The sequence below is a fragment of the Cygnus atratus genome, chromosome 1 (assembly GCF_013377495.2).
Source record: "Cygnus atratus isolate AKBS03 ecotype Queensland, Australia chromosome 1, CAtr_DNAZoo_HiC_assembly, whole genome shotgun sequence".
NCBI classification, from domain to species: Eukaryota; Metazoa; Chordata; class Aves; order Anseriformes; family Anatidae; genus Cygnus; species Cygnus atratus.
The window spans coordinates 49,420,037-49,492,125 of NC_066362.1; the positions used below are offsets into that span (position 1 = coordinate 49,420,037).

General features: G+C 37.0%; 1 long non-coding RNA gene across 1 annotated transcript; it reads left to right on the forward strand.

The window, feature by feature from the left end:
* The first annotated feature begins 36,959 nt into the window (after positions 1–36,959).
* On the forward strand, positions 36,960–53,103 carry LOC118250484 (uncharacterized). Its single transcript, XR_004779459.2, has 5 exons — positions 36,960–37,429; positions 38,102–38,132; positions 38,799–38,852; positions 41,272–41,414; positions 52,611–53,103. It is a non-coding gene; the product is annotated as an uncharacterized LOC118250484 (long non-coding RNA).
* Positions 53,104–72,089: the final 18,986 nt, after the last annotated feature.

Genomic DNA, 72,089 nt, shown 5'->3' on the forward strand with positions numbered 1-72,089 from the left:
CACCAAGAAACAAAAATAGGGAATCTAACATAGGAAATGGAGTTTGCAGAGAACTACTTTTGCTGTCCTACATGGCTCATATCTACTCAGATGTTCATCAGTATTGTCCCTTTAACTAATAGAAGTTTAACAGTTTGACTAAAAGAGGAAACTTATCTGGAAAATACATAAAATTGTAAAGGTAGTGGATATGCTCATCTGTCTTGCAGAAGAGCTACAAGTACTTTCCCACGTTGCAGATTTATTCAGGGTCTAAACAGGCATTTGAAAGGGTAATAAATTCAATAGAAATTTAATCCATGATATTTTTTCAGGCAGACCAAGTCTTAAGCCTATGTTTATATTCTCTTGATTCCCTCTTCAGTTAGAGTTAAGGTAAGATCTCACTCATGATGACTTTATATCTTTATTTCTTTAATGAAAACTTTCTATATAATGAAAGTAGTTTTTTTTTTTTTTTATCTTTCATATAAGTCATCACATAGGTTTCTCAACAATATCTGAAGGCTTTCATTCCTTTTAGATGAAGCATTATAAATTTCAATTCCATTTTCCTCACTGCTGTGTTGGAAAGTGGTCTTTCTAATGGTAATAACCTTGATAAAGTAGAAGAAGGAGCTGACATTCTCATCTGTTTTATATTTCCCTCCATTTTTGTTTGGTTTTGTTTGTCCAGATAATAGCTTTCTGCCAATCCACACTTCCCAGCCAAATATATTTTTCTGCCCAGTCCCCCATTAGGGTGATTTTCAGGTAAAATGCCAAGAAAAACAGATAAAACAGAAACACTAGGAAAACTAAATGTACTTGCATCAATTATTAAAGCCCTATAAAACAGATGATCTGATTTTTTTTTTTTTTACTCTTTTAAAGGCAAAAGAAATGATGGGGAAGGGGGGGATTACTGTTTTTCCATCATCTAACTGAATTTAGACTTCTTTTTAAGATGCCAATGTTGTATTAAATGTAGTGAGATGTCAAAGAGAAGAGCTTTATAACACAACCATGCTATTCTATTAACTTAATTTTAGGCAGCTAAAAATTAGACACATAATTAAACCTAGTGATCTGGGCTCCCTCAAAAGGCAATAGAAAAAAAAATGTCATTTGTAGAAGGCAATTTATCCCACTTGTTTTAGATACTTATTTTAGGATGAACTGAATCACCTTTGGAGACACAGTTAAGTTTCATATTTCAAGTTTTAAGAAACAGCTCAAACAGATCAAGGCCAGAATAATTACTCTGAGATCTATTCAGCTCACCCAAACCTTTGCAAACAATCCGGTATGCTTAAGGTGAACCAGTATCTGCCAGGTAGTCAGTGATGCACAACAGGGTGACAAGGCAGTCACCTTTCCAGCTGCCCTGAGTTACCTAATCCAGATTATCCCTTTTCCACATTGGATCACTTGAGGACAGCTCTCTGTACTGCCCTCACTACAAGACAAGTGTCTCAGACCTGAGCTTTTGGATTCACAGCAAGAAGATATATCCACTTTGCCAGCTGCTTTCCATTGAGAGCTGCCTAGATTTCTCCTGTAACATCATTTCCTTATCAAACTATCACAGCCCAGTTAATGAGAACAACATTGAGAGCAACAGACACCATGCAAAAACTGAGGGCAAAAGATGAATACTACAGTAATTAGAATAGACGATGCAGATGTTAAAGTTGGTTGTCTCATTTCTTCACAGAATACAATGGCAAACTGCAGAAACTCACCAAAGTTTCCTCAGTACAGTTAGACAATTTATCTCTTTGGAGACCACACTAGAGAAATGTCTACCTGGTAATTTGACTACATATTCCATATACTATTTGATAAATACATGTATAGGTATTCCTACTGAATAATTCCATAATGATCTTTGAAAACATTACTTCTCGGTTAATAGTAACTAGCTTAGGAAAACTATTCATATAGTGTTTTTGTTTGGCTAATTTGATTTGTTTTTTGTGTTTTGTTTTTGGCTTGGGTTTGTTTGTTTGTTTTTTCATTTGTTTATTTTTGTGGGTTTTAGTTGGTTGGCTGGTTGATTAGTTTGATTTGGTTTTCCTTTAAGGAAGATGCTTGGCAACCACAAATTTCTGAATATTATAAAATAAGACACACAGTGTTCAATACAGTACATCAACAATAATAAGGTACATACTATAATTGAAGAAATGAGCCATTAGCAGAGTGAGAATTAGCCTGTGTGAATAGCAAGAGGCAATGAAATGAGGAATAGTTCTTACTGGTTTTATTAAATTGAATAGTCAAACCTTGGCATTTTGAATTCTTGTATAATTCTTTTTAAAGATAAGCTAGCAATATTTGATTTTCATTCTTTAAATTTGCATAGTTTTCCTAGTGCCACAGTTTTATTTTGTGGTATAAAAATATGTTACAAATTCCATGGCTTTCTTATATGTGTGTTCCCAGCTCCTGTAATTTATTTGGGACCTTTCTTTCTTTAATGCTTTTTCTTAAACCTCAACTCTTGGAAATAAAACATAATTGCAGTTTATAGTTTACATTTTTTCAAAAGTACTCTTGGCTGAAAAGAATGATTTGAAAGTGTTATATGAGCCTACACAGAGCCTAAAATACCAAGAGGAAAATAAAAATTATTATGTCGATATTTTTTAATCTGGGGGGGAGGAAGGGTGATAGATGTAGCCCATGATTTCTGTGTGTCTCTGATTGTGAAAGACTGGCATTATCTGACTTATATCAGAGGAGAGGTCCCAACAACTGTGGTTGATCCATTCAACCATACTGCCAATCTTTGAGATGAATCTTTTTTTGTCTCTGTCATTCAATTTCTATAGTTTTTAAAAAGCAATGTAAGATACAAAAGAGAGAATTAGTATGTCCTTGAATGTAAAGTTGTTATTTGTATGTCATGTATCAGTGCCCACCAGTTTATGCAGGGAAGAGCAATGAGAATAACCAAGGCAGCTATTTTGAGTATCGGTATTAAAGCAAACATAGATGAACTTATACAATAATAGACAGGAAAAGGTAGGATAACTACTCTCAAATATATGTAAATATATCAGAAAAGTCACAACATTTTAGTGACCTGACTTGGAATATGCTCTTTGGTTTCTTTTAATAATTATCTCACATCATCTTCGGATGACGGAAAGACACATCAAGGACAGTGTAGCATATTTTTTAAGTGCTTGGTTTTAATGTTTTTTTTCTTTTTTCTTTTTTTTATAGTGCTTTTGAAAAGAACGTTCCCTTCTACAGTAGATAGGATTGCTCTATTGTCACCTTGCCAGCTGATGTAAAAACATTTCTAAAAAATACGCAAAATTAGAAACTGGAGAGGAGTTGCTTGTAGATAGGTGTAGAAGAACAGAAGAAAAGGCCTTCAAGACCACAAGAAAAAAAATATTTAAAGAATTAAAAGCAAAATGCACAAAATATATTATGAATGGGCATTCTGCTATCTTATCCAATGGCTGCAAAAGTCAATGTAATGATAAAAAGAAGCGGTGAGAAGCTTGTTAATGGGAAAGTAAATGAAAAGTCCTTATGCGCTCTGCTGCCATGATTTGCTATGGACAAGGTCATAAACTAAGCAGTTTTTCATCTGTGCTGTTTTCATCTTTAGTAACAATAACTTTTAATTTAAAAGCCAGTAACTGCTTTAAACCTGTGGGAAATGAGAACAGCTGTCTTCAGGTCATTGAACCAGGTGCCTTGGTTCACTTCAACTCACTTCATTTTGCTGAAGAAGCTGGTGATTCTCTGTGTTGAGAGTTAGCACTTCATGGCTGCCTCTACATGAGTCACTGTTAAACCCCATCAGACCACTTATGTCCACCATTATGCCTCATTACACCATTTCTGTCCACCAATGGGTATTGTTTTACCTCTTTGCAACAGGGCACTCTGTTATGCTGCTCTTCTGGCTACTCAGTCATATGAGCCATATACTGTTAGGCAAAAAGGAAAGTTTAAGTGAATGGCAACAGATATTCTCACATATATTTTCCTTTCTCATTTTGTTTTTGGAGTACTTCCTATAAGCTATTTGCAATCTTTCTCCCATCATTTGCTGTTCATTCTCCTTGGCCCTCTACCTTTGACTTGAATATATCTAAGACTAAATAACATTTCCAAAACATCATTGTATGATCAGTCCTTTTGTTACAGAGATCCTCTTTGGCTCTGTCTTTCTGAAGTCTAACTCCAATAATGTGATTTTTTTTTTCCTCGCCTTTCTTTCTTTCAAAAGTACAAGCTGTCATGTTCAAATGCCTTATTGCATGATCAACTCCTATATGTTCTCTCCAGCAAGACTGTTGTAACTAAAGATTACCAAAGAATTCAGGTGGACTTAGCATTTTCAAGGGAAGAAGAAATATAAAGGATGCTATCTACCCCAACTTCTTTCTCCTCTGGGTTTAACGCACACAGGAGGTGAAAAGCCAGGAAACGAGGTGAAAAGCCAGGAAATCTTTTACTGTTTTCTGATAGAAACAGACTTTTTGTAAATGTCATGTATTATTTCCCCAAGTTTCCAAGCTGAGACTTTTTTAGTCATGTGCAAAAATTCAGTCACTGTAAGGTTCATATGATAATCTCTCTCTCTTTTGTAGAAGAATAAAATGAAAAAAAAAAAAAAAAAAAGGTATATCAACACAAGTTTGTAATTTTAAAAAGTCTCTGGATCAAATGCTTAATAGACTATACCAAGATTTTAAATATCTTTGCTATCCCAGAAAGCATGAACATATGAATGGAATGGATATACCTAACTTATTTATACCCCAATATCCAAGAAGCACTGGTGGAGGCAATACCAAATTAACAATGATATATTTGTTTTTCTACTTGCCTTTCCTGATGAGTCTTTTCTGCACAGGTGGCAATTTTGCTACAGACTGTACATTAATGTAATCACAACCAAAAAAAAGACTGACATTTTAAATAAAGAAAATCATGCTGTTGTTTTCTTTTTCATAAATATAATATTCTTGACGGAAAAAAAATATTAATTACCAATTTAAAATCGGTTTCGACTCTGAGCCAAGATAATTATATCTAGTCCCACTTTTTTGCTGTCAGTTGTATACATTTGTTACAATAATCTTTTTTGTTTCACAAGATATTGAAGACCTAGTGTCTACTATTTTTTTTGGAGAAGAGATGAACCGTTGAGGTTTTTAAAAATGTATTTGTAATGCTTATTAAAAATACCTACACTATTCTGAAGATATTATTCAAACATCAAACAAATATTTCAATTTTGTCCCCCGTTTAGGCAGAAAACTCAGAAAGAGCATTTCAGATGGCTATGTTTTGAAGTTCTGAGATCTTATGAGGGTGACATTTGTTCTAGCATTCATTTTCCACATAATACAAAATGTCTACATAAAAATAGCTAACTTAGATGGGTAGGATTCACCACATTAATTTAAATGATCTAAAATGTCCATCCAGTCTATGTTAGTCATGTACTGTCCTCTGTGTTACATACAGAATTTGGGGCACCTGCAGAGAGAGACTGCTCTGGTCCTGGAAGGATGTGTAAGATAGGAGGCAATGGCTGTCCAGAAAAGATCAATGGCCATGGAGGGAAATTATGATTCTCAATCTAGGAAAAAAAAATATACATATATATATATATATATATATATATATGTTCAGATATTAATAAAAGGCAATATCAATCTTAAAGCAATACTACTTTCATCTTCACAGCCTGCAGCTAATTTCATTCATACTGTGGGAGCTGCACAGACATACGACTGGATTTGTTTCCTTTTAAAATGGTATATTTCATACACATGCAAATAAATGTGTGAGGGTGCAAGTCTGCATCTAAATATCCAGTTTGAAGTAACATTTTAAAGTAGTATTTAACCACCCATTCAATTTTTTTTTGTTATAAGTAAAATAAAATGAAGTTTGATTGGATTGCAAAAATAGTCTGTAATTTCCCCATTTTCTACTCAATTGCTTTGATAATTGCTTACTTTGGGAATTTGCTAGAATAAAGGAGCTATAACTGAAGGACCTCTTCAGTGTAACAAGTGTAAGAATGACATGATGAGATTTCAAGCAAGTTGGTATAACTTACCTCTTCCTTATGCCTTAATCTGAACTATACTCTTCGTAAAGATCCTGTTCACTTGGATCTATCTACCTTTGCCCTCCCAACACACCCTCAATGTGTGAGATTTTTTAAGGTCAAATCAGCTAGAGCCAAGATGTTGTAACTCTGTCTATTATTGCATTTGATGCTCTAGCTTGTCTATAAGTATCTTAAATAATTGCTGAAGGATGGTTGAGGTTATGAGTTTGCCAGAGAAGTACCGTTAAGGGAGAGTAACTCTTCCATTTAAAAAAAAAAAAGGTGAATCATGTGAACAAAAGGAAAACAGTAGTAATCATCATCAGATATTTTCATATCAAAGTTATTGGGGAGTGTACAGACAAAATACCTGCGTGGCTTTGAAGATCAGAATTTCTGCTGAATTCGATAGAATTGCTTCTATTTACATTACTTTTAATTTTAGTGAGTGTTGCTATTGCTTTACATATTTACAGGCTTTTGAAATGTCTGCTTTTCAGTCAGTAGTGCTTATATTGCTTATATTATATTTTTAATACAGTTTTTTATGGTCTCATTTTTAGAGGTGCTGAGCCATTAAACGGTTCCTTCTGAGTGACAGCTCTGAGTACTTGGCACTATTAAAGATTAGATTGTATGAGTAACTAAATATGTTTTTATACATTTAAGTTCTGTTGTCCATACCTGAAAATCATGACCTAGTGTTCCCACATCAGAATGGGATTTCTAATAAAAGATTCTTTCAGTCATTAGTGAATACAGGCAACTCATTACAATAATAGTTAAGAATTTGTTTTGCTTAGTGCCTTGCATCAACAGAATCTGATACACACAGAGATGTTAGCCGACAGGTTTTCAAGAGACTTTTTTTTTAGTTTTCTGGAGGGAAAAAAAAAAAAAAAAAAAAGAGCACAAAGTCCAAAGTGCAATAATTTTCTCTTATATTTGCATCTGATACAAACCAAAACGCCTGTCATATATACAAATAAAAGACCGTGGTCCATCATTGAAATGCCACTCTTTCAAGTCATTACAGCTGCTTAATGATACATAGCATTTCTATAGAAATAAACACTAAGCAGAAGATTCACATGGTTGAAATTACAGTGAAAGTAAGTGGATGGGAAGTAATGATTCAAATGTGGATTTGTTAAAAACGGTAGAAAGAATTCTTAGAGTTTTTATTTAAATATTTTCCTCTTCATAATGTGACTGCATTTTATATCCAGTGGTGTTCTCAAACAAGAACAATTTTGTAGAAGTGTTTATCAAATTAACAATTAACATTAAAAATTAATGTTAAAATCATTTTCATCAGAATGTACTATTTTGATAAAATTAGGTGCATAAGGATGAGTCAGTTCAGATATATTCAGAAAAGAAAATAGTACAAGGGTGGGCTTATTCTTTTCCTTAATTCAAGTCAAACAAGGACTGATTTCCCATAATTTCTCACTTTTATCCTTCCCTTTCCCCCAGTTTGCTCTGTTGTCCTGGAATATCCCATTTTCCAAAAGGACAACTTCCCTCCTTTACTGTTTCTATTGTCCAAATCCTCAGAGGGGAGAGTGGGAGTGAAATGTAGATTTTTTTTCTACTTAGGAAACAGTGCAAAGAATTAGAACTATTTTGTTCTCTTCAGGAGATTGATATTTTACCTGGTTATTCAGTCCTCTTTCACTCATTGTTGCTTTATTTCACATGATGTTATACTGTAGTGAAATGTAATAGAAATAGATTCTGTTATCTAATTTATTCTGTTTTATTCTTCATTGTAATTAATATCAGAGTTCATTGCAGGTTAAGAAATTTTGAGTTTATATTGTGTTGATATAAGCTTTGTGTGAATTCATGTGAAATTCATCTCAATAAATTTTATTCATCTAAAAGTTAGACAGAGCAACAAATCTAGGTTGGTCTTGTAGGCTCTACCTGCATTTAATTGGGTATCTCCAGAGAACTATTCATCCCACCAGCTCAAAACAATTATATCGAGATGGTACAGAATGTTTCAGCTACAAAAGGATCCTGCTTTTTTAGCTTAGATTATGTTTGCATGTTTTATAAGTAAAATCTGGTGAAATGAGTCCCACACCATATCAAAGTCTTGAGTTTTTCCTACATAAGAAATGATGCAGTGTGTCACACATTAAGAATTGTAAAAATGTTCAATCTAATGTGCAACAAGAAATAAAAACAAGAAAGAAAAAGAATTTTAAAATAATATTTTTAGTGTGTCACTCCTTTGTTCTGGTTCAAATAAAAGTTTAGTATATGATTTTTTTTTGGTCTTCCCTGTGGGAAATGTTTGTTTTAATTAATAGTTTTCAGAATGACAAACATATACCACAACAGGGATATTTCTCCTAGTCTACCTGAAAAGCTACCTTTCAATTTACTATTCAGTGACAATATCAAAGCCATTTTCACTGGTGTTATTTAAAATAAATTTCAGGGACCAATATGCCATTAAACTAATTAACCAATAACATGAAAAAAAAAAAAAAACTTCATGGGAATATATACTAGTTACTTGTGTCTTAAGGATGCATGTTTAACATTTCTAAGTGAGGCTTCAATGTTAATAGTTTTTTACCAAGTAGGGTTCATAAACAGAATCCTGTTAGCAGTGGGAAATTGTATACTGTATGGTACACTAGCCAAGAAGCAAAAGGAACAATTTATAAGGCATCATGACATTATATGGAAAAAAAAAAAAAAAAAAAAAAAAAAAAAGAGTATATCCAGAGTTATATTTCATACAGGTAATGGCAGTGTTCAAAGTGTGGGTGTCAGCCCTCTTGTCTCAGTTCTTATAGTGGTTTCTGCAGTTTTTCAACCTATTATTCCTATCTTCTCTCACCACTACAGCCTGACTCAGTAAACCAGTACAACAAAAAAGAGTGAAGGAAGTAAGGTAATTTGTGCTACGTCTTCATTTGGAGTCATGAAAAATATTTGTTACCTCACACTAGAGCCTAATGCATTGTTGGTCATAATCTAACTTGTTGGTCATAATCTAACTTCTACCCTCTGGCCTTGGAACAGTAAAGCTGTCTTGCCTGTCATCCTGACATTAAATATTTGACATACCTCTAAAGATACAGCCCACAGGTTTCAATACATACTAACCACAGACTCTAGAAATGGATGTTTAAATGTGAAAATAAATATAGAAGTGTTATAAAAAGTCTAAAGTGTCCTGTCATACAACCTATAAAGTGTAGAGAGAAAAAAAAAATAAAAATAAGTAAGTAATCCACTTAATGAATTTCTCTATGAAGTGATTTCAATGAGGTAAGAGAGTAGACATGACTCTACACTTCTGCATGTGAAGTGGTTTATACAAAGTGGTCACGGTAGTAACTGAAGCAAAATGAACAAATTTTACCTTTGCTGTGCAATGACTAGATAAGCCATCAAAATATACAGCACACGCTTTGCTTTTTTTCCTATGTGGAACATAGTGGAACTTACCACTGCATACATACATACAAACATTTCACATTTGTTGGGAAATTACCACTGCATACATCAACAAGAACAACAAAATAAAATGTGCTAATAAGCTCTGGGGGGAAAGAGCCATGCAAAATAATTTCCAATCAGAAGCAAGCAAAGACCATTTTTTCCAGAACTGGAAATATCATTTATTGCCTGATTTATTCAGAATTCAGAGAGCCATGGTACTGATTTTTTTTTTTTTCTACAAATAGTGCTTATTTAGAGTAAAGGAAGCAAACGTTAGCTATGAGCTATCACAGGAATGTCTTCAAAGGAAAAAAAAAAATCTGAAGTCAAGTCTTGTCTAGGTAACAGCTGAGAATTGTACTGTTTGTTTCATATTTTTCTCTTCAAGGAAACAGTTCAAGGCCCTGGAGCATGTCCAGAGAAGGACTACGAAACTGGTGAAAGGTCTGGAACATAAGTCCTATGAGGAGTGGCTGAGGGAACTGGGGTTGTTTAGTCTGGAGAAGAGGAGGCTCAGGGAAGACCTTATTGCTCTCTACAACTGCCTGAGAGGAAGGTGTGGGGAGCTGGGCATCGGCCTCTTCTCGTAGATAACTAGCGATAAGACTAGAGGGAATGGGCTCAAGTTCCACCAGAGGCGGTTTAGGTTGGAAATTAGGAGAAATTTCCTCTCAGAAAGAGCAGTCAGGCATTGGAATGGGTTACCCAGGGAGATGTGGAGTCACCATCCCTGGGGGTGTTCAAGGAAAGGTTGGATGTGGTGCTTAGGGACATGGTTTAGTGGGTGACATTAGTGGTAGGGGGATGGTTGGACCAGATGATCTTGGAGGTCTTTTGCAACCTTGATGATTCAGTGATTCTAAGTTATTTCACCCTGCTCAGCAGAGGGGTTAAGTACAGAGTCCTTCAGTATGTATCTTCATATATATCAGTATATATCTTCAGGGGATACTACAGAAGGTGTGTGTAGAGAAGCATGCACTGCAATTGTCTACATTTCACCAGGTTCAGTCTTCTGATGTAAATAAAAAAATATCTATTTTATGGTTAGTGTATTCTGGGTATATTTTAAATACATATTTCATCTGAATAATAGATGTCGGGGAAATAAAAGAGAAAAAAAAAAGTTGAAACGTGACTCATGATGATGAGGTAGGTTTTAGAGAATGCCAATTTAATGCACCTAGAACTGGTGGTGGGTGAGATAGTGGGCAGAGGCAAAGAGAGAGAGAGATTTCTTTCTCTCTGCCGCCGGACATTTCAAACTAATGACCTATAGTTAGTTTTATGGTTTTATGTATTTACCCACCTGAAGCGTCTGTGACTTCTGCAAGTTACTATATAGGTGCAGCAGTCCTTTTACGTGTACCAGATTGCAACTAAACCACTCAGAAACAGCAGCAGAAAATGTGCAAATGAATATGTAACACCCACTTAAAGCTTATGTTAACTCAACTGCTGCTTTGATGAATTAGCAATGGGTAGTATGTGCTCTGTCTTGTTAAACAGCAAGTTCTACAATACAGTTGTTTGAAAGCCCTACAAAATGAAGAAATACCTAACATGCATATTGTGCAGTAGACTATAATGTTAATAATAGAAGGAACATATTATGAAACATAAGTATCAATGAATTAAATTCTAGAGAAAAATTATACTTTCAGTAGAAGGAAGGGAGCTGTTGGGATTTTCTACAGAAAAAAAAAAAGCATCATTTCACAAACTTCTTTGGCACTGTAATCTGAACAGATGTGCATTTCAGCTCTGTTTCCTTGGCCTTCTCTGAAGTTCATTTATTCCAGACAGGTAATCAACTGCTGCTAAAATAATTTTGCCCTTGAATGAGCCAAATGGATGTTTACGGATAGCAAAGAGTCTATCCCATTCCCAGCTCACAGTTTAGGTCAAGGATTATAAGCACAGCAGTGTACAGCCCATACTGAACATGTGTCCAGATGATGTTGATATTCAAAGGCTGTTATCTTCCCACAAAAAAAAAAAAAAAAAAAAATCTGAAATTCACAGGAGCAAATGAGAAATGCCATGGTAACTGGGTTATTGACATTAGACACTGGATAGTTGCCTATTTCTGCACTGTTCTATAGTGCAGACAACTCACAGGTACAATCCATGCATTTTCCTGAATGAATTAGAGAAAACATGCACAACAAGAAAGTAATTCAAGATAGAAGGTAAGCCAGGCCTTTTGCTTTCTAGGCAAAGATGCTACATCAAGCTAAAGCAGCTGTGTTACCTTGGGTGACCTTCTGGTAATGCTCATTATCAGCTCTCCTGTTTCAAGCAGCAGGAAAATCTTGGTTTACTTTACTGAGGGTTGTAGTACTTCTCAGTAGAATGAGATAACCCTTTTCTTTCAGATACAAACATTAGGAATAAAAACAAAATGGATTTAAGATAAGATCCAGCTTGCAGCTCAAGTTTCCTATGGAAATTTCTGTCCCAGCAATGTGCTTGTATATGACTGCCTATATTTATGTGCTACAATATTAATCCCAATTTACAGCTTTAGGAATCTGGTAACAAGATCAACTGAAAGGGAGAGCCATAGTCTATCATCTATATATGAGAACACAGTGTTCTTCTGAGCTCCATTTTTTTAAGTCCTGATTCTTGAACTAAGAATGGATGGGAATTAATCAAAATAATGAATGGGCTTTGTAAACTGAAAAATAAATAAATAAATAAATAAATAAATAAAACACTTTATAAAAACAGTTCCAGATGTTGCAAATTTCACAGTATTTTCAAAGCTAATTAACATTTATAGTTTGAAGGCAAAAGTGACAATATTATTAGGAGAGTCATGATATGTTTCCCAGGCACTCTATCTGCACACTTTTATGAAATTGGCAAAACATACTGCTTTGGATATTTGGGCAAGAAAAAAAAAAAAAAAAAAAGATAAAAGTATATTTAGGCATTTTATCAAAGGTTTTTAAGACAGTATGAGGTTTTGGACTGCAAGGTCTGAGATTGGAGTCTGAAACTAACATACTTTGATGTACTCATTTAAATATTGAGGTAAACACTGAGCATATATCTCTCTTTTAGCATAATCAGTTGCCTGCATATAAGGAGATGTGTCTTAACATTTTCATCTAATTTATATTATTTTATTCAAAGTGAAATCGTTTAATCAAAAGCGACCAAGACTCTCCTCCCTCCCACTCCCAGAGTGCTGAAGCGCAGTGATTAGGGTAGTCCTTAGGGACATAAACAATTGCTGCTCAAGTCCCCTCAGGCAGAAGATAATTCTGCATTTTGTGGAAAAGTGTTTACTTAATAAGTAACTCAAGGAAAGTTCCATCAAATACCTTAACTACTTTATTTCTCTTTTACAGAAAACCTGACAATTAACGTATGCAAAATCAGCGGTCCTTTTCAAAATTATTGGCTTGAGTCACATCCTCAGATAGCAGTTAGAAATGAAGCCCCTCCTCATTTGCAGTTAGGATTTATATATATATAATATATATATACACATACATATATACAGTACTTAGAAATTAGGCCCCCACATAGGTTTCAGGGAAGAAAGACAAAAGGAACCTTAGCACGTATTTGGACCTGAACTTACACTGAACCCTTCATGAGCAAAAGTACTTTGGCACTTCTAATTTCCACCAGGGACTTGAGCTGGAAATGACTGTGCTCTAACAGAAAGGCTTTTCTTCTGGTATTTCCAGCTGAGATGCCAAGTGGAAATGCTGGAATCTGATAAGACAGCTTACTTTCATAGATGTTTATCCAATTTTGACCTGAACTGTAAAATTTTAGAGATCTGGCTATCTCTGTAAACTGACATGCAAGTCAGTTAGCAGAACAATCTTCATTAATTATATTCAAGCATACATTTGTTGTTTTTATAGAAAACTTCTGTCTTTTCATAGAAACCAAAACAGCTGAAATATCACTAGTATAGGTTAATACAATGGTGAAAGAAGGTACCTGATTAGATGGTGTTAGAAAATAGTCACTGATTGGCCTTCCAATCAAAAGAAATACATTTGAAATGTTCTTAAATTGAAGTGAGAAAAAATTTTACATTCAAGCCCTGGTGTAAAATGCAGTGAAATCACTAAAAAATCTACTGTTAGATTTGGTAGTCTTTGGAACAGTCCTGTAAAGTTTGACTTCATTTATATTGCCCTTAACTCTGTTAAGTTCTTAAGAAGTATTTTAACTTAAATTGTTACAGGAAGTGAGATCTTGTCCAGTTTCTTAATGGAAAAACGCTTTTCCATTCCTCATCCTGCTCTAGCAACACCAGACTATGATAGTCTGTATAAACTGACAAACTGTGATGTCTATTCTCTGAATGCATTTCTAAAACATTTATTATGAATATGTGTTCAGTTCAAGAAAACTAATACAAACATTATAGAATCATAGATTATCCTGAGTTGGAAAGGACCAACAAGGATCATCAGCTCCAATTCCTGAATCCACACAAGAACACTCCAAAAAATCAGCTAATAATGTACCCTTAACGGCAAACTAAAAAGAAAAGCACTCTCTGACCTGGTAAAACAGCTGTGTATCATTGAAGGACTGAACCCACTAAATTATTATTGCTAACTGCTTGTGTTTGCATCAGTTTGTGAAACAGTTTCATTCCCCTGTGCTGGGGAATGAAGTACTATTTTCTTCTCTAATGGCTCCAATGGTTAAAATGAGACCTTCATATGACTATGCCTAATAATCCACAATCATGCCATGCTTTCTGCACCAGCCATTATATGGATATTTTCCAGTAAACTCTTGCTTTTAATATCCACTAAAATTATGCAATTTTTACAATCACTTGATCAGTTTATACAACACACCTGTCACAAATGTTCTGGATGAATGTATACTTTATATAAAAATTCACTCTGCAAATAGAACTATACTGATACAACTATAAATAAATACCTTCCATCAACAAAAATGAAGATTACAACTAGACATTTTTCCTTTTAATAAAATCTTAAGTTATTATAGCTTGTATCAGAAAATCAGCACACTAGACCAAGAATGAAAGAAAATAGCAGGGCAGAAGTTCATCCATTCAGAGCTTTCAAAGTAAGGGCCACAAGCTTATGCTAATCAGGTCTTCTTATCTGTTGCCTTGTAAGAGACTGTCTCTTTCAGATGCAATGAATTAGAAAGCCAGTAATTAATGTGCAAACAGAATGGAATTTGAAGCCAGTATAGCTATTAAGCAGCAATGCAGAAAAAGACATGGAGTAGAAAATAAATCATATGCTATTCTTACTCAAGTTTCAAATGACTTTAAAACCTCCACTCAATAACTGTAACTGGTTACTACTGCTTCCAGGATATCAAGGTTCAGTTAAAGTTCCTACAATATACTCTCAGTTCACTAACTTGGCTGAAAGGAAAGAAATTGCTCCTTTAGTCTCAGCAAGTACCTTCCTCAGACAGTCTGTCATCTTTTTTCAGATGTTCTTCAGGTAATTACCTCTCACCCAAGCAATGATCTCGGCATAGTATGCAGAAAGCTGAGGAACTCTGTCATCTGGGCAATACAAAGCCAAAGATATGTGGAGAAGAATGGCATCACTGTATTTATAGTTGCACAGCCGAAGATGTCATACTGTTTCCTTTAGTGACTACATCCATGATTTTAAATAAGATGGATGACATAAAAGTCTGCCATGACAAAGTATTTGGTTTCTTGGGTAAAAGAATCATTCTGAGGTTAATCTTCACATAGGGTAAAGAATGGCACTCTTGGTCATGTCTATGCCCACTTTTGCCAGGAACCATAAATGTCACATAAATGATGCGCCATGTGAAAAGTCACTTGTGACAGTTCTGAAAGAATCTGCTTGGACGTAAAACGTATTTACCAGTATCTTACCCAGCCAAAAGATATTGATTCAAAGATCAAGAAAGGCAGATGCAGTGTTGCTGACATTTTTTTTAAAGGGTCATATGCAAAATATGTCTCTGAGGGGCTCAGAGAGAGTTTCTAAAACGATTTTCTGATTACTATCTTCCCTACAAGTGGTATATATATTTTCTACTGCCTCATTTACTTACACTGTATACCTGAACTCTCAGAAAGTCTGCTTTAAACCAAACCTGTTTTGGTTGGTTCATATTGAAGAGCTCTTGGGTTTCCCAAAAGTGCCATTCCAAACAGACAAAGACAGAGAGCCTTGAGCATGAGAGGATACTCAGTGACTACTTTTCTTTCTCTTTTGAAGTAGTGTAAGCACATAGTAGCTTTGATGAATGTACATAGGTATAAACTGTGTATAAAAGACATTTCTAGACTTCAATAACTAGGTTTGAAGTTAGAGCACCTACTAATTTGTTCCAGAGGGCAACTGCTTTTGAACCAGAGAATGCATTTATATCATGTCTACTATGAAGTGATAAGCTGTGTAATTCAAAGTACAGTGGAAAGTCTTAACTTTATCCATGCTTAATAGTACACAGCTCTTGCATAAATGCTTTGGGAAATACTGGTGACATTGTAAAAAATCAGAGGAAAAAAAAAAAAAAAGAAAGAAGTTTGAGAAAAATTCTAACTCTGGGACTGTATATGTCTATTGTTATTCTTCATGAATGCTTACTGAATTGCTGTGTGCCATATTCTCTCAGCCTGGTAAGAAGTCCAGTAGCTTTTCATATTTTATTATTCAGTGAACAAAGACATAGCAGGTTTAAAAAAATCACTATATTGGTAACCATCTATTACTAGGAATTAAATTACATTCCAAGTTAGCCTGAAGGTTCTCCAGGAGATGAATTAGCTATCACATTCTCTGTAGCTAAAAAGCCAAGAGTAACAAAACTAAGATAGGTAAGTCTACTGTCCACACTGTCGGAAGTGTAAACTGACATGAACAGTTGTCTATAATTTCTTTTATTCCAGCTTCTTGAAAACAAGAGGCTAAAGCTAGATATGTTATATTCCCTGCCTTCAGGTTTACATGGTGAATGTTATGAAGCACTGCAATGAAATGGACAGAACAGCAACTACTTTGTAATTCTCTTTAAGGAATATAATTAAGGAATAATTAAGGAATATTTAAGGAATAATGAAGTTTAATAGCGGGTGAAGGGGGTTGCAAACAATACTTCTATGTCCAGCTAGTAAATATGGTTAAGGTCTGTGCTTAAAGTCAATATGGATGCAGTTTACACCACCAAAAATATAAACCAACCAACCAAACAAACAAACAAAAAAGAGTAGTACATACCAGCACTTATTTCAGTCAAATACCACATTCTTGCCTGACACAGTTCAAAGGTAGCTACACTCACATTAAGAGGGTTATACTGATTTATACCTGCTCACAGTCTGGATTTAGATATCATGCATGGTGATGCAGTCATGATAGTTGCAACTGAGAGTCTGAGGAATAAAGAAAAGGCAAAATGGTAAACCAACAGGAATGGTTTGGGACCTACCATACACTTATTCAGTATTTCACTGCCAGAATGAAATTTATTTATACAGATGCATATCATATTTTTAAAAGTAAACCCAGCCTGAGTTTAGATTGGAAGATTGGAAGAAAAAGAAATGGCAAGTGCTATTCTGATTCACCGTTTACTGAAATAAAATATAATAATATATCACGATTATAACAATATATCACTATTGTTACATTCATATTTTTAAGTATTCTATAACCAATCAGGTTAGATATTTAACTTTGTATTACCAACGACTTTCATGAGGTTTTCAATTCTTTGCATTGAATTTGCACTCCATATCTTGCATGGAGTATTTTCTATATTTCTCTGATTGTATTCTTTCTTATTTATGATTCTTGCATGCAAACAGCTTTTTGAGTGTTCATCAGCTGGCTATTTTCCACTTGATGTCAATAATTCTTTATTCAGCCATTTATTATAATTATTTTCACTGCATCCAATGGGTGATGTCACTAAGACGAGTTATAATTGCAGGTGGGAGATGTAAAGGAGATCAAAAAGCTTTCAAGTAACAAAAATTCTCTATTTATGCAAGTGTTCTAAGAAACAAAGAAGGCAATAAGAAACAAGCAGACAACAAAATAGGATTCAAATAGGAGCAAAATTATGTCTAAACATACGAATCTTCAAAGTTTAACATGGATTGTCAGCAGTTCTTTCAGAAAATCACATTCCTGAAATTGCAACTGTAGAACCATTCACCAGCTATACATGAATAAATATTTCTCTTTATCAAATCAGATTTATGGGATATTTTGCATTCTGACAGATTATAATATATTTGCATATAATAGTTCTAATTTAGAATGCTTGAGTTATAAATAGATGGGAAATGCGGCATAAATTAACACTGTTATGAAAGACTGATATGTTTTCCTTATAAGCTGTAGATTGCTTCCATGTCTAAGAGAAACCAAGCTACTACACAGTTGAGGTTCTCTGAGGTAAGGATGCATTTGTTTTTTAAGACAGTCACAGTGCTCTTGAATTGTGAGATGTGCTATCCAAATTCCTCTCCATGTTAAATGTTACTGACCTTCAGCTGCAGAAAGCAACAAGTAGGGTGACTTAATTTGGCACCTGTTCTGGGGATTTCTATATAACCGAAGCCAAAAGCAATCCGTATTTAGGTGGCCTGGCCTGTTCTCAGCACATACTGTATTTTATGTTGGATTTCCTTAGGAGATTGTAAGGGCAATGCTCTACTGGAATTCCTAAGTGTTACCTTTCACTTTTTCAAATGCCAAATGTGAGGTTGTTTTTATCTACATCTTTTCTGTCGTAAGAGTGGCATCCATAGAAGAGATTCCTCTAGTGCAGTAATTGCCATGCATTTTACAAAAAACAAAACAAAAAAAATCCTCGTAGGAATACACATTACTTGGGAACTAGAAAGGAAGGAAAACTATTCATCAAGTGAAACTAGTCTTGAAGTGCAGATCTGACACTATCGGGTATGCATGTTCTATGGAATTTTCTTCCCATTTATTGAGGATAATCACAGGAAAAGAGCGTGGGTGGGTTGGCTCACATATAAAAAGGCATCTCTCAGCTAAAGGAAAAACAACATTTTAAAGCATAGGGTTTTGAAACAACCCATAAAACACAGGACAAAGCCAGAGTCTGTTCTCACACTAGTTTGTGTTGAAATTATTCCTCCAGTCTCAGTGACCAAGATAAATACTTTTTCAATTTCAGATTCTGGAGTTCTAGTACCCTACATATTTTATTTTACCTTTTTTTTTTTTTCCTAATAATTAAGAAGTAATGATTATACATACATGTAATGTTTTTTAATTGTCCAGAATTAAAAAATAGCCATGAAGAGCTAAACAAAATTTACTTCACTCATTATAAAATAAAATAAAAAGTGACATTCCAAAGCTTCAGATACAATTCTTATATCAGCAGTGTTTTACCAAGGTGCATCAAATTTTTTCATGAAGATACAATCTACTAGCTTTAGTGACTATAATATATAACAGTAGAGGTGATGAAAACACCTTTATTTCTTTTCAGTTTCACAGCTGTATGCAGCCTGTAACAATCTGCATAAAAGAAAAGGTAGGCATGATCTTCAGAGAAATGAAAGGGCATAGTTTTGAAGCTTATTCCCCTACCTTACTCCCATAGCATTTTTACGTTAGAGTGAAATATTCGTGAGCCAGCTGGTTGTTTTGTTCACATTGGCTTTCATTGCCTAATCTAGTGAATTCATTATAGCTCCCTGCCTGAGGGCTCAATTTTCAGCTGTGCTGAGCATGACCTATATCAGCTGTGGGAAAAACGAGGCAAAGGTCCTGCACTGGCTTCACACTTCCCTGCATCCACAGGAAGCTGTGGGGACTGAGTCTCAGTGCAAGCTGAGGCAGACATGGCTGTGTTACGTTGCCTTGCATAGGTTTCAGGGTTTGCACTGTTAGTGTGAAGTTTGCATGCCCTAACACAAATCTTGTGATGGAGTGTTTGTTGCGCAGTGGAAGTTTCCTGAAAGTGACATTGGCTTTACATCTGGGCAGGACTCTTCCAGACCAGGGAATCCTTAATGTATTCTTGTTGGGAAATGCTGCAGGTCTGCTCTTGCAGCCTAGAGACTTTTCTAGAATCAGAATTTGGAGCTAGATACGTTGTTTCTGAGGTAACCAGTCTCTGATGTCTCTGCAACAAGTATTATAATTTTGTTCCTTGGTTACATGCTAGAGATATGCTATTACAGAGAAGCTCTGTGGCAAATGGATTTTATTTGCTCATGTGCTACAAAAGGACAAACAGTTCTGTGTTTTTAAAGCTTTTTGGATGAGATTAAGTGGTTGTGGAGACTGAGCTGTGTCCATTTTGTCCTCGCTAGCAAGTGGGTGGTTGCCTCCCACACTCACGTCACTGCCACATTTGGCAGCAATAACACTTTGGCAGCAATAATTTATCTAAGAGGTCCTAACACTGCAGTCTCACTTCTCCCTTTAAAAAAAAAAAAAAAAATGTCTGCTGGTAGTTTATCTCTTTGCTTTCAGTTCACTGAGCAATGGTCTATGGTCAGTACTCACACACGTGCACAAACACACACACGTGCCCATCTCCTATGCACTGCAAGAAAACTAACTAAAACTTACAAATCAACCAGATAGAATGGTCCCAGACAAGTAAGAACAAGCAAGATGAAAACATCATAAAGACCCCATGCTGGCACAGCACACTCTGACTCATACTTCCCAGTTATAAATGTCATCCATTAGGTTAAAAAAAATAATAATAAAAATCAGTCTCCATTCTGGGTTGTGTTTTTTTTATTGCTTGCTTTAATAGCTCTGCTCTTCATCAGCTCCAGTGTTCGGCAGCTGATCCCTCTTGCCTTGGCTAAGGACATGTGATAGTTTTGCTGAATAGCTGCAAACATGCACTCTGCTGGGTACTAATAGCTGGCACATTAGGCTGTTTGGCGAACTGTGGCAGCCAAACAGAAATGCTTTCAACAGACTGATTTCAGTAAAGAAGTGGAGTGTTGGCTTTTGTGGTGGTGGTGGTGGTGGTTTTTGTTTTATTATTTTGTTTTATTTTATTTTATTTTTTCTCCGAACACTGCTTGGTGCCAGAGTTCTTAAAATAGTTCCCTCAGAGTTTTCTTGTTACCCATTTTGGAGCCCAGATGTAGGAAGCAAGCCAGCACAGCTGGTAGAGTCTGACTGTCTCACAGATAGGGAAGGTTTACATGGCTTTCACTTTATCCCTATTATTATTGTTATTGATGTTATTATTATTGGATGTCGAGAAATAAAGTCTAGGCTTGCAAATATGAAAGGTCTACCAGATGAAGACCTGTCTTCATCAATAGGCCACTGCACTTTGTTATCTTCAGCACTTTCCTCATTCTTTCCCTTCATCAGGAATGTGGATTTAATCAGTTGTTCCATTCTGAGCTCACACTGATACCTGTGCTGAGTTACTGGAAGTGGTGCACAGTGATGCTGTGATGTGAGCTCATTCCCACAGCAGGCTGGGTATAAAACCAGCAGACTCCTTGTACTTAGGAGTATATGTTAGACTTCTAATATATTTCTGCAAATAAAAGAATATAGGGAGTGGTATCATACTTCCTCTCAGCAAGCTCAATTGTACACAACAAACTGAAAAGACATGATATGTCACCCAGTAGAGTTTCCTTATTGTCATCTGGTAAATGATGGTCTGACCAGCCATGGATACACAGTAACTTTCTTCCCCTAAGGAAGCAAAGCCGACCTCTGAAAGCCTATTCATTTCTGATTTTTTTTTCCCTGTTAGAGATTCACTGTCACCTCAGTACCATAGCATGAGGATGTTTCCTCATGCAACATGTGATAACTCCTACCAGCTTTGAGATACTTATAATTGCACAGTTCCTACAGGGTGGTTTTTGAAAAAAGCCCAGTCTGGGGTATTACTGTTATAGACTGCAGAACTCCATGTTCCTAGTACATCTGTGAAAGCATTTGGGGGAACAGTGATATGGGTGGAAGCAACTCTGATTCATTCTGTCTTCATATGAAAACAGAGGGAACAGTTGGCCTCTCCAAACTGGAATGATACAGATACAGAGATCTGAATATACAAAAATAGCATAGCAATTTCTAGGAGAAAACTAAACATGTCTCAGAAATGTATTGGAAAACAGTGCATTAAGATCCACAGGGAAACTTCTGAAAGGTGTAAAGGGCAACCAGGCAGTCAAATTACAGTAAAAGCCAGTAAGAGTCAGGTATTTAATCCCTGTTTATGCCTCTGGACATCTGTTGTCTTCAACAACTTGCTCTAGCAGGAAGTGTGTCCCTTACCATAAGCAACCTCTGACTACAGTATTTGTGAAGGAATGTCAGCGACTTTTGAAGGAGATGAACAATCAAATTCTGCATTGACTTAGGGCTTTGACAAAGTATCTCTGGCAGATGTTCCCTCATGGGAACATCAGCGTTCAGCATCTTAGCTGATAGCAGTAAAAGTGGTCTTGCATGAAGATGCAGGTCTGTGAGTGGAAGCTGCTGACACATACATGTTCTTTTTTACCAGCACAGTTACAGGAACAGTAGCCTCCAGTAAGCAAACAGCTGAGAAAGTATTTCATTAAACAGTTTCTGCTGTTTGCACAGAGAATATGAATACAAGTCCTTATACTCTGTACTAATTCTTGCCTGTTACCATGTTCAAGCTTATGCCTATCTCTCTTCTCTCTCATTGTGTCAGCAGCTAGCTGCTAATGTTGGTTCTGAAGTTCACAGTAATTATATATAAGCAACACATGACTAGAGAGCTTTAGATTAGCTCAGGCTTTTTTACATGCAGAGTTTTGTTACTGCATATCTCCTTTTCTAGGGAAGGATTAGCACCTGAGACTGGAGTTTTGCAGGTGCCTGCTGAGTCCTGGTGCCAGCTTCACCAGTTGCTTGCAGGAAGTATATGTTTCTATCTCCGCGAAGGGCTCCTTGGAGGCTTTAACCTATTCAGGGTTGGAGATTTTGTTGTATTCCTAAAGTGATATTTATGGTATCCAGCATCAGTCACTTAGAATTGTCTCACCTAAGCTTCTGTTTAGGCTCTCTATAATAAATGGAAAGGGATAAAAACCTTCACATGTCACTTCTTCACATCATAAGGCTGAAGTACAAGATAGCAGATGATATTCCATGCAACATTAATAGAGAGGGCTCTGGTGGCTGTCTAAAATTGAACGTTAGAGCTCACATGCCTAAATCTATATGAGGTAAACCTTATTTCTTCTGTAATTCTTCTGTCATGAGTGAGCCCACCAGAGCTACTACAATGAAGCCTCTATATACCTTCTTCCCTAATGATTTTCTGCAAAGATCAAGATTAGCTCAATTACCCATAAATCTACCCATAAGAAAAAAGATCTCATAATAGATAACAGATGCACTTAAAAGTTGCATCTTGTGATGAATGAACACAAAATCCCAGCTTCATTAGAGCCAGCCCACACAGTCACATTTTTTATTGCTCATATGTAATGATCAACAATTATTTGGAAAAAAAAAAAAAAAAAGTAAATTATTGCCACAATTTTAACATAAGCTTATAAAGCAAAACAAAACAAATAAGATAAAATAAAATAAATAAAGCAAAATAAAATATAAAATAAAATAAAATAAAATAAAATAAAATAAAATAAAAAATCAACATGATTTACAATGTCTGAAACACCTGGGAGAAGTGGTCTGGATTATCCCTATCTACTTGCAGATTTCTATACTTTCGATGTTCTTAATCAGACCTCTTGTGTTTTCATCTTCCACTTTATTGCCTCTGCTATACCTGCTCCAAATGCCACACATCAGCCTTACTAGTCTAGTCTAAGTTTTACTTTCACAATATCTTTAAATAGAATGGGCCTGTTTTTCACTCATGAAATTTAGTTTCCAGTTTACTCCTAAGTTTAGGTAAAAGCTCTGTGATAGCCCTTGGGCTCATATGATATTTCTGTTCTGTCTGTTTAAATGTGCTCATTTTTATGGCACAAGTTTCTCTTCCTGTTGGCAAGTTACCATTAAATATTTGTAATTGTTCTATAAATCCTTATGTGCCCTTTGTATAATGATCCTCTCCTGTCCCCAAATGGCATTTCCTGTACAATCACATTTACTTAAGCAGTGAAACTCCTCCACTACTAGCATTTCACTTGCCCCACTGTTTGCAAGTGAAAAAAATTAGGACACATCTACACATATAGGTGCAGACAATTACGTATCCATTTCACCCAGACACCAAACTGAATACCATGTAGTTCAAGCTGTTTTGTCCTATTAAGACTAAAATGTTTTCTGGACTGGGAGTGGACTAAGTGTGCAACTGTCTGGATCCATTCAACTGATCACAGTATTTGCGTAGCCAAAATCAGAAGTGAACTGTGGTTTATGCAGAAGTATTCACAAATATTTTGTATACAATATTCATCATAATGAATAAACAGAATAATTCTGAAGATTTGTAGGATTTTTTTTTCTGGTCCTCTGACTCATTTTGCAAGTGCTGAAGTTATCTAAAGTGAATTCTTCCTCTATGATGAAGCCCATAGCTTGTGAGACTGAAGCACACGAAGCACTCTGTCAGTCCAATTGTAATATTTCGGTGCAAAGCACCAGGTTGCTTGTTTGCAGAGATAACCTACAATCACTGTAAATTATTCTCAGCCAGGTGATGGGAAAGAAAAATTTATGTAGTTTTACTCAGTCTCACAAAGAACAGTAATAAAATACAATAATAAGTACTTCACAGTACTCATTTGATCAGATAAATTGGCAAAACATCTTCATGGTACGATCTGTTAACTCCCCGTAATGTTAAAAGTTATCTAAGTGTAAAGACATTGCATTATAATAAAGTCCATCTCCCTCTCTCTCTTTTTTTTTTTTTTTCCTTCTTCTATTCTTCCATTTCAGCTATATTTCTTGCAGCTTTTATATCTTGGTATCAAAAGCATTTGCTGAGACTGGTCAAGTCATACTTACAAGATGTCAAATTTTGATGCTAATTATAAGAGACTTAGCTTTCACCCTTCCCAGAGATAGCATTCCACAGCAGAAACAGGTGCTTAAGTTAACCATGTGACTGACAAAGGTCTACTTCATTTTCACTGGTTAAGAGCAGCAATTTAAAAGCCACGTGAAAATTAAGAAGCAATAGTGGCGATTGTGGAGCATCAAGGCAATGCTCTTTGCAGTTCATTGAGAAGGGCCAGTTATATGTTGCACAAGCACATTTCCCAGAATATCTTGGCGGACTGTTCCCATGCAGCACGTTATGTTAGATTAATTTAAAGATAGAAAAAGCATGGCTAACTTTAACAAGATCTGCATCCAACAACGTGACAAGAAATACGATTCCAGAGAATGGTAAAGTGAAAAATGTCCAGAAGATGAGGCACTTGGCTGCAATGGCTACTTACTTAATTAGCAATATCCCTGAACTAATAAAATCACCATACTATGAATCATCTTGCCCCAGTTCATTCAACAGAGGTGTCAATTATTCAATCAGTTGACATTTGTACATTTTTTTCCTCTACTCATGTGGTTTCTTTGTTGTTGTTTTTCTGTTGTTGTTGTTTTGTTTTGTTTGGGGATGTTTGATGTTTTTGTTGTTGTTTTTGTTGCTGGTTTTTGGTTTTTGGCCTGGGCAGCCACAGCTCTCAGTCAAATCTTTGTCTCACATGAAATAAAATACGGGATCTTCTTGGCTCCCAGTCAGCTGCATTGTTTTCATTTAATAAAAAACATCAGTGGAAAAATTCACCACTACACAAAAGCAAATAACTTGAAGCACTTTAATAATTGTGTATTAGTGCTGGCATGCTTCAAAAATAACTGCTGAACATTGCTGAGAGGACTGCAGGACTATATAATTATTTATGACAAGCTTTCAGCTTTTTTTCTAATCCTAAGTAATCAGTGTTAGTTGAAGGCCAAACTAATACTGTGAAAATAAAGGAAGAAAAGCAATAGGATACTTTTATAAGACTACTGTCCTCCATCTTCATTGACCCATGAGTGACAATGCTAAGCATCTACTGTGGGAGAACCACTGTTCAAAGGTGCTTGGACTTCAGATTTCATAATCTGAAATCCATGGCTGTAAATAGAAAGAATGAAGAACCATGAATAGAAATGAGTAGGAAACAGTTTATTCCCATTCCAGGAATACGTTCAAGTTGAGAAACAGTTTTCCATTCCATATTGGGATGAAATTGAGACCTTTCAACTTTTTCAAGAAAAAATAGAGCAAGCGAAAGCTGCAGCTTCCCCCCTCCTCCTGTTGCTCCCCTTCTGATCCTCCAAAAGAGCCAAGAAATTCGGTTGCCAGTCTCCAAGGAAAAGAAAGCAGTTCAGAAGCCTGATTTCACCAGTCTGATCCATTCACATGACTGTTCTCAGTACTTGACAATCCTGTCATGCATTGCAGAAAAGTGTCCCAACCTGCAGGCTAATTCTGAGGTCAGATAAAACTTATTATTTATACTTAAAATGGCCCACCCTAGAGCACAGATGCATTTCCAACAATCTTTTTTTCTGATGTTGACGTATTCCCACTAAATATCTCAGAGCACATTGACTCAATTTCGGTACTCACCCCCAGCCTCTCTCTGCTGCAGGGTTGAGGAGAACTCACTGATTGTTTCAGCAGACACTGCCACTAATAGGACCCTGATACACTTCCACATCTCACAGAAATGTGCATTGTACCTTTACTGTAGGAATTCATCCACAAAACTGAATGAAAAATGTGCAGATAACCTGGAGTAATACTCATACAAAGACAGCTTTCTGGAGTACACCTAGGAAACTTATTCTTACACTAAGAGTGTCCTCATTAACAGTATCCACAAGTAGTAATTCAAAGAGTAGTGTCCTGCTTGTTCCTCTATCAAAATATCGGCATTATATTTTGCTTGTATATTACTATCTTTGCTCAATTTCACTGGACTATGTGCATGTCTAAAATTCAGCTTCTCCATAACTATTTGCAATGCTGTGGCCGTTGTTTGTCATGTCTTATTCATGCTGGAAAATCAGGAAGCATGTAGAAATTGAAGTTTTTAATAATGTGCTAGCCCTTGTATTTTGTGATCAATAATAATAAAAAGATTCTTTGGAAGCATTTGAAAGATAGTCACCCTACATAATCATTGCCATTCTGTCACTTGCTGGGTCTTTTGTGACACAAAAATTAACACCAAAGTTATCAGATACTGTCACCCTGAATGTCAGGGAAAGTGAAGGTTGGAATAAAATTCCACCCCACATTTTTAATTTCCCAGACTGAACGAAGGGATCAATACACCTGTGGCTTTGGTATACAGGTTTATAAGGATCTTCATTTTACAAGAAGACACCAGTAAGAATTTGAGGAAAATAACAAAAGCTGGTAATGGCACACTTTCAGTTGCATTTGTACATGTTTGGGTGTTGCTGGAAGAAGTTAAACTATTGCAATGCTCAGTGAAATATGCTGTGAACACAACTGGGTGAATCATTACTTTATCCCTGTTGTGTTTCTGGTGAAGCTTCTGAAACATTTCAGCCCAGGCAGTAAAAACAGCATGAATCTGAATTAATAAATTATTTCGTTTTGTTGGGAAAGCTGTATATGTGACTGAAGTAAACTGGAGCATCTGCTATATCTACAAAGTTGGACAAAAGAAACCTCTTCCACTTCCTCCACGCCTTGCAGACAGAGAAGAAATGGGACAAATACAAGATGAAGTTCAGTACTTGAAAAAGGTTTCAGGTGCCCATAGATCCTTATCCAACAAGATTGCTAGACGTGCTTTGCTGCTTAATTCCTATTGACTTTTCATTGAGTGTCCTTAAATTCTGCTCCATTAGCATAGAATTTCATATTTTGCAGAAAGGCAGAGCCTGCCCTGAGGAAAGCATTTTTATAGCTCATATTTCCTGATGTTAGATTTGCTATAAGCTATGTTTCAGAGGAGGCTGGGAGTGGGAGGAATGCACTGTAAATATGAGGGTCCTGCAGTCAGCTGCAATGAGTTTTGTCTCTGGGGAAGTAAAGTCAGAAATGTTGAGTAGCCCTTCCTATTTAGAGAATGAATCATAGAATGTTTTGGGTTGGAAGGGACCTTAAGTATCATCTAACTCCAGCCCCTGCCATAAGGGGTGAAGTGCAGTTAGTTGTTTATACTTCACTTGGTAGTTGCCAGGGAGATAGGAAAAGAATCCTGATCAAAAACCTGTTAAGTTCTTGGTGTCTGATGGCATGTGGATGATAGGAGTCAGGCATCTGTGTGGCTGTAACAATGATATAAGACATGATGACCAAGGATAGGTCTGCCACTAAGAAACATGCTTGAAACCCTTTCTCCCCGTTTATATTAAAATGCAGATACAAGTAGTCATAATAGCAATCCGGAATGGAGGAGCTGCCAAAAGCCTTACAAGTCTCTTAAGACTTGCAGCAGATTGCTACAGAGAACAGGAATGGTTCTTATTGAGGTCATCAGTTTTGCTAGGCTGTTTCTATATCTGGTCAGACCAGAAGATGAAACAGGAATGCACAAAGGAACATTATACTGCTGTGTCTTCCAAGAGATCTGAACTGCAGAGGATTGTGCCTAGCAAAGACATCATTGGTGACAGCTTCTAGGAATTGAGAGCTTCCAGCTTCTCTCCTGGGCTTTCTCACACTATGACAACTAGTGGAAGAGCTGTCAGAGGACACACAGACATTTGAGTAGTCTCCTAGGACATGTAATCCCAAGATGCTTCAGGTTCTACATTAAGTGCTAAAACTTTTGGAAATCAAGATTGTTATGCTTATAGTACAATGACACTGTTAAGGCAGTAAATATAGACTGGAACTGAAAACTATCTGTCCACAGCCATATTAAGGACATCTGTGTTATTAATTCTTCAGCTAGTTTTTGTTCCAGAGAAGGTTTAGGGCAACAGCCACTTCTGTATACTGTCACACACCTTGCCAGACTGTTTCCATATTTTCACTTACTTTCTAGAGTAGGGACAAACTGTGATAACTCAGCTCAGGTCAAATCAGACTGACTCTGACTCCTGATGTCTCGTTGTGGTGACTCTGTGTGCATAAGTACCTGTGCTCTCACCTTTTCTGTCCCTGCACAGTAACAGAGCAATGCAAGATGGTGTTGTTGTTTCCAGCTATTCTGCACAGTAGAGGGCAAAAAGGGAGCATGGGCTTCACTTGCTTCTCTCTGCACTAGGAAGCCCAGATGGCCAGCTGGGTATGCAGATAACACCTTATTTCATAAAGAAGCATCTCAGCTACAGTTGTTTGCATGCTGGAGCACTTAGAGATGAATCCTTCCCAGATTCTTTCCTGGGAAAAGAGGTCTCAACACTGTTTCCCATCTGGGCCTCTGACCGACTTCCACAATAGTCCAGTGTGATTAATCAGTATTGCTCTGGCGGCTGGGGGGAACACGCATTATACTCTTTCCAAACAATATCAAATATTGTATTAATTGTGTAAATGGTAGTTTCCATTCTTGAGCGTGTTTGAAGAGCAACAGCTTTTTTGTTGTTGTTTCTTTTTTTTTTTTTTTTTAAATTCAGATTGATTTAAGTAGAATCTGAATTTTGTTTTATTGTTTTGTTTTGTTTTGTTTTTCTCCAAGGTACAGCAGCTGTGTAAGAGAACATTTCACCATAAAGATCAGGATGATTCACTGCATTTCTCCTGAGTACAGATTGTTGACTTCTCCCACACAGTCTTCATAAATTATGAAAGAAATTTGAAAAGCTCTACAATATATGTTTTTGATTGTTCCTGGTTTACAAAAGTTAAGTTAGACCTCAAGTCTTTATTTATAATACAACAGTTTAAAATGCATCAGATAAATAAAAGCTACACTCTTAGGTGTCTCAAAGTAACAGTGGAGCCATGGCATGATTTAAACAGGAGAGGCAATGAGTTCAGCCTCAGAAACTCACCTTCCCTTTGTGAGGCCTGAGACTACTGAGTACCTTTGGGTCTTGGGACCTGTTCCTCAGCTCTTACATAAAGAAAAGAAAAGTGGGATTGTGCTAAATTTCCATGTTCAAGTGAACTAAAAACTAATCTCCTTTAACTCACTACACCAACTATTCTCAAACAAGAGTTTAACTGTGAAAATGAAAACAGTTATCTACAAAAACATCCGGCGTCATGTATGTAATTACTAATCTATGAGAACAACAAAGAGAAGCAGAAGGCTAGGTGTCTATACCAGCAGTAGGACTTGTTTTTCTCTTCCCAACATTTGCTTTTTCTACACAATGTATATTTAGTACAAGAAACCAGCTAGTAAAACTTGCCTGAAACAAGATTTGGTTCCATGTTTCAGACTACAAGTGAAATGTCAGAAGTAATTCATTCAGGAGGTGGCAGGATCCCTGCAGGGTGGTTCAGCCCTCAGTTAGAATAATAAATAAATAATCCCAGAAGCCTTTTTTTTTTTTTAAAAAAAAAAAAAAAAAAAACACTACAGGCAACATGAGAAGGTTACCAGAATGCAGAATGTTGTAGACTTAAAGTGCATCCTTCTGTGGTTACTGTAGTAAACTGCAATATATTACACTGTAATTCTGTCAACAATTATTTTCAATCATTCCTTGAGACTTGTAGGCATTCAAGCCTAATTCTTCCCTATAACAAAATAAAGATAGCTTAAGAAAAACATAAATTCAAAACAAAATCTAACTTAATTAATCATGTATGGTGGGAAGGTGGTCTGCATTTGAGTGATGTACAGGCTCCTAGCATTCAGCTGCAGTGAGTTTTTACTAGGGAACAACTGAAATATCATTATCTTTTCAACTTGCAATGTCACACTTGTTAGAGCAGGGGCTGAAATACCTTGGACCAGCAAATGCTGAGGCAACTTCACAAACATAATCTTTGAAATCAAGGCTTTTGAGATGAAATTCCTGAGCTGTTTAACAAAGAAGAAAGTTCAAGGTCTCATCTCATAAAAATGCAAAGATCCCAATGATCAGGTCTTCAGCAGCAATAGGGTTTCAAAATATTTTGAACAAATGGCAGAATAAGCTGAGACAGGAACTTGTAGCAAGGAAAATATATGTCCTGTTCATCTCTGGTTCTGCCATGGACTGGGGACACATGGACTGTACATTTTCTGTTTAGATAATAAGAGAAACTGAGATTTGGGATTGCAGGGTTCAGTCCCAACTGACAGAGAGGCATGTGGAATAATATTTACAAACTTCCTTTCCTTTCCTTTCCTTTCCTTTCCTTTCCTTTCCTTTCCTTTCCTTTCCTTTCCTTTCCTTTCCTTTCCTTTCCTTTCCTTTCCTTTCCTTCCCGCCCCTTCCCGCCCCTTCTCGCCCCTTCCCTTCCCGCCCCTGACCCTGACCCTGACCCTGACCCTGCCTTGCCTTTCCCTGCCTTGCCTTTCCTTGCCTTGCCTTGCCTGGCCTGGCCTTGCCTTGCCTCGCCTTGCCTTGCCTCACCTTTGCCTCGCCTCGCCTCGCCTTTCTTCCATATTGCCAGTTCTTCCAGTCCTGCTCCCTGCTCTCTTTTCTTTAATTCTTCTCTTCTTACTTGATCCAGAGAACTTTTCTTGCTTTAATCTGGGTAGGAGGATTGGCAGCAAGAGGAGCATTGGAAACACAGTCTCTTGGTTTGCAGTTTCAGTGCCAGGGAAAGAACTTTAAAGAATTGTTTCAAGGAAGAATACGTGCTTATTGCTCTATGAAAGAAGTTCAGTTAGGGTGGGAGCTCATGGAGAACAGTCATTATAGGCAATATCCAGAGGGCACAAATGTCAAATCCTAGTAATTTTTTGCTGAAATTAGCTATTGACCACATGCTCCTCAATGATGCAATACCTTCCTACACAGGCGCATTATAGATGATATTAAGTTTGCTTTTACTCTTTCTCTTTGTTGTACCTCTGCCACAGTAAGCACTCAAAACTTATGGCATCCCAGTAATGATGCAGCTCTTCAACAATTTTCATCTTAATCATCTTTTTGTTTTGCATGGAAAAAACATTAGCAACTCTAAAGACTGGCACTTCCTCTCCTAACTTTAACTTAGAAGTTGAGAATCCAATCTAGTTAGGTGTCTTTTATTTAATTAATAACATAATTTTAATGTTGAGTATAAATGAACAATGAATACTTCAGAAGCATAAAGTGGAAAAATTAACTTTGACCTCAGGAAAAGTATTTTTAAATATATTTGGCACTGCCGATTGGGAAATCTTTTAGAAAATGGGCTGCCTTGTTCAATGGAATCGTAACTTAATAGTACAGATATTTCTCCTATTCTTCACTCTGGCTTTCACCCTGAAGTTGATGTTTTGCCTTAGGTGTAGAATCTACCCCCAGCCTCTCTTATCATACAACAATTGAGGTTGAGAAGGATGTCTGGTAGTCTTCTAGTCCAATCTAGTTCATCTAGACCACTTCTTGAAGTGGTCCATTTAAAACAGGTTGGTCAGAGACACTCTGAGTTTTCAGTATCCCCAAGGATGGAGATTCTCTGAGCAACTTCTTCCAATATTTGACCATGATCACAGGGGAAAAGAATGTTCCTTTTATGGAATTCGTGGTCAAATATATATATATATAGCAGCAAATGAACAGAAAGCCCTGATTTTCACTTATGTTATAGTTTCTTCCTTTATTACACAAGCATCTTGCCTGGCGAAACTAATAAAGGAAAAGATTTTATAGCTCACAAATATCTCCTCCATTGAAGCACCCATTTCAGTATGTCTGTGCTTTTCCCAATATAATATGAGATTCTGCAATTGCCTTTGGAGGTATTTCTGTGCTGTGAAATCAAAGTTACTTCTTGTTATGATGGAAAGAACTTATTATTTTAACATTTAACATGTCCAAACAAATATTAGCATCACAATCTACTCTACTAGTCCAGGATAACCTGTTCATATGTCTATATCATCAGCGGAGTAAGCTGAGTACATACACAGCTTTGCAGAGCAAAAAGAATAAGTTTTCATTCACTTCTTCATTGTCCCTTTCCCTTAAAGTAGTATGGGATCTTTTTTAACCCTTTCTTAAGCCTCCTGTAAACCCTTTGTCAGATTAGATAGCCCTCTCTGGAATGTTAAGTCAAATTTGATTTTTTTTTTTTCTGTCTTGTTCATACATGTAAAGTACTTTCTACCACACTTAGATTTGATATATACTGCTTTGACAAAAGGAGACATAATTATTACTCTTGAAAATTCTGTGCCTGGAATAATTTATGTCTTAACAAACTCTGAGAGAAAAAGGTGTTGGGTTTTTGGTGTTTTGTTGTTATTGTTGTTGTCATTGCTGTTGTTGTGGGATTTATTTATTTATTTTTTGGTTGGTTGGTTGTCTTATTAGTGGGTCAATCTGTAAAACTTCTCAGTAAAGTACTCCATGTGTTATACTACATTTGTTTTTCAGATAAAAAACTTTTCTGAATGAATTTCAGTAGCAAATAAGACAGATATTTAATATAAATTTTAATGCAGTTCCGTACTTCTTTTTTTCACATAATTTACTGTTTGCATTTAGGACTGAAAGAGTCAGCTCGTTACAGATCTAGTTTATTTGTAGCCTCTTCTACAGAATACTTCACTCTATGGGATCTGATCACCTCTCAGGAATCATGAGTATATTTGAGGTGATGAAATGGTTACAGAGTTTATCCCTCATTAAGACTTTTTTTTTTTTTTTGTATCTAAGTTCAGACCTAAAGATGTATTTTTATCACTACTTTCTGTAACATATTTCTGAGAAGAGATGAGAGTGCTTTTCAGAGTCTGACCACAGCAGAATCACTACAAATTATGTCCAAAATGAACTCTGATTTCTGGTAGTGTTGAATGTCTGCAGCTTCCATTAGCTTCAGCTGGTGATGAGGATAATTTGCACCTGAACATTGTGTTTTAAAACTGGAATTCCTCCTTGTATTCCACATGAATATTTGTAAGCTGGATATTTATGATCAGTGAAGGCCCATCTCATACAAAGCATGTTAATCTCACACTGTCATGATTGTGTCTGTGTGACCTCAGGGATAGTCTGGGGTAACCATCTGTTATTGGCACCTCCACTAGAGTGCTTGAAAGTTAGATTAGATTAACTTAATTCTCAATTCTCTGTCCCAATTTAGCACTGAAAAAAAAAAAAAAAAGAAAAAAGAAAAAAAAAAGAAAAGAAAAAAAGAAAACCTACAGCTTTGGTGCCCATTTCAACAGCCCACAGGCTGTTGGAAGTGTATGGAAGGGTCAGAATCCATCTCTCCTGATTTTTTTGTCCAGTCACAGGGAGCAAATTGTCCATTCTTCCACCTCATTTATTACACGAAGCCTCCAGTTTGAATTCATCCCTCATCCATGATTGCTGACTTCTGTTACCCTTTCATAGATATATCATGTCTACCATCACTGAAGGCACTGATCCGTATTGTCCTATGTGGCAAGTAAAAGGTCTTTTCAAGGTCAAACTGACAAGATTCACAGCCGTTAGTTATCAGAGACCAAAAATAAAGATGAGCTGAATATAGCAAATAGGATTTATTTGGGTATCAACTATCACCTCAAAATAGCAGAAGACATGGTTGCTGAGAGAAAGAGATACAAATATAGTTTAGACACCTTATATAGTTTTATAAATAACAAGATAAATTTATATACAGACAGCTATTACATAGGTTTGCCACTATAAGGATCTCTGTCTGGTTCTCTCCATATAGAGAGTCACATACTTGTGAGACAGCAAACTAGTATGGGGTAGTCAGAAAATGTGACTGGCCTACATCTGAAACACTGTTATTGCTCATTAGCGTCCTGGGCATTAGTGATTTAAGTGGCCCAAATATGACAATTAAGTTCTCCAAGTTTTCTCTATCACAGTGTAGTTAAGGAACACCTCCAACATAGTATGTGTAGCCTGCACCAACAATATAAATTGTCTTTACTTAGTAGGTCTGCAAAGTCTGACAGGTATACCCATTTTTCAAAAATGTGGACTTTTGTTATTTCTACAAATAAAATTAATTTTCTCTTTCTAGGTCAATGTTTTTTAAATGTAGAATACAACTACAGAAACTATACTAGGGACAACTAGTAGGATATAGTGATAGACTTGGAACTGTATAGTTGGCATCAATGATAATTTATATTAGTGAGTAATGCAGACCAAAGGAACAAATGGAAGGTAAAAAATTAAAAGATTATATAGCAAACTATTTAAACAAAGCATCTCCATGGGAATTATATGGTATCTGACTTTTTCAGACTTTTAAAAAAGGTTACACTTTGCCATGATTTTTGTTTCCTCACTGTGTTTGAGTAATGGCCATTATTTGCATTGAAATAAGTATGCTCCCACACCACAGTATTTGTAAGTTAATAAAAATATCTTGGCCAACCAAGCTGAATTCTGAAAACTGTTTAAACTCTCTAAAGCCAATTAAAAAGTACACACTTTAAAATTCCTTATTTGGCACACTAGAGAAAGGAACAGAAACAATAGACTATGAGCCTGAAGACCAATTATAAAATGCAAATATAGAGAACGAAAAGTGATACATTTTATATTGAAGAAGAAGAAGAAGAAGAAGAAGAAGAAGAAGAAGAAGAAAGAAGAAAGAAGAAAGAAAAAAAATCACCGGAGAGCAATAAACAAATAGAATCATAGAATCATAGAATATCCTGAGTTGGAAGGGACCCATAAGGATCATCAAGTCCAACTCCTGGCACCGCACAGGTCTACCCAAAAGTTTAGACCATGTGGCTAAGTGCACAGTCCAATCTCTTCTTAAATTCAGACAGGCTTGGTGCAGTGACTACTTCACTGGGGAGCCTGTTCCAGTGTGCGACCACCCTCTCGGTGAAGAACCTCTCCCTGATGTCCAGCCTAAACTTCCCCTGCCTCAGCTTCACACCGTGCCCACGGGTCCTGTCACTGGTGATAACAGAGAATAGGTCACCTGCTTCTCCACTCCCCCTCACAAGGAAGTTGTAGACTGTGGTGAGGTCCCCCCTCAGCCTCCTCTTCTCCAGGCTGAACAGGCCAAGTGACCTCAGCCGCTCCTGATATGTCTTCCCCTCTAGGCCCTTCACCATCTTCGTCGCCCTCCTCTGGACACTCTCCAACAGTTTAATGTCCTTTTTTTGTACTGTGGTGCCCAGAACTGCACACAGTACTCGAGGTGAGGCCGCACCAGCACAGAGTAGAGTGGGACAATCACTTCCCTCGACCGACTAGCAATGCCATGCTTGATGCATCCCAGGATACGGTTGGCCCTCCTGGCTGCCAGGGCACACTGCTGGCTCATATTCAACTTGCTGTCAACCACAACCCCTAGATCCCTCTCTGTGGGGCTGCTCTCCAGCGTCACGTCACCCAGTCTGTACATATAGCCAGGGTTGCCCTGTCCCAGGTGCAGAACCCGGCACTTGCTTTTGTTAAACTTCATGTGGTTGGTGATCGCCCGGCTCTCCAGTCTGTCCAGAATAAATAAAATCAAAAAATCAACTCAGAGACAAAGACTAAACCATCAAGTTCTATAATATGAAAACTATCACCTCTTTTACTGGATTTAAAACGTTTTCTATTAAGAGAAATATCACTTGGATGGAAGCTGAGACCAAGAAAGGATGTGACTATCAAATAAATTTAGTATCTCAGCAGTGTAGTTACAAGTCATATGATAAAAGTTATTATTGACTTGGTGGAAACTGACTCTATTTTGATAAATTTTAAGGAATAAACCTCTGGCCAGTACTGGTGCTTCTGGTTAAGGGTGTCTTCCTTTTTCAGTCTGACTCAGAGCTTACCGAAACACATTTTGAACACACTAGTACAGACAATGTCTCACACTAATGTTCTCAATATTGCCAAAATTGGTGAAAATAAATAGTAGAAAATGTCCCAAGTGTAGCTTTAAGAAAAGTGGACTGTTCTGACAGGTAAGTGTTATTTTCCATAGTGTATATTTTTACCTATCTGTAGGTGGGAAGCTATAAACAATTAAGCATAAGGAGATCTGAGCTAGGCTTTATTTTGTATTCCTGTTCATTTGCATGTTACAGAAATAAAAAGATCAGAAATAGGAAGTGATAACCTGTGTCGGGACCTCTGTACATATTTCAAAGCAATCTTAAGTTGTTAATGTCACAGTAGAACCAAACACCAACAAAACAGGACTTCAATTAAGACCGAACTCCAACACATAAACAGAGGTAAGAAAAGACAAATATGGAAATTATTTTTTTTTTTTTTTAGTCAAAGTGTAGTGAACTGTTTTCAAACGCAATTATTGTTTCAGATAATTCAGTTCAGACTATCCCAGAGGAAAAGCAGATTCATAGAAAGGAGCAGACATCCTAGAAAGTCACCAACCTGGAGATACCTTTCAGACTGACTCTAAGTACTACCTGTTCTCTTTTCTAGAATATGGTTAAATAATAGCCCTGAAACATTTGCGTGGGGTGATATTTCTACACAATGAAAGAAAACTTGAGATGTCTACTTGGAACTCTTATTAATTTGAAAGTCTCCAGTTGTGTTTGTTGCTAGTGGTGGGGGTGGGGGTGTGTATGTGTGTGTGCATGGGCAAATGTAGAGAAGATGATGTCATTGATGATAGTGCAACCAACGCTGCCATCCCAGCTGACTGGATGGGATCTTGTAGAAAAGGTGGTTTAACACTGTTTGTTTCACTTTATGAACTGTTACATACTGTTTTTGCAGTTCATATCTGTATCTGAATATGTTGTTCGCTCTCTTGTTCCAGGAAACATTTTGAAATTACCATGCAATTTCTTCACCATTGCTGTAGAAAGAAAATCTGTGTGTGGCCTTCAAGGCAAATGGAAAGAAGGGGACAGGGAAATGTGGCTTCAGAATCTTACAGGTTTCTTGCTGTTGCCTGCACTGGTAACATCCCATCTTTCTGAAACAGGATGTAAGACTATACGGGAACGCTGAAATTTTCAGACCTGAGTCCCTATGATCACTGGAAACCATAGTGTAGATATCTGATCCAAGGAACTTCTACCCACCCTCCTGGCACCACATGCTATCAATCACTTCCCAATGCCCTGTAATAAAGCCTTTATCAGAAGAATAAATGCCACAATTTAATGTCTCTCTAGCAGAGTTCAAGGAAGTGAGACCACCACCAGTCATATAAAACCCTCGAAATAACCCAGGTTTTATTAAATATGACTCCAGATGAACCAAGGAAGCAGACCTCACATAAGAGCAAAAAAAAATACGTCTGCCTTACTGGTCTGGACTGTCTGTAAGGACTGGGGCAGAGTATTTTGTAAGTTTAAATTAATTGAGCTATCTTTGCGCTTTTGAGCAAGACATGTTAACCAGACATGAGGGAATGTAATACCACTCAGAATGGGTGCATTACATCCTTTCTCCAGATTAAATTTCCCATCCATAAGTGGATGAGGTGGGAGTGGAGTATGTGATTTCCTGAATACCACAGACAAGAGCAGAATTCCTAGAGTGGGGAGTAATGCATTCATTGAAAATACAGCCCAGGTAACCTGTGATTCATGTTGTTTTCTAGTTCCTTCAGAGAGATCAGTTGGCATCTAAAGGTTCGTATTACACATCTGATTTCTTATTCCATGCATTACTTAATTATACAAAACCTTCACTTTTCAGCTGTAAATCTTTTCCTTTGCATTAATTGAGGAAAAAAAAAATTAAATAAATCAGGATTTCCTGACATTTTCAAATCTTAAAATATACTTTCATTTCACTTCCAAAGAGTTATGAAGTATTTCCATGTGCAGCATACGCTTTTTAAAAGTGGGGCCACAGTCTAAAAATCAAAGGAATATTATTATGTGAAGCCTTACAGATAATTTGCTTAGCAAATCTCCATACCTAGAACATTACTCATGTCTCATCTTTTACCTCTAGAAAAAGAACAGATTATAAATATAGCAAATTAGAACTTGATACCATCCACAGTATATGATAAAAGGAAATTCAAGAGAGAAATAAGTGGATAAATGTTCTCTCCTGGTAATTTATATATTATTCTTTCTACAGTTTACTTATATGGCACAGGATCATGTTAAATATTCCATAAACATTCTATGACATACTTTCTTAGAGAAGAATATAACTCCTTTCATTGAACACCATCAAAAATATTCAGAGTTCTGCTGTGAATAGCCACTGAAAAAGCTTGAGCTCAAGGTTGATTTAAGAATGTTTATTATTACTTATTTATTTTTGGGTCACGTGTTTTCCAGAAAAAAACTGCAGAAACATCCGATATGTGATGCTTCGAAAACTATGTCACTAAGGTAAGTTGCCTCAAAAATTTCCAATATCTCTAATACGGTCCTAAGTTTTGTTTTTGTTTGTTTGTTTGTTTGTTTGCTTGTTTGTTTGTTTGCTTGTTTGTTTGTTTTTATGCAATGATTATTTTTTCTCTCCTTCTAGAAAAAGAAAGAAATGTTTTATTTAAATCTTTTTATTTCCAGGCTTCTGGAAACTGATGTGATTCTGTTAAGTCACTCTAGGGAGGATATGATCTCAGTTATGTAATATTTCTTTCTTGTCTCACAGGACATGGATCTCAGATTTGGAAGCATAGATGGTATATATGAGGGACACCTGCCACTTCTCTCACACAGTAGTGAGACAACAGAAATAAAAGGGAATTCCTTTTGTTAAACAGTTGTAGCACTGTCTGATTTGTCAAGATATTTGTTCCCATATTTAGCTTTCTCCAGAAAGATAAGGCACAACCTTTGGGGGGTTTCCATCCTATGTTTTACTGATTACAATGCTCTTGCATTATATGTGACAGGAAATACGTGGCATTAGCTTCATACTAGCTAATTCAGTTACAAATGACAGGGAAAATGTTGGGTTCAGTGACAGATTAAAAGCTGAAAAAGCAAAGTATACAAGTGGTTAGTTTGTGCTGAGCCTCATACTGCTACCATCCTACTGACTACAGGCTGTATAGCCTAAAATTAGTTTTTCAATATCTGTAATATATACACATTATAACATAATGGAATATAGATGACTGCTGTTTAGAATTAAAATCTGGATCAAGGAAGAGTACATTCATTCTTTTAACAGGGAAAATAATATCACCATATGTTCAGATCAAAGATAATGCAGACCACCACAAACATTATATTCCTTGTCAAGGCAAGAATGAGAAACTGTAATGGATTTTTGTTCAGAGCTGATTTTATAACCTATCACATTTAATGGCATCACATTCACATGACCTGACTTTATGTAACAGATTTATCATAGCACAACTGAGTGAACATATAACCTGCATTTTGCAGTAACAGTCAATGTTTAGACCAACTCAACATTAACTACTCTGTGCAGATTTTAATTTCTCCTGTTTCATTGAAATTGAATGTAGACTTCTTCACATTAAAAGGATCTGATTGCTTAGTATGTATATGCTACACACCAAAGTGAGCCTTTAATTAAGGTCATGCCGAAAATGGCACCTGGAACATAGTTATAATTCTATTTTTAACTGGGATTTTTTTATTATTTCTTTTTAGCAAATAAGGTCTTTGAATTCATCCATCAGTACCAGCTAATAATTGCCTAATTAGTTAGACAGTTGCAAGATGACAAAAAGAAAAGGTCTGAAAGATATCATGTTCCTGTAAGTTTTCTAAAAACTGATGTCTAGAGAAGAGAGAGAGACTCAGACTGGTACCAGTGAGGGTGAAACATGGACTCAGCCACAGGCAATAAACTTTCCCTGCTGAAGCACCTATCGGCTCTTCTTCACTAGATAGTCAGCCAGTTTGCAGGTAGGTCTAAACCCACCACAGCAAGCAGTGCTCTTGCCTAATATGACAGATAAACAACATGTCAAGAAATTGTTATGGCTAGCATATTATTTCTCAGATAGTTTTAATTCAAGGTTTGCCTAGCCATTTCAGAAAATATCTTGTGCAGGACTGCTAAAGATCATTTTTCATTCATCATCAAGCTGAAACTGGGATCAGCTCTAAATTTCAATTAACTGCTTCTGTTTTCCCAGCTTTCTATGACTGTTTGCATGTAAGAGTCTTTGGGGATTTTTTTTTTCTTTATTGACAAACATCTGGATTTCTGTGGACTGCCAGTAGCCCCCAAGGATCAGCAGTTCCAAAACACTCATTCAGGAACCCTGGGACAGGGAAGGAGGAGAGCTATCAGAAAAGAGGCTTGCAGATGTGGAGAAATATCATAGAATCATAGAAGCATAAAATTATCTATGTCAGAAAAAGTTTTCAAGATTATCAAGTCCAGCCATCAACCTGACCTACCAAGTCCCATCCCTAAACCATATCCCCTAGTGCCATTTCCACACATCTAAGTACCCCTAGGGTCAAGGACTCCACCACTTCCCTAAACAGCCTGTTCTAATGCTTGATCACATGCACACACAAACACACCATGAAGAAACTCTTCCCAATAGCCAATCTAATCCTCACCTGATGCAATTTGGGATTGTATCCTCACATCTTATCTCTTGTCAGCTGAGAAAAGAGACTGACACCCTCCTCACTGCAACCTCCTTTCCGGTAGCTATAGACAGCGATGGGGTCTCCCCTCAGCCTATTCTTCTCCAGACTAAGCAGCCCCTGTTCCCTCAGTCATTTCTCATAAGTCTAGGTTTCTAGTCCCTTTACCAGCTTTGTTGCTCTACTCTGCACACACTCAAGCAACTCAATATCCTTCTTGCAGTAAGAAGCCCGAAACCGAACACAATATTCAAGGTGCAGTCTCACCAGTGCCACATACAAGAGGACAACCACTTCCCTCGTCCTGCTGGCCACACTACTTCTGATGCAGGCCAGGATGCCGTTGGCCTTCTGGGCCAAATGCTGGTGAGTAGGGTATGAAGATCAGAGAACACAGATCAATGGGAAACCAGACTTCATCCATCCTGCTGGAGTTACTGAATTTTCTACCATTGTTTTTCAGACTCAGTTTCAGTTTAGGGAGAAATAGAGAGAAATAGATATTATTCTGTTAAAAATATCTCTTTTTTTTTTTTTTCCTGAAATTTCTTATGGGATTTTGAAGTGGCTGTAGCTCAGCAGACTTTGCTGCCACTGATGTGTTGCAGAATGTCTCTTGATGACCACAGAATCTGCACTAGCTCAACTTTGCATACTTTTTGTGTGCTCATTGTTCTTTTACAGTTCTGCGGCCAAAAATGCTGTATCACTCTGCACATGTTTATTCTGATAACATAGTAAGCACATACATGTGAGTATTTAAAACTAGTAAAGCACTTTTGTTTCTCATGGATGGTCTTGTATTAACATCTGCTACCAGTAATAAACACACCTAAAGCCTTGGAAAGAGCTCCAGACCAGAGAAAGGACTGCATTCATGTACATTGGACATCATTCTCCCCATTGTTTAAAAAACCCTACTAGACAACAAATTAAAATAAAATAATAAAATAAAATAAAATAAAATAAAATAAAATACTTAAATAAAAAGAAGAAGGACATTGTAAGAGCTGGTCAGGCCACTTGATACTGCATATTACATTTTCTTTCTTTTCTGGCCATGCTTGAATAATCTTATGAATTTGAAGTTTAGGTATCACAAGTTGTCCAACAAAAGTACAGTTACTCATGCATAATTTGGATTCCAATGTGTACATGAAGAAAATGGCTTAACACAAGGCTTTTTGTATTAAAGCCATCTGTGACTCACAGTATCATCATGCATGATATGGGGTCATTGTGTGAAAGCAGTAGAGCATGAAGGACAATGGAAATGGCATATGAAAAGCCACTTCAGGATGCCATGCACAGTTCCTGGAAATGGTAATGATATGGTGTTTGAGGAACAGTAATGTGTTTACAAATCCTGCTGATGCTGGAATCATCTATCTTTTCCATATATCCTAGAGTTGTACATGAGGCTTTGGTGCAGTGTAATGGTGTTATTAGCGTGAGTTTTTTACTTGGGTATGAGAAAGATGTGAGTCATCCAGCTTCTCCAAAAGAGAGCAGATAAAATGTTTTTGCTACACTTATGTGTACTCTGTGTATGTGACATGTATCCCAGAAAGAAAAGCTGATCTGAAATATGTTAGACTGCCCTTAAGTATTACGTTGTACAGTTTTTCTCAGTGATGTCTACCCATCAGTTTTTGTAGATGAATTCTGTAGCCCATTAAAATCAAATACAAAACTTAATTATTTCAGCAGCTCCAAATTTTATCCTGTAAGTTCTCAAGCACTGCAAAGAGGAGAGATATGAACACATCTGAAATCTGAAATAGATTTTCTACACAAAAAGAATAATTTGCATATAAATAAATATTGTCTTCTTCTTCCATAGCCTTTTACACATGAATTTAAAGAATCCTGTGAGTCTGCATAAATATATTCATGAAAGTTTGACTGCAGGTTATATAAAGACTCCTCCATTTTGACATAAATCAAATTAATCCTCTTTGAATCTTCACTGAAATGATGATGCTAGGCTAAATAAATCTCTTTGAATTCTCATTAACTGTTAGTACAGCTGATTCTTAGACTGGTTCATTAGCATGCTTGGTGGTGTATGCTCAAAAAGAAAAAAAAAAAAAAAAAAAAAAAAGAACCCTACAATTTAATGCAAAATAGAACATAGCTGTAGATTCTGCCTTTATCTTGTACACACTGCAAGGTACATGGAGCAACAATCTATCTTAAGCAGTGCATGAAGTTCTTCTGAATTGCTATTCAAAGTGTTTCCTAACTTTGACAAAGTATAAATTAATTAGTCAGCTGTATGTAGATTTTCAACAGTCAAACACAGTTAAGACTACAGAGTAAGAAAAGCTTTAAAATATCCACTGTATAACATTAACAAATAGATATCAGCAAATAAATTCACTATTTTGTAATGGTAAAACTTGCTAATTCAGCTTTAATGAAAAAAAAAAAAAGGAAAGAAAAAAAAAAAGAAAAAAAAATCAGGCTTTTATTCCATGAACATCTCAGTGAGATAATTTTACATTGTATCTTCCAAGAACTGGAGATTCTTATCCAATTCCCTGTCAGTCATACAGATAGGCTAAAGCTATTATCTACTAAAGAAAATACATGGTCTGTATAAAACACTACTATGTTTAATAGCCAGTTATCCACTGAGAAACTATAAAACTTGGATGAAATGTTACTGAGTTTAATAGAAATCAGAAGGAATAAATGCATAAGATTTCAAAGGAAACTGACCAATCAACAGCCTTTTTCCTTGCTATGCCTCAACATCAGAGCTGCACAAAGCTTTTTTCATTCAGTTTCCATGATCTAATGGTGCTCCACAGAACAAGTTCAGTTCCTTGTCTTGTGGCAAGTGTGGGTGGGATTTCTGAGTGGTCCCTGTTTACATAAAGGCCATGCACAGCCTAGCTTAGTACTCGTGGTTGCATGTGATGGGGTGCACCACATTAGGTACAGCAACAAGCAACACACTGCCTGACTGGTGTTTCACAAGAGGGTACTGTATTATTTAATCCACCATTAATATGTTCCATGCTAAGCATAATGCCTGCTGTCATGTTTCTTGAACTTCACAAACTAATCAAAGTATCTGCTTCTTCTTACATAACTATTACAATGCGATCTTAGAGGCTACTTCAGGATGTCTTCAGAACTTCCTATTAGTTACGTAACATTCCAGAAAATCACTCCAAAGACATGTCTAGAGTTAAGGGAAGATTTATCAGCTTTATGACCCCCAGTCCAAATGCAGAAAAACTTCTTGTAGTATGTGTATCTTCACTGAAAAGCCAAATCATTAAAATCCACATGGCAGATAAACTTATGTTATTCCTCTTTGTATCTTGGAAAACTGTTGCTGCTTATGTTATTTTCCTTTTGTGATAACCAGAAGACTCCTTGTACTCCCTGTTCACAGAATGACGTTGCAAGTTATATACTTTTATAGGGATGGTGTCCAGCTCCACTTCCTTCTGGGTATCCATGTTCTTCTCCTGCTCTCTCTGTCCACTCAGAGCAGTGCTCTTACTTCAAACACTTTTCATGTTAGTTACACTGCAAGGTTCAAAGAAAAGCCCAGAATAACTGTATAAAAGCTGTATTTCACAAACTGTTCTGATCCCTATAGAATCTGAAAGTTATCTGTAGAGGAATTCACTTTCTTCTTCTCTTTTTTTTTTTATCCTTACATCGGGGAAATGTGAGGAACAGCGGCCACACCTAAGGGAAGCGCGAGCAGTGTATCAAGCTGTGTGGAAACAGAAAGGAAGCAGTAGATCATCTCAGTGAGAGCAGTATGTCTTGGCATCTTTCCCTGACACCACCCCCGCTATCCCAGCCTCCTCTGCCCCTCCCACACTCACACATCTAAAAAGCAGATGGAGAGTATTCTGCCAGAAGACATTGAAACACAGTGTTAGAAAGTTACTCTTTTAAGGCTGGAGAAAGTGATAGAGAACTCTGGCAGGCAAATTAAGTTATTCATAGTCAGTGGCATTTTGGAAGGAAAAGCAGGAAGGAAATAAAATTCTGAAGGTTATAGGGATTGTACAAGAACCATCTGGGACACTGGAAGCACATGCACTTCAGCTTGCTACACTTCAGAGAGAGACCCGTGTGGCTAACACTGGGTTAAGGAAGCGTTACAGGTCTTCCCAGTTTCTTGTCAGAACTGAGCATACTCTAATGCTGCTATGACATTATGGATATAGCAGAGCCAACACTGCAAAATCTGGTTTCCATAAACAGATTTTAGTTTCCCCAGTGGCAATGATGCTCAGATCCTGAAGGTCCTTATTTTGTCCAATTTCATGTTTCCTTGTAAATCTCTGAAAGACTGTGAGACACAACCTCACAAGAACTAAGCTACCCCACAATCAAAATGAAATCTGTCTTTTCTTTATGTGACTCATTAAGAAAACTGCATTGCATATTATAAAATCATAGGACCACATAATATCCTTATTTGGAAGGGACCCACAAGGATCATCAAGTCCAGCTCCTGGCTCCACACAGGACCACTCAAAATCAAGCCATAAGTCTGAGACTGTTGTTCAAATGCTCCTTGAACTCCGGCAGGCTCGGTGTTGTGACTGTTTCCCTGGGGAGCCTGTTCCAGTGCCCAACACACTTTTGGTGAAGAACCTTTTCCTAACACTCAGCCTGACCCTCCCCTGTCACAGCTCCAAGCTGTTCCCTTGGGTCCTGTTGCTTGGATCCAGAGCAAAGAGATCAGTGCTGGCCCCTCCGCTCCCTCTCATGAGGAGGCTGTAAATCATGATGAGGTTGCCCCTCAGTCTCCTCTTCAAGTTGAACAAACCAAATATCCCCAGCCACTCTATAATAATATTTAGAAATGAATCCAGTTCCATCTCCTAAGTCTTGCACAGGAAAAGAAGGGAGAGTTAAAAAGAACTGCGTGTGAGAAAGAACAGGCACAGCAATTAATGTTCTTGTGAACATATTGAGATACCATGGTGATGGGCACAGGAGGTCAGCCTGGAAAGTATATTTTCCTTTCTGTTATATCTTCTAAGTTTTAGACATAAGATGTGGGCAAATATCTATTGCCTTTTCCATTAATAGATCTATTCCACCATGTATTCTACGTGCGTATATATATGTGTGGAGTACATAGATCTCTATGCACATACAGATATTAGAAAACAGAAATCTGGTGAAAGCATTTCTTCTTTTCATTCTATCACCAATATTTTGAGTTTGACTCCATTAACAGTGATATTATTAACTTCCAGAATTACATTAGGCTAACACTGTATTTAGAATATACATAACATCAACTCTATATCAAATTCTTCAGAAGCATTTTTTCCTCTTTTCTCAAAACCAGTACATTCTTCTATGGGTTCTTCACTTTCTTGTCCAACCCATGGAAATAAAGTAGCTGACATATGTTGCAGAAATATTCCAAGCATTATAATTTTCCCATCATCATAATCTCATATTGCAGGAAACTATTTTTTGTTGGAATTTGCAGATAAAACAGCACCTGCCACAGTAATCTAATGACCTGAAGGAATTGTTACACAATGAATCATTTTGGGTTTTATTGTAGAAATCAGTGAAGTACATCAGTATCCTGTGGCGCATTAGTCTAATCAGCATGCAAATTGTTTAGGACAGGGATCATGATTTTGGTTATAAATCACTTAGTAAATGTAGGATAAAAATAGAAAAAATATAATGAAAACAACTATAACCAACATGAAGAACCAGAAAAGAAAGGAGTCAGTAGGGAAAAGATAAATGTATGTCAGTAGGAATGTGGGGCATGTGTGCCTGTGTGTAGATAAACAGTGACCAGATTGCTTGTTTCAACTTTTTTTTTACATTTTTTTTAAGTTTTTGCTTGAGGCACACCATTTTTTTCTTAAGACTGATTGTAATGAAGGTATTTGACACGCATGTATGTGCTACATGGGGTAGCATAGGAAAGCCATCCAAATAATCATTCAAATATAGTGTTACATTAAAATAAAATATTAAATAGCTTTTTTTGTTTTCTGCAGCTAGTTTGTAAAAATATTTGCCAAAAGATGTAAGCAGACTCTTTAAAAGCAAAACTGCAGAAAAATATCTCATTTAGATATAAATTTCCTTTTCTTAATTCCAAAGGATATTTTTTGAGGGAAAAAATGCATTTAACACACAAAAATTACTAAGTACCATAAAGATTTCAAGTCAGAACAATTTTGTGATGTGAATGCAATTGGAAAGTAATATGGACTAAGCACCCTAATAATCTTTTTGGATGAGTATTTAAGAAATAAAAAAATAGATTTTTCTTAATTTATTACCAAGATTTGAAATGCTTGCTTGTCCATTCTATTAAAACAGTTTTAGCACGTATAAACTGACATGTGAACATGAGTCAACAGTGTTCCTGGCAGCCAAAAGGTCCAACCATACCCTGGGTGCATCAAGCACAATATTGCTAGCTGGTCATGGGAAGGGATTTTCCTGCTCTCCTCTGTACTGTGTGCAGTTTGGGACGCTGCAGTATAAGGACATAAAGCTATTAGAGAGTGTCCAAAGGAAGGCTATGAGGAAGTGAAGAGTCTAGAGGGCAAGACATATGAGAAGCAGCTGAGAATACTTGGTTTGTTCAGCTTAGACAAGGGGAGACTGAGCGGAGACCTCATTGCAGCTTTCAGCTTGGTTTGATTTTTGGGTGGTCCTGTGTGGAGCCAGGAGTTAGACTCAATGATCCTTGTGGGTCCCTTTCAACTCAGTATATTCTAGGATTCTATGACTATATCCACAAGGCATGGGAGCAACCTCACTGGGCAGAGCAGCCTCATGTCCTGCATATAGTGTAGCTTCATCAGTGTAGCATTATGGGCAAGCCTCTGCTGGCTTTTTCTGCCAAAACAAGAATTCTGGAGCAGCCCTGGAAATCCTCACTTTGTTGTGAACACATATGCTAGAGTGGATCTCTAGCATACAGAAGAGTGACCATGTCAGGTCAGTCTGAAGGCCAGACTGTGCCTCAGGGGAAACATTTTACCGAGTTTAAATCAGAGGGATTGATTCCTCTTCAGTCAAAATGTGCCCTTTGAGGAAAGAGCTGGCAGATGAAATGGAACTGAGACCACAGCAGGGCCTGATACTAGATGCAGAATCATGTTGTTACTGCTTCTTTTGTTAAAGTTATGGATATCCTGCACAATCTTTTCTTTTGGTGTTTGGATGATGCTGTTGTTATTGTGGCTTAGTGCCAGCAGCAGGGTTTGGGCTTCCCCTATCTGGGCACACAGGGTGAAATCATGGCCTTGGTGAAGCTGGTAGGGATTTCTGTCATCAAAATGTGTTGGACTCAGCAGCCAGCTGTCAAGAGACTATAAACCATCTGTAGCTAAGGCTAACACTGGCAAGCAGAAAGTAATCATATGGAGACAATGCTGAAGGCAAGGATCTTGAATCCCAGAACACCGTTGCAAAAATGGATCTAAAAACACTTCTGTCATGTGTAGTGCTAAGATTCACAGGGGCACAACATTCAAATACCATTTCTTTACTTCTCCAGGTTATTGCATATAAATTTGTAATTTGATGTAGTTATGTAGTTGAATTTCTTAGATAGATATATAGATAGATAGATAGATAGACAGACAGACAGACAGATAGATCTTTAAATATTTCCTCTTGCATATCATGAAAAAAATATTGAGTTCTCATCTTGGATTTGGTTAGCCACTAATGCCTAAACTTAGCAGTGCTTAACGCCCTCTATGGATAAAATTCAGAATCACAAAATAATCCAGGCTGGAAGGGACCTCAGAAGGTCTCTAGTGCAACCCCTTGCTTAGAGCAGCGTCACCTCCGGGTCACACCAAGCTGTTCAGGGCTTCATTCAGGTTGTTGTTGAAACCTCCCATGAATGCAGAGCTGCTCTGGGCCCTTGTGCCGCTACTTGACCGTCCTCCTCGGGAAACAGCTCCTCAATATCACACCTGAAGCTCTCCCATTCGGGTTACTCCCCTTGTACTTCTGCTATGCATCACTGTAAAGAGTCTGGCTCTTTGATGGCCTCCTTGTAGGCACCAGAGGGATGGTGTCTTGCCACTCTTGGTGCACTCTTCTCCAGGCTAACCAAACCCCATTCCCTCAGCTTTCCTTCTGCTGTTTGTTGTTGGTGTTATTTGTTATTAGTGTTGTTATTTTGTTTTGTTTTGTTTGTTTTTGAGTGAACTAACATTTTTGAGACTTCTACTGTCTTGTAAATGGGGCTGAAAATAACCAAAGTGCTCAGAAGTCATTAAAGGGAACTGATGAACAAACAGATGATGAACACAGACAGACCTTTTCATCTAATTTGGAGGTGAAAAGAGGGAATAAAATGGATCTTCTCTGGCTAACATTGAAAAGCTGTTCAAAATGGATGAATCACATCAGATCTGAAGCTTCTAAAAATTCTGGGCAGTGCTTAAGCGGCACTGTGCAGAGAGAAATAAAGCAAAACAGCATGTCAAAATGCAGCTATAGGAATTTAATCTGCTCAACCCTGAAGCAGTCATTTTGATAAAAGTCCAACTAAAAGAGTTTTCATGGAAGCTAACTTTAGCCCAGTGAGGCTAATCACCTCTGCAGCCAGTGGAAAGAAACAGAATCCTGTGATGCTCCTGCATGCCCTACTGCCTCTGCCCTGGCTATAGAGACAGTCTGGAGACATGAGCCTGAGTGGGCTAAGTCAGCCTTTATGAATGCCCTACAAAAACCTGACTACACAGTCATTATATTAGGTAAGCAACATCCACTAACGGCAGTTCTTCCTGGCAGTCCAGTGGGCTGAAAATCATCCACAGCAGAAGTTTAGCTTCAGCACAGCTAATTCCTTTCACAAGTTGAAGATGAGTTAGGATGCCTGCAACTGCCCCACTTTTTCCCATCTCAAACATATGTGAGGTGGATTGCGGGTAGAAGAAGCTGTATTGCAGGTATCTCCTCCCACATGCAGCTATTTGGAGGAAACTGTGGAGAGAGAACAGGCACCATTTTGAGATGGTTAAGGGAGCCAAGGGAGCTAAAAGCAGATTGCCCAAACCTGCTGTACTGAAAGCCAGGCAACAGTATAGGCAAATGAGGTAGTGTCCGTGTAGCACCTGAGAAATCCCTGGTTCCTTTTCAGATCTACTCTTTTTTCATGGTATTCTACTTCATATACAGGCTTTGACAGCACAAGCAAAGTAACATGATGTCAAATAAAACCTAAATGGACTTGCAGCAGCACCAGCAGCAGGTCTTTCATCATTGTCAATGTACAAAACCTACTTTAATGAGTTCAGACATGCCTTGGCTTTGCTACAGCAATATTGACTGAGCCTCTCTTTTAATTAAATAAATGCAATACACAGAGAGAATTAGCTTCATGTAAACCCTTGAACAAACATGAAAAAATCCTCCTACCTTAACCCCTGTAATCACACTGATAAACTCGCAGTTCCTTTCTTATAAAACAAATAGTGCATATTCATTCTTTATTTAATGGCAAAAAAAAATCACATGCCACCTTTACCTTAATGCTAATAATACAGTTGGCACACTTTACTCACAGGCTTTGACATTTAGTTCCATTTTCCTAGCTGTATTTGGAAGACCTGTGGATATTCATAACTAGGTAGGCAGGTACATAAGTAGAGAGTTATTAACAGCAGAAGAGGTGAGGCAGAGGATTTCCATTATTTACAGTGGAAAGGAACATTAACCATCACAAATGTAGATACACCATTCACACATGTACATCTGAGAATGAATGGAGCACAGTAGATTTGATTCAGACACCTTTCTGTTCTTTACGTGTTTCCTTTCATATGGGTCACTTACTACTGGTTATATACCTAAAACACTCATTTGCTATTTACCCATTTTCTTATCTTGAAGCTTGAAGCACATTTGGATTTTTGCATGGCAGCATTAGTGCAGCATCCATCAGTTGAATCAGTCCATAGCCGTGTAGGTCTTTGCTGGTTCACTTATGTACTCTGCTCTTCCTGAGTTGCTTAGTTGTGTGACGTCAACTCCCTGGAGGCTAGCAATGTCATTATCATTACCAGACAAAGACAGTTAGATAATTTTGTCTGATGGGAGTGCAGATATTGACCTGAACTAATGTATTCTTATTTCCCAGAGAGATGCTGATTGTAGCAATATGACATAGTAGGGTTTGCTAATATTCATCTAAAGGCTGTGTTCTTTTTTAGCAGAGAAAAGCTTTTACATTCACATTTGATTTCATCACTTGACATGTCTCTACTCTACTTGCTAGACTTGAGACTCTTTGGCTTTTTAAAGACAAGGACAAGGTCTTAGTCTGTGTGTGCACCAGTGAAATATTTTTGGCAACCTCTAATTTGCACATTTTCTGACTCTGCAGAGAAAATTACCAAGACTATTCAATAGGCTTTCTTTCTTCAGGACATTCAATGAAGAAATTCCTTCAGGGAAAGGAGACTTGTAACAGTGATCACATTTGATGTACCTTGTGACCACAAGCTATATGTATCTTGCTGTGTTTTTTCATTGCTGACTGCTAGCAATGCTTTTGGAGTGAAAAGTCATTGCCTTAAAGAGATTATAATTTGCACATTTTATTGCAATATCCTTGAAAAGCAGATATATGCTGTACATATAGTAAGTGTTACATAAAGAGATTGTGGAAACATACCAGTTTCATAGCCCTTCTGGAACATTCTGTAATTATTATAACAAATATATATATATGCCAGAAATACAACTCCAACTTATGAATACATGAAAAACTTGTTTTCAGTAGAAAACTGGTTAATAAATACTGTAGTGTAACTGTTTAATGATACAGTCTGGGATTTTATGTAATATCCTCAAATCTAAACTTTGGTACATAAATACAAATCACTACATGCAAACTGCAATAAATCTGATTTATGCTGAAGTCAGAATCATATAACACTCCCTCCAGATGTTAAGAAAGCAAAGCTAGCCAGCCCTGAAAAGGCAATCGGGCTTCACTGAGACGTGTAGCTTAGACAGTGCTATCATACTCTACTAGCTGTGGTGGAAAAATAACTATGGAGACTGCTCAGCTGAGAAATCCAGACAAGCAGCCATTGCCATCAGTGGAAAACACAAGTTTCCAAACACCGATAAACTTGTTATGATTCCATGACAGCCTTCCATAACAAAACCTTTTAGTTGTAATATCATGCTCTCTATTTGCAGTGGGAAACCCTAAAAAAGAGGAGTTTCTTTTAAGAAAGCTCAAACCATTTTATTCCTATTTCAGCCAATACCAAGCTGTATAAGCATATAGAGGATGTAGTCTGAAAGTAAGCAATACAGGCAGAAGACAATTAAAAATAAAGTATCTGTAAGTAACATATTGCCTCAAGTCATCAAGCTCTCTTTCTTTTGTTGAAATATTGTTTCACGAAAGGTACATGTAAAGTACATTTTCAAAGGAAAGGATACTGGTTTTGTTTTCCTTTGTCTAGAAAACTGCAGAAGTAAAGCTGTAAATCAGTGGATGACCTAATACTTACAGGATACTCAACCTCAAATGTCTTTTCACCCTAGGCAATAAAAATCATGAAACCATGTCCACTTGTGGCTTCATCTGAATGTTTTTTTCTGCCCAAAAGCAACAAGAAGACATATTTGCAAACCCTGTCTTAAAGAAAAAGCAGATGGACAACCACTACCTTACTAAATAAAGCCAATTTGCCATTGCTGTTGTACTTGCACTTCAGAGACCCAATCTCATTTTTTCACACAAGGTTTCTTAATAAAAAGGTATAATTTCTTCTTCATTGTTCTTCTCAAGGGATTTGAAGATTTTATTTATTTATTTATTTATCAAGCTGCTTTCTTCAACTTAACAAAAAGGCTATTTTACGTAGCAAAGGATACTTTTTTTTAAAACTGTTAAAGTAATGCCTGATGCAATAGGTACATACAAGTTATAATAGGTTCACATCGCCAAATTAGTGTATTCAAATCAAGTGGACTGGTATGTTCAGTAATCAAACCTATGATCAGAATATTACTCCATTTTTAGATGACTTTTTTTTTTTTTTTTACAGGATTTACAGGCATGATATTTCATGTAATCTGCATTCTGTACAAATCCAGCTTCTTGAACAATTGTCTTAGAATACTTCTGTTAAGTTTAGTACAGCACTTCATGTTACTATATTTCACAGCCTTTCCCCTTACATTTTCCCAGCTATAACAACTGTACCTATTGTAACCAACAATGATGACTATGTAGCCATCATGACAACAGCACTGAATCTTCAGTCTATTTATCAGTCTCATGAAGGTTTAACTTGACATTTGGAACTGGGAAAGGTTTTACCAAGTGCCCTTTTTTTTCCCCTTTGTAGTTAATACAGAAACCATAATTAATGATTATGTAGCTGAGCCTCTGTAGCATCTTACAATTGATCCTCTGTTACACTGGCAAAATAAGAGGATAATGTCGCCAGCATTTACAGGCTTGGCAGTAAAATACTTGGCACTTCATCCCACTTGGGCTTCATTTGACAGAATTTGCTAAAATGGCCTTGTTTAGGGCATAAGCTGGTAGAGTGATTTGGTTCAATTAAAACAAATTCACACTCTTTTCCTTGTTTTTTAATATAGTTAAATATAATTATATTGCTTCTTTTCTGTTGCTCCCATATTTGAGGAAATTCCGCAGGCTAATATGTTTATACACCTAAAGAAACATGCAGCAATGTAATATATGATGTAGCTAGGATCCCCGTCCTAGTAACCAGTAGGAGTAAATTGTCATTGAGCAAAAAAGAAACTCTTTTCTTGCTATGAAACTGGTACACATGTCAGGTTTTTCTTGAAGTAGAATAATAAAAGAAGATGTCAGTATTTCACTGTTTCTCTAGGGGTAGTTTTTCAATAATTTTCAACCTAAGATTAATAAATATATGTATGTATATATGTATATATGTATGTATGTATATACTGACACAATAAACCCTGCTAGTTGACTATTTATGCAGAATTGCAGTCTCCCTAAACATACTGTGACTCAAGTTAAACCACCATAAATCATGTAATAAAAAGTGAAGCTACTGTTAACTTGCACTTTTGAAATCTATGCATGCTAATGCAGATGTCACTTTGCTTCCCTGAAGATGGAAATCATCACCAAAATCTGTAGTTTGGGAGTTGCAAAACTTATAAGAGTGTTCTGTTGGAGTGGCAGAGCCTTTCTTGAGGAGTTGGTTCATCTTACCTATATCCATTATGTCTCAGCACCCTTCAGATCTGTGGACCCCAGCTGAAAACAACAGTTTGAGGTGCACAAACTTAGCTGAATGTAGCTGTATGATATAAGGATTTACAGAAACATTTTTGCAGGGCTGGCGCTATGATGTGAGGAAACAGGGATATAGCTACAGGATCTTTTTACAGCCTGTAGATTACTGTCCAGGTGATGGCTGGATGTGAACCAGCTGTTTTCCAAAAGCAATGTCTGTGCTTTCTGCTGGAATCAAGGAGGCCAACTCGTTTGTGGGAAGTTTTGGTGCTCTGTGGACACTGCTACCTGCTGTGTGGGCTTTCCTTTAGGGCTGGCTGTAAGTTTGATCCACGGGGATGACCAGGACTTTTGTGGCATGTGCTGTGCTCTGTATGCTACGTTAAAAGGGGAGAGCAGGGCTGTTGTGCTGCAGAAGACAGTTAGTAGAAAGGCAGAGAGTGTGCAGCTAATGGCAAATTGACCGGGGACATTGGATGTAACCTGTGAACTGGCTGGGAAAAATGGTCCTTGGTTTGCAGTTCTTGGAGAAGCTGAGTGGTCCAAGTGCAGGGAAAGCAGAGGCTTTGCTGTTCAGGACAACTCACATGGAGGTTGTGCCTCAGCAAGGGAAATGTTGTGACCCTATTGAGATGTGGACATGTGCTTTTCTTCCTACCAGAGCAAGTACTAATAAGTATTTTATGGGCTGTGTGTCTCACAGTGTGAGGAGCAAAGCTGTGGCTGTGTTAGCAAGCAGACTGGCACTCCTAATTGCCTCAAGACTTTTATGTGAACTTTCTGGAAGGGTATGAACAATCCCTCCGCAAGTCAGTGCCAATGAAGCCTTGGGGCACTTAATTTCCTCTTATTTATAAACAAAACATTTTTGACACGTACCATTTATCCATCTCTGCTGCTTCTGGTTCCCTACTCATGTTTTCAACATGAAATCTGAGCTAATACTTTGTGTATTAGCTCAGATCTACTCACTGACCACCTCTGCACAGCTTCCAGCTGCTTCTGCTGCATTCCTTTCTCCATCTGTGTCCTTTACAGATGAACAAACATCAACATGGCAGCTACAAATAAAAAAGCAGGAGCAGAGGAAGCAACACCAGAAGAATGACAATGGAAATCTTTTATAAGGGTGGAAGGAATACAGTGAGCAAGTCTGGGGAATCATGAAAAAAAGTGGGGGCCTCTGATACAGAATTGGGAAAACCGTAACCAAACAAAGGTAGATTTACATTAGTTATTAGGAAGAAATTCTTTACTATAAGAGTAGTGAGGCACTGGGACAGGTTGCCCAGAGAAGCTGTGGATGTCTCCTTCCTGGATGTGTTCAAGGCCAGGCTGGATGGGGCTTTGAGCAGCCTGATCTAGTGGAATATGTCCTTGTCTATGGCAGGGGGGCAGTGGATCTAAGTGATCTTCAAGGTTGCTTTCAACCATTCTATGATTATATGATTCTAATTTCCTAACTTATACTATCAACTATGTGGGGAAAAGGGACTTGGAATGGCTTGTTTCATTTCATTATATATGTTTAAGGACAGTTGTCAATTCTTAGATCATTTTTAATTATTGGTTTGCTGCAAAAAGCTGATATAGAAGATTGGTGGATTTTGCCAAGGCTGTGAGAACCAGCTGAACAGAAGGAGTTTAGCAAATTTTGAATGTGAACCACTGAATTTGGCATTTCAGCTCTGTCTTAAAATATTGCTAAAGAATCACAGAGGATCCAAAGGCAAGGGGTCAGGTAACCTCACTGTTTGGAATAAGCATTTCTATTTGATGTTGAAATGGCAACTATTTCTGCTAGACTTTAGCATGCAGGCTAGATTGTTTTTCCTTTAGGGTATAAAATTATGTACTGGGAAAGTCAATACCCACTCTGAGTAAATCAACCACAATATTTAGAACTGTGTAACACTTTGACCAGCTCTAATTTAGACACATGAAATTTTCAGTTAGTGAATCTGATTTCTGTATTATTGTGTTGGCTTTGGTACACTATGATGTTGTCAACTGAAGTTATAAATGAGTTATAAAAGAGTATCTGCTTCCTAGGAAACTCATATTTTCAATATTGGATCATAACCTACGAGAAAGAATGCAAACAATTTCAAATTGTCTTCAAAGAATCATTTATTCTTTTTCCTTGGTTTATGATTAATCATAATATTTTGTCTCACAACAGATTTTTTTTCTGCAATTTTTACGGCATAATCTGGTCTGAGTATAATGTAGACACTATTTTGAGCAGGAAAATGGGTTAAGTTCCCTCCAATTTCATCTTTTGTATGATTCTATACTTTTTGTTACATTCAATAGCTATTTTGTACTGAAAAAAAAAATGAAATATCACAGATCTGGAAAGAGAATATTTTGAAGGTATAAAATGTTTTTCCTACAAATGTTTTTCCTCCCTTCCCTCCAGGTTTTAGTGAAATCAGCAAATTCATCCAACCATTTTTGCTTTCATTAAAATTGTATTTACCAATAGGAAGATAAATCCATGAACAAACACATATACTTTTAACCATAGCATTTCTAATTTATCCCAACGTAAGTAATCTGAGAAGCTAGAACCATCGCCTCTCACGGCTCAGGAATTGCAATTCTTCATAAAATTTATGCTATCTTTTCATATTCATACCTCTTAGCGATTTTTCCTGCCCTTAGCACATCTGGCAGGTAAGGCAGCTGCATGTGTGTGCAGCAACTAACACTCATGAATAAATCCCCATTTCAGGACTTCTGCATCTACTGACTTCACTAGAAGCAAAATCAGATGCTTCTGTTAGCATTTCATACAAAATGTCAGCTTCATATCATGTATGCATAGTTTGATCTAAATGTAACTCCCATGGGATTTACCTCACTAGAATAGGGGTTAACTAAGAGCTAGCAATACAATAAATCACAGTGTGAAAAATAGTATCAAAAGCTATGAACCAGATTTGTAAATATATTTATATATATTGTTAAGCACCTTGTTAAAAAACAGGAACCAACACAAACAAGGATGGAGAAACTCCAAAAATTAGAAGCTTATGCTAATCTAAAAATCAGTTGAGTGTGTCATATAAATTATTTTGTAAATATCTCATTCTGGTTTTCTTGCCACATTTGTGCAAAATAGAGATTTAGTATTTATAAAGACTATTTTCTTAACACTGAGATTAATTTGGTTCCTGTTTGGGTGAAAGTTCAGCTCAGTGTTTATCTTACTCGAAATGCCTCATGCGTATCCTGATAAACAAATTAAAATGATTGTGCATGAAACAAATCTCTGCTGCAAGGAAAAAATAATAAAAAAGAGAGATATTGCCCAGCATTTGCAGAATCTTTAAGCTTATAATTTATCTGAATGACACAGAGAGTGAGCTGAAGATTAGCAAATTCGTGACAGATTCAAAAGAAAGCTGAATGTGTTTCAGTGTATGGTTGATGTGTACATTGCTGATGAGGATACCTCAGGTCAAATTGATCTACAACACGTACTTGTTCCCTGACAAATCTTAAATGGAAGACTGGGAAAGAAATTATCTCTCTGAAGAGATTCAACTAAAGTGTCCAATGAATTAAATAAATAATAATTAAAATAAAAATAAAAAAATAAAAAATAAAATTAAAAAAAAAAGGAAAGGAAAAACTAATATTGAAGATTAAGTGATAAACCCACATTGACTTTCAATTTCTAGTGCATATAAGCTTGCAATCGGTTTAATGGAAGGATATTCTGGCAGGCATGGAATTATGCCAGAATGGGGTCTGTGACATTATGTGAAATATCTGTGCTGAAATTTTCCTTTGTCTTATTTTATCAGAACTAAACCAAACTAAAATTACCCTACATCTGAATCACCAGCACTCTTTTTCAATGTCATGTTGATGTACAGATTTACAAACATGTCAGACTGGACTGCCACAACACTAAATGAAGCCTTGGGACTCCACAAATGTAATATCCACATCACTGCTGATCAAGGTACAAGTAAAGGGAAAGCTGCTTCTTACTCATTTAGGGTTCAGAGAGCAGAAGCACTCCAGAGTTAATTTTTTCAAGGTATTTAGGTTTCAAAGAATAAGATAAGATACTCTCCATTAAAACTTTAGTAACCAGAAGAATTGAAAGCTCCAATCCCAAATTAGATGGCAGCATTCCTTGTTCCCCTCCTCCTATCACTTAAACTTTAAAGTATGTAAACTTCATTGGATACATCCTTAGTAAGATTTAATTTAGGTACCTATGCCTTCTGCATAAGCCCCTTGTGTGTATGCCAATGACTAGCATGCAACCTACAACTGCTGAAGATCCCACTCCAGCAGAGGTTCTCAACACAATCCCAAAGCAATGAGGGCATACTTTTCTTTGCAGTTGCAGGCAGAAGTGAGTGTTTTTCAGTGTCATAACAGTTGAGAAACTCAGCCCTAAATTCTGCTGGCTCTGCAACTTGAGTCCAATCAACATCCAAGAGACTAGCATAGCCATGACAGGATGAGCAGCCTAGGGACATGGTGCCCTTCCTTTCCCTCATGTCAAAAAACTTGAAAAACATTGCTTACAGAAGAGAATATCCAGAACCAGATTTCAGTGATCAGTGTTTTTTGGAAATCCTGGGCAGTGATTCTCAATACTCACACTCTTATTAATCAATGGTCTAAAAACTCCTGTCTTCACAGCAAGAGCTGGTACTATAAATGTGCTTTTCAAGTTGAATACCTTATCCTCAGCACCCAAAACTGTTTTCTCACATACTCATCCTCTCTTGGTTGCAATATCTTGTATTTATTTGTACAGAATGTACAATTTGTGAAGCTTAGCTTCACTACAGCTTAAGGTCCAGCCTTGCCCAAGCTTCTTGTAGGATGATGCTTATGGCATTGTATAAGGAGAAGAAAGCTGAAGCTGAAAAAAAATGAGTGACTGGGCACATTAACCAAGCCAGTACAAGGAGTCTGTTACCAGGTACAACTTTGACAGTGAGCTTTGCTTAGGTCTTTAAAGGTAAAGCTGGATAAATCCATTTTCATGGGAAAAATAAAAATAAAAATAAACTTGGCTGTGGATTCGGAGTTCAATATTTCAGATATTTCCCTTAAACTTTGATAAGTTAATTCTAGACACCTGTAGATTATTTGCTGCAAAGCAAATAGAAGTGCCTAAGTCTCCCATGAAGTCTGCAGAGACTTCATCAAGGCTGAGGATCCTTTTAAGGCAATACTAGGGCCAACACTTGAAATAAAGGCAATATCCTAACTCACTGTTAGGCATCTGTGTCATCTAGTGAATCTCTTTCAGGATTTCTGTCAAAAGATTTGAAATACAGTGCTTACATCCCTCGGGTGTTTTGCAGTCCCCACTAGGCACATCTTTCATTGCCAAAGACATCTTTTTAACTCTGATCACTGATCTGTATCAGAGAACGAAAACTTTGTTCATGTCCAGACCTAGTGAAATAGGTTGAAGATTGAAATAGCTCTTATTAAGTTCCAGTTAGATTCACTAAACAAGATTCACCTGTGTTTGCTATTTTTATCATGCTAAAAACACAAAGCATCTCATCAGCCAGAAAAAAAAAAGAAAAAAAAAGTAAGAATCACCATAGAAATAAGCATAGCATCTGGTAATGCTGACTTTCTGCTGTGCTTTTATACCACCCTGCAGCTAGCATTAGCTTGGAAAGGATGGATGCCTGGGACTCTCTTTCCAGAAATCTCTGCTCAGCTGTTGCATCTGCCCACTAGCAGTTACCTTAATTTAAAGAAGCCTTCAAGGTTTTGAGATTGTCCTATTTTTCCCTTCAAACATAGCAGCTTCCTGAAAGAAGACCAAAGGCATTATAAGAGGGACAAGTGACATAAATTCAATGCAGCAGCTTGCATTATGTGGGCAATGCAGTATTCTCTCAGGGTACCTATAGTTTAAATTGATGGCTACTTCATGCCATAAGGTGGCATGAGGAAGAGATGGATCCCCTAGGAGCTGTAAACACTTATGCCTGTGAGTTTGAAGAGTCTGAACTGTCTGTCAATATTTGTGTCAATAAAACAGGTCTCTGAAAAATTTACACAAAGTGAACTTCAAGGAGATGGGAACAGGACCACATAAACATTTAAATGAAGGTAACCATAAATATCTTATGCTTCTTTTCTCACCTCTTTACATCAAAACTTTCTTTAACTGAAAAGGGAAATTTATCCCAAGTCAGTGAAAATACAGAGGTACATGACTCTGACCTTATTTTACCTATGTTAGCTCTAGAATCTTGTGTTTTACCCAGCTGGTCTCTAGCAGAGCTTTGAGTTTGGTTGGTTATGGGTTTTTGTTTGTTTGCTTGTTTTTCTTTAATGACAAGTTTTACCTCTTAGCCTTCTTCTCTATCACCTGTTGGTTTGCTGTTTCAATAATTTCTCTCCTTTTGAAGGTTGCAGGTTCATCAGTGCAGGACTGATGTCATAAAATTTAAGGATGCTAGTTCACCTGCTTAACTGGAGCATGAATTTTAGAGAAAGAATAAAGTTAGCACAGATATTTAAGAGCTGAATAATAAAAAATGTCCTTTCATCTGTGTACTTAATTAGCTGCTTTCCTCATGATTACAAAGATCAGTACCCAGGAAGAGAGGATCGTTTAGGTCTCAGAAGGTTAACTCCACACTGGAGGATTAGACGGGACGCAAACTGTGATGCTTAGTGTTCTCATTTCCAGGACAGTGATGACATCCAGGACTCACCTCTTATGCTTAGCAGCGAGGTGAAACATTCATGGCACTGAAAGCTCTGAGTTAATCGAGTTAATCCCCCACCAAAAAAAAAAAAAAAAAAAAAAAAAAAAAGTCATTCTGGATAGATTTCGGCAGGTTGCTGATGAAAAAAAAATATATATATGAATATGATAAATTCTTTCTTTCTTTCTTCCTCCTGTATTATCAGTGGTGAGTATATTTCTTTGTCATACAACTGCCACAAAGACTAATCCTCCACACTTGCAAAATCTTCTTATTCTAACTGCCACGGCCCTGCTGAAGCCAGGGCTTATGTCCCTAAATATAGGAGCAGGATTACTTAGGTTGCAGTCCACTGAAGTAGTTTAAAAGGTTTTCAGATGTGGAGTGACGAGAGAAAAAAATGTTATTCTAAACTCTCAGAGCCCAAAATTACCATTTTAATCAACTTTAATTAAAGGCTTCATACATTGCCAGTACAAACACTTCCAGCATGAATGAATGCATACACCCTTATGAAAATGAAATAGCCAATAAGGCACTTATTAAATTCCTTACCTCACACATTTCCATCTGTCTCACAACTTCCTAGCTTTAGTCTATTGAATTGAATTCAACATTACAGCAGCTCAACAGGGACTTTAAGGAGGATTTAGGCACTTGCAGCCATAATTCCAATCCTGACAATCGCTACTCAACTATGGCTTAACCCAGGGCCTTTTGGGAAAAATCAGGCCATGGTGAACCCAAGTGCAACCAAAGCTAAAGGTTCACCTTCCTTCTAGGCAGGTAGTCAGGAATTTGGATCTCTGATGAATTTAGAGGGAAAATAATAAATAACAAATGGGCAGAAGTGAGACCAAAGTTTCAATAGAAGGTATCTATACATGAAAACAGAGCAATAAAGCCCAGACAGTGTTTTCTAGCACTTGGAAATATTTCAGAAGTCAAGAGATGTTGCTGAGCATAACTCAACCTTGAGAAATAAGGAAGGAAGAGAACAAAATCTGTGCAAGTCTAGGACACCCTCAGTCTTGACACATCTCTGAAACTTATGTCTAAGCCCTGTAGGTTCAGAAACTGGTCCTTCTTTGACTTAAGGCCCGTCCTCTATTTAATATTCCTCTACATAATACAAAATCTATACTGGGAGGCTTGGTTGGAGCATTTCTCGAACAATTTAATGGGAACCACCTACTTCAAAAACAACATGGGAGGTGTTCTTTCCTGCACAAAATGCAGGACAGCAAATATCTCTTTGTCTAAAACCATCATATTTGGAGATTTTCACTTAGGAAGTAAGACCACTGATTCAATGTAATTCTTTTTTTTGTTGTTGGTGGTGTTTTCTTTTTACTCCATCACATTCTTACCCCTTAAGCCACAGCATGAGTCGCATTATTTGAAAAATATCCCAGTGTGAAATAACGTGACCTCTTTTATGTTTGGCAGTTGATTCAGGGCTCTTGAGGGCCTCAGGATGAAGGATAAGAGAAAAAAATGAGTAGTACTTCTCAGTCTTCTTTTCTGTTTCCCTTGGTCAAACATCAGTGTAGACTTTGTCCAAGAGAAGACTTTGGTGGCAGACTGTATTGGATGGGGATACCTGTACTGAGTGAAGAGATGAAAGTAGGTTTGTTCAGGGAAATTTTTCCACTGGCTGAGAAGTGTGAAGGCACTGTGCTCTAACCATAACCTGGAGTTCTATTGTTCTTTGCAAATGTGTTCTGTCAACTGAAGTAGTTGCTAAACCTGATCTCCCTTTGATGATTCCCTCCAGCGTGATGAACCCCAGCTCTTCCACAGCCAATGTGCCCACCTTCGTGTTCACTGTGCTGTTTTTCAACCATGTTTGCATGGTCTGACTCCCACCATAACTGACAGAGCAACTGGGGAAGTCTCAGTCACAGTGGACTGGAAAATATAACCCATGGATTGGCAACCAGGCAGGAATTCTCAAGTGAGAGCCCAGTAGGCATCGAGATATAAATAGTGCCATGCTTCTGTCCAGATCAGGTCCGCTTTGGGAACCCTATACTTGAACAGTTGAACAAACACATAGATTTGATTTCTACAACTTTCTGTGCCTGGTTACTGCCAGGAGCGCTGCCATAGTGAACTCATATGTAGTGTACCAGAGATGAAGATAACATGTCTACAGAAGTGATATAAGGCAATGCTGAAAATAGCAAATGTTAATTATAATAGAAAAAATAATTAAATAAATAAAGGTACATAATTTAACTAATTCCAGCAACTTTCTTCATTCAAGTAGATATTTATAATCATTATAATCATTATTAATTTCCTTATTAGATAACAGTAAAGAACCAGTGCCAAATTCTAATAAATTAATATCATAACGATCAAAAATATAAGCCTTCATAAGCCTTCATATTTGGTTAAATATACACATTTATATATACACATTTAACGACAAAAACATTTTAAGCAAGTAGCAATTGAAAAGAAAAACATACTTCTATTACATTTTTATTGAGGAAACATATTTTCAGCACAACTAAAAACTCTGTAAGATGTAGAAAATAGATGTCTTCTTTTTATTTCTTTTTCATTTTGTCCATAAACTTAGCGTATATTTTAGATTTTACTGTTTAGTTGTCTTGTTGTCTTTTTGTTTGTTTGTTTGTTTTTTTTATTGCTGAGTAGGAGAGACATACTTCATCTATTTCCTATTCCAGATATCTCACATGGATTTCTTCTTGTCTTCACCAAGAAGGTTATGTTGATTTGACTACATACAAAAATCCTTGACTAATAATATTTATGACACATTTCGTTACTATAGGAAGTACCTTACGCCTTGTCACTTTCTCCATGTGGTCTTTTATTTTTATCATTTAATATTGTTCCCAATTGTGTCATCCAAGATAAATCTTCTGGGATCTGTTGATATCATGGTAATTTATGACATTGCAGAATGACAAATCATGATTTTAAATGCAATGGCTGGGTGCCCACAATTTAAGCTTAGTTTTTCACTTCAAAAATTACCTTCAAGGATGTGATAGCAGATTGGTGTTTTCTTCTGGACAAACCTCCCAAGCTGGAGATGCAGTTCTTTCAATATTCTGCCTGGACTACCTAGAGACCATACTTAAGGCATTTGGTACAGAAATCTCCCTTTTATCTACTAAGCCATCACCAGAATTTTCTTCTGTCTAGTAGCCTTCTACTTCAATTACTCACTTTTTTCTCATCAGCAAACTATATTGTTTCTACAATTCTGACAAAGGTACTAAATAACCTTTCATTGCATAAACAGTAGCACAGTTCCAGATACATGCAAAAGGGTACATACACAAACATACAAATGTACATCCAGTTTCAGAGACTCTAAAGTGCTTTATAAATAGAGGTCATGGACCTGCCATTGGATCCCTTCAGGTGATCTCTGACAGCTTTAAGATATGATTGTAAAATTACTTATACTTTTCTTAAAGTTATACTTTAATTTACTTTTTAAGCGCTTATAATTAACATGATCATAAATCCCAATGAATGGAGATTATACTTCTATGTAAGTGTCTTTAGCAGAGATGGGCTCTTATCTGACACACGCTATAGATTTCCTGTGTAATTTTGTACTGATCCATCTCTGCATCAGTTTGTAAAAATTTCAAAAAATAAAAAATAAAAATCAGAAAGATTTCCTTTTTTTTTTTTTTTTCCTGATTAGATTTCCCACTCTGTGAGAAATGTATTGCTTCTGAGTGTTGCAGGTTTGCATTTCAAAAGGCCAAAACTCCTTTGGAGTCTCCCAGTGCTGCTGCAGTACAGACAGTAATTTCTAATGGGTACACAGGATGTTGAACTTGTAAAACCATACAGAATTCTCAGTGTTAACAGGCTGTCAGAAAAGGGGGTGAAAAACAAGTGCTCTAACAAATTCTCCAGCTGCTTCTGATTATTATTTTTCTTTCTCTTCTAAAAGCTTAGCACTATGGTAAATACTACGTGGCTTTTTGCCTCCTCAAACTACTGGCAAGAATGGCAAAAAATATGTTTCTGAATGCTTAAAATGTCTTTCATCCCACCCCAAACAAATGGTTAAAATGTCTTCTTTCACTAGTTTTTAATCTCTGTGAGATATCTCAAGCTACATGCTGGGATAAAGAGTTCTTTCTTAAACTCTCAGATGATAGAATGTCTTATGTTCTCCATCTATTCATCATATTCCCCATAAGGGTTTATTCAACATCCACCTATAAATATCTTGACTTTATCTTTTTTTAACACCCCCTGCCATTCTGCTGAGTAGTCACCATCTGGTCAATAAGGTCAATCTACAGCCTGATTCAGAATCTCCATGTGCCAAAAATCAAGTTATATGCTCTTTTTCAGGAAACGTGATCTAATCATGGGATTGGAAGGGATGCTAGGGGCTATCTAATTCAACAAAATGTCCAAAAGCAGCATTAATGGTGCTCTGAATAGATGTTTGTCTAGCAAGTTCTAAGAGATCTCCAGTGATGGAGCTGCTACAATATTGCCAAGAAATGTCTCCTGATGTTCTACTGGATACCTACTTTAAAAAAAAAAAAAAAAAAAAAAAAAGAAATTCTAAACCTGATGACCTAAGAATGATTAGGTTGTCAGGGAGATGTATACAAATTCCAGCCCTCCCTGAAATCATGAAAACATACATGTGTTTCTCAACAGGTGTGCAGGCCCACAGCACAACAAAACTGAAGATAGAGAGGCCGTGTATATATGTTTGACAGAAATTTAGATGAAATTTTCACAATAAAGAGCTTTCTTTAAAAATAAAAAATAAAAAAATAAAATAAAATAAAATAAATAAAATAAAATAATTAAAATAAAATAAAATTATTAAAATAAAATAAAATAAAATAAAATAAAATAAAATAAAGGTTATTCTCCTTCACTAGTTTAAATAATAGAATACTCATCAAAGTGGTTTTAAAGAGATAGGTCATCCTGTGGACCAATAATAGCTATGCAAAGAAAAAAAGGTAGGAATTTATCCTTTCATCTTTTTTTACAATACCAAAGTATCTATTTGAGCTAAAGACCACACACAACACACCAACTCTTTTGTTTTGCTTTGTCTGAAATAACTTTAAACCTGAAAGAAGAAGAAACTAAGCAAAGAAAGAAATCATACAGTGATCACATGATATTCTTACTATTTTGTCAGTGGTTTAAAAATAATGTAACATCTGTTAGACAGTTCCATGAGCATCTCTTTTTCCAGAACAGAAATCTTGATAAAGCACATAGAAGAGACCAGGAAATACAAATTCTTCTCTGAGGTTTGATCAATTCTTCACCTATAGCTCCTGTCTTCAATACACCCATGCATTTTGATGTGTATTGATGAGCATCAACATGTCTTCACAGTCACAATGCTGTGCAATAGAAGCTTAACAGACTTTGGAGAGCTATGCAATTTGGCATTTAAAGTTTTATGGTCTGCAAACTGTTCTCAAGCCTAACTAGCATATGTCAGTAAGGCTGCAAAATACATGAGTGACTTATGAATACAATTCAAGAACAAATACTTAAATATAAAAGTTTTTCCTACTCATACAATAATTTAACTTGTCCAGTAAGGCTATTTTTATTTTATTACTCTAATGTGTTCAGAAATTTTTATTTTTTTCCTCTCTAATTATTTGCACTTTATTTGAAATATGAGGTATCTTCAGATCTAAAGTCATAAAATTGAAGATAGTACTTGCACAGCTAAGCACTTTTTTATCTTTTTTATAGTAAGATCTATCTGCCTTCTCTCATCTTTAAGTGAGCTTCACTTTACACAGTCCTCTGGAAAGCATGCATATGTTCTGAAATAACAATTCTGTCTAAAACTCATCTAGTGGACTGTTTTTGAATTTGAAAAACAGTTTTAGGATACTTGTATGGGCAGAAGTTCTGTAGAAAGCAATAAAAATACCAAACTGATTTAAGAAATATGCTTAGAAAGCTGAAAAGTAAGACTGATAACCAAAGAGTAGATCCAGTTTTAGAAAGAAAAGTACAGTGTTCTTTTATGATAAAAATGTAAATTACTTAAGACTTTTGAGAGCAGTAAGTGCTAAAAATAGGAGAGTTAGGATACACAGGACAGATAGGATAGCAGCTGCTTCTAATAACCACTATTTTGTATGTGTAACCCAAATACAAGGAACAATATACTCAATGAAGAGCAAACTAGATATTTCTGGTGCATTTAATAGTTTAGTGTATTTCTTCTTACTTTTAAGTTATGGTTTGGTGGCGATAATTTAGTTGTCATCAGCTCTTTAAACTTTCCTTTAGTAAAAATCTTGTTGTGGTTTATTGTAAACCACAGTTTATAAATCCTGAACACTGTCAAATTATTCTAGTGATCTGATAAAAGTTTAAATGTTTTGGATATTACAGAAAGAAAAAGAGTTTAAAATTGGAAGACTTGGCCAATTTTTGGCCAAAAAATCAACTCATTCCTTTTCTCTCTATAGATAGCTAGAAGTCTCTGGTTACTGTTCTTAATCCACACTCTTCCTTCTCTTGTGCTGATACAGTGGTAGAGTTTGATCCATATACATTTTTAGAAATCATTGCCCAGGTATATTCTTGCAATTTCTCCTGATTTTTATTATTTTTATTTTTTTTTAGAATTCCTTTTTCTTGTAACTGTCTACAGACAAGAACCTCAACAGATCAAGGGTAAAATCAGAATGTTTTTAAAGTAACTTATAGAAGATGTTTTCTATGCCTTCCCTCTTACTGCAGAGCATCTCCAGATCACATTTAACTCTCTTTATTCTTATCTAATGCTTGACAATGTCTTATGGGGTGACTAAAATATTGTAGATATTCTTACCTTTTTGAACTCTTCCCATCCCCATCCGCACCCTCTAGCCTTGAGCCAGGAATAGACTCCAGGGCTCATCAAGGCTTGAATGGTTGATGAGTATGCAGTTGTGTAAGACATTGCAGCTGTGTGAGTCAAATCTTTCTCCAGGGGCTGAACTGTGCAGGGATGTGCTGCAGTCAATTTGGCAGGGCTCAGTAGGCCTTTTTGTTTAAAACACCTCCAGTGCATAACCACACTATTTATGTTCTGTTTGGAGTGTGGGTGTTTCTTCCTCCTACTCTTTCTCTCATCCTTTGCTTTTAAGTTCACATCAAGAGGTCTTGCTCTGTCCCCGTGTTTCAAACCTCAAACCTAATCTGAACATTCAAGGGCAACACATAGCTAGAGTTGTGGATGGGCTGAAGACAACACCTGTATTCAAAGCTTTCTGTCACTGTGTTTAAGGGTCTAAGTCTCCAGAATTCAAGAATCAAAAAAAATGAAAGACTAGTTGAAATATTTCCCCAGGGAAAAAAAAAAAAAAAAAAAAAAAAGCATATTCTGTTTTCTGCCGGAATACGCAATTCTGTCAAAATGTTTGAATAAAATGAGGCAGCCTAAGAGGTACCTAAATTTAATTTTTAGATACTTAGTTCCTTTGAAAAGGTAAACTTAAACAGAATATTTTCCCCAGAATTCAAGATATATTATTTTTCCTGACCGTTGAAGTTTGGACTCTATTTCTAATCTAGAGGGAGGACTGGTATGGTGATTCATACCGGGAGAATAACTCTTTAAAGTACATTTTGTCCTCAAAAGAATTAAGATAACCTTTAATTTATAGTATGAGTCACCAAAGACATATTGCACAGTTAATGCATCATACTTCTACTATGTGATCCACTGGACTGGAGGTGTGTCCTGTGCCTGCCCCTGTCAGTAGCTCTGCATCTACAGCAACATGCTGTGATTACAGCACTCACGCCAATATGTGCCTGAACTCCTCCTCTCACCTGAGCACTGACAAAGCTGCTGCCACCACCACCACCATGGTGGAGGAAGCTGGAGACCTTGCTCCAGGGCACCCAAAGGGGAAAAAAGCTGCATGGGTGCCTTCTGTCTTGAAGTTGTTCCAGTTTGTACAGCACAATAAAATTTCTGCTTGGGCAAAGACCAAAGGAGGAGCCTTCCGCTGGTTCACCAGGGAGAAGAAAATTGTGGTCCTGTTCTTGTGATGATGGGGCACTCAGCTTCCTCTTCCTCCCCATGTCTGAGGCTTGTAGGGTCTTTAAACACCTCCAGAGATAGGTGACAACTGAAACTAAAAGGGTATGAGGATCACAGATTCACAAGCTGGCCCCTAAAAGCTGGAGTTAGTGGAGGTTTCACTCTCTTGTGGATCTAACCCTGAGGGATCACTGAACAGCACACCTGTTACAACAGCTGCTCTTGCCTATATCCAGTTTCCAGAAGTCCTTGAAAGCCTCTGGAGTGTTTTGAGAAGTGAGCAATGACATGGGCTCCTTCGGGGAAGTCCCCTCCAGCTGGCAGATTATGTCATCACCAGGCCTGACTTTGCACAGTGACTTGTCACACCAGCCCTGTACTTAAAGGACCCCTTAAGGGGCATCTCATTTTACCAGACAGTCTGGGAATGGAGGATCCTTATTCCTATATTGGGTTAGCACACATTTCAATCTCCAAATGTGTATGAATGTATGAATCATTTTTTTTTCTACTATACCTTTCCTTGGGATCGTTCTCCAACATGCAGAAGGTATCCCTTCTGCGCCTTGCTCTTTCGATGTATGGTTACAGCACTCCTGGGTACTAGCACCAGTCCTTATTCTTATCTAGCATTTTCTGTGGTATGTGCTGGATTTTTATACAAATGACATCACCAAACAGATTATTCACACTTGTAAATTGAAATAAAATATATTAGATACTGAAAGAACTTAATAAACAATATTTTGGTTTCATTACGTAATCTGCTCATTGCTATGCATCTTATCCTTCCCTTCAGCAGCAGACAAAAGCTGAACAGACATTCTGATTTATAAGGACATGAAATACTGCAGTGCTCTCAGCTAGCTTTAATGCACTCACACTTGTACTTGCTAGTCCTATAGCTTTAGCCTACTTGCCTAGCAGCTGCACCACGTTCATCAAAGTCTTGGATGACAGTGGTGGAAAAAACAAGCTTGAATCATGAGTTTTCCAAATTTTTAATCTGTAAGAACTTCATTTACTGCAGTATGAAGGGAGAAGACAGGAGAATTTTGCCGCGTCACTGATATATTTATTCATCTTCTATTACTTAAGTGTGGCCACGCTGTTTTAAGGCAATTGTAAATATCTATCCATTTCATATACTTTTTTGCTCTCAAAACCACTAAGCAATCAACCTTCAACATTTCCAAAATTCTGCCTTTCCCACACAGCACAGAGATAGCATGGCCACAGCATCTCCTGCCATACAGTTCAAAGTAAGACAAACTCCACAGTTATCAAAGCCACAGCAAACCAGTTAAGGGGTTCCTTTCCCTCTTCACAGTAGCTAGAATAATACACTGCAGAGATAACTGCTGTCTACAAGCCTTTGGGAAGTCATTCTTCAGGTACAGTAAGTTAGAAATACACAAAAATGTAAATGAAATTGTTTTTTTATTGCCAGTACTCTAACATAAAGGAAGTTTAACAGCACCAAGGACTGGTGTTAACAGCACTACCTGCTGTTATCTGAAATTTCAGCCCAAAGATTAACACTATCAGAACAGAGAAATAATTCTAAATTATTATTTATTTATTTAAATTTAAATTTTAAATTAAAAAAAAATAAAAAAATTTAAATTTTAAAAATTTAAATTATTATTATTCTAAATTCTAAATTCTAAATCTTCCATGAGTCCTGTATTCTCTCCCAATAAGATCCTTCTATCTGGCCATTTAGGTTTCCAGATAAAGTTTTGTGGTTTTTGTTCCTGGTGATAGTGTGTAACACTTCTAACAGAACAGCTGCATACTTGGTTCAAAATTGTTTCAGTGATGTCTGTTTGCAATAATACAGCTGCAGGAGGAGCGAATGTATTCAAGGTGATGCACGAATCTGAAAGAATTGGAAAGGAAAGAAAACACTGCATGAATCGACAGCTAGAGTATGGTCAACATCTACTTTTGATACAACTTTAGGACTGGTAAATTCAGCTTTTCTAAAGGGTATACATGCAAGAATCTGCATAGAAGAATTGTTGTCATAAATTCTGCCCTTTGTACAAGTTTATAAATTATCTTAAACTATTGCACAAGTTTGGTCTGTTCCATTTCTTGGTAAAATATCCAATGGTTATTTCTGAACAAGTCTACAAAAGGGGGAATTAAACATCTGGGGACCAAAATGATATTCCTACTATAAACCCAAATACAATTCTGATATCACGCAGAATGATAGAATGGCTTGGGTTAGAAAGGACTTTCAAGATCATCTAGTTCCAAGCCCCCTGCCATGGGCAGGGATGACACCCACTAGATCAGGTTACCCAGGGCCTCATCCAGCCTGGCCTTGAACGCCTCCAGGGATGGGGCATCCACTACCTATCTGGGCAACCTGTTCCAGTGCCTCACCACCCTCTGAGTGAAGAATTTCCTCCTAATCTCTAATCTAAATCTCTTCTCTTTTAGTTTAAAACCATCCCCCCTTGTTCTGACATTATCAGACTGAGCAAACAGTTGCTCTTCATCTTCTTTATAAGCCCTCTTTAAGTACTGAAAAGTTGAAATACGGCACCCTGGAGCATCCTCTTCTTTAGGCTGAACATCCCCAGCTCTCTCAGCCTCTCTTCACAGGAGAGGTGCTTCCGCCCTCTGATCATCTTCATGGCACTCCCCTGGACCCGTTCTAATAGATCAACATCCTCCTTGTGCTGGGGCCCCAGACCTGGACACAGTACTTCAAGTGGGGCCTCACAGGGGTAGAGCAGAGGGGGACAATCACCTCCCTTGACATGCTGTCCACTCCTCTATTGATGCAAGCCAGGATGCGGTTGGCCTTCTGGGCTTCAAGTGCACAGTGCTGGATCACATCAAGTTTTTCACCCACCAAAACCCCCAAGCCCTTCTCTGCAGGGCTGCTCTCAATGAGTTTTTCTCCCAGTCTGTACTCCTCTCTGGGATTGCCCCCAGCCAGGTGCAGCACCTTGCACTTAGACTTGTTGAACCTCATTAGCTTCACT